Here is a 72,089-nt window from a genome sequence, read left to right as displayed (position 1 = left end):
TAAGAGGTGGCTTGATTTGAAACCTTTATGAACTTGAGGGGTCTTGACAAGGTGAATATGGACCGAATGTTTCCTCTTATCGGAGGATCTAGAATAAAGGGTGACTGTTTCTCCATAGCCCTGGGCATTTACCATGTCTAATCCACCTAATCTTGATGTGGAGTTGCTGGTATTGGACTGGGTAGGCTCAGTAAGTAGTCTCACAACACCAGGTTAAAGTCCAACAGGTTTATTTGGTGGCACGAGCTGTCAGAGCACTGCTCCTTCATCAGGTGAGTGCCTCACCTGAAGAAGGAGCGACACTCTGAAAACCCATGCTACCAAATAAACCTGTTGGACTTTAACCTGGTGTTGTGAGACTACTTACTGTGCCCACCTAACCTTCAGATCTTTAGGAAACTAAGAGGCAATTTAGCATGGCCAATCAACATAACCTGTGCATCTTTGGACTGTGGGAGGAAACCGGAGCACACGGAGGAAACCCACACAGATAGGGAGAGAACATACGAACTCCACGCAGACAATGACCCAAGGCTGGAATTGAACCCGGTTCCCAGGTGCTGTAAGGCAGCAGTGCTAACCACTGAGCCACAGTGCCACCCTATTCCTCACATTTATCCACATTATTCTGCATCTGCAGTGCTTCAGCCTGTCCAAATCATGCTGAGCATCTCTGCATCTTCCTCACAGCTCACCCTCCCACCCAACTTTGTATCAGCTGCAGATTTGGGGATAATACATTTAGTTCCCTTTTCCAAATCATTAGTATATAATGTGAACAGTCGGGGTCCTAGCACAGATCCCTTCGGTTCCCCAGTAGACACTGCCTGCCAATCGGAAAAAGATCCTTTGATGCCAACTCTTTTCTTCCTGTCTGCTAACCAGTTTTCTATCCATCTCAAGACATTACCTGTAATTCCATTATCCTGGATTGTTCTTTGTCCTTTTCCACTAATAAGCCTTAACCTTATGATAGAATGATAATTTCCATTCCTCAGCACTCAGAATACCTCAAACTATTGGGTACAGGAGAATACTGATAGTTATAGAATCAAATTATAGAAATTTCCACAGGTTTCCCTAAAAGGGTTGTCGTGGCCCAATGGTATTGTTACTGAATTTGTAATCCAGAGACCCAGTGTAATGTTCTTAGACCCACGGTTTGAATCCCACCATGGCAGATGGTGGAATTTGAATTCATTTTATTTTTAAATCTGGAAATAATAAGTCTAATAATGACCATGAGACCATTGTCAATTGTCATAAAAACCCATCTGGTTTCCTAATGACCTTTAGGGCAGGAAATCTGCCGTCCTTACCCGGTCTGGCCTACAGGTGACTCCAGAACCACAGCAATGTTGTTAACTCTGAGATGGCCTAGTAAATCCAGGGCTGGGCAATAAGTGTTCATCCAATCAGCAACGCCCCTGGGGTGGCATGGTGGCACAGTGGTTAACACAGCATCAGGGACCCGGGTTCAATTCCCAGCTTGGGTCAGTGTGTGTAGTTTGCATGTTCTCCCCATGTCTGCGTGGGTTTCCTCTGAATACTCCAGTTTCCTTTCACAGTCAGAAAGACGTGCTGGTTAGGTGCATTGGCCATGCTAAATTCTCCCTCAGTGTACCCGAACAGGCGCTGGGGTGTGGCGACTAGGGGATTTTCACAGTAACTTCATTGTGGTGTTAATGTAAGCCTACTTGTGACCAATAAATAAACTTTACTTTACATCACATGAATCAATATAAGAGACCCTTCCCCATGATAAGTATAATGTTCTAAATAATAATGTTTTCAGAGGGCCTCTTGGTGTTTTCCAAAAAACACTGGGCAAATGTACTGGATTGGGATAAACAAGTGATTCCAGAAGACCCATTTGACGTTTAATCTCTACGTGATCAGGGAAGCGTTCTTTTAGGCTTCTCCGTCTCTGTTGAATTGTTGCTGTGTAAAGGCAGTGCACTATATCACCCAGTCCGTATCCAACATCCTTTACTTGGATGACAATTGCCCTTTTCATCCTGTCAAACACATCATTCTTGCAAAGCTCCCAGGGGACACTCCTTTTTTGCTGCCGTTTCTGATACATCGACAATGAGTTGTCTCTAAACAGTCCTATTGCCGGTGTGATAACATCATCAGCATCAGGACGATTGAGTTTTATCTAAGCAGACATTCCTGGTTTGAAAAATCCACTGGAAACGAACATCAAAGCAAATGAGAATTCCTGCAGCTTGTTTGAAATGGTAAAGATTAGGGCGGCACGGTGGCACAGTGGCCACCTCACAGCGCCAGGGACCCGCGTTCAATCCCCGGCTTGGGTCACTGTCTGTGCGGAGTCTGCACATTCTCCACATGTCTACGTGGGTTTCCTCTGGGTGCTTCGCTTTCCTCCCACAGTCCAAAGGTGTGCGGGTTAGGTTGATTGGCCACGCTAAATTGCCCCTTCGTGCCAGGGGGACTAGCAGGGTAAATATGTGGAGTAACGGGGATAGGGCCTGGGTGGTATTGTGGTCGGTGCAGATTCAATGGGCCGAATGGCCTTCTTTTGCACTGTAGGAATTCTATGATTACCATCTCAGATCCAATCACTCATCTCTGCATACCAACCAAATAAAACTGTTGACAAATTGCAAGTTCTGCATAGGCAATCGGGCAAGAGTGGGGAGCTCACCCATTCAAGAACCTACCCAATGGTGATCTCACCAAGTGAAGGAAATCGGGTGCTTCCACGATGGCAGACAAATCGATGCCCAATGTACGATGCTGAAAGCTCCCACTATTATGTTCCTTTACCGATGACACGCAGCCGAGATTTGGAATGACAATTATCTTAGTCATTCACAGCCACACCATGTCCCACTCCACTCATCTCTGCATTGCCAAAGACCCCTGACTGTTCAGTCCCTTTCATTTATTGCAGCTTTTTATAGAAAATTGCCATTTATATAACAAGCTGTCTGTAATTTGAAATTTCATTGAAGTATTTCAGCTGTTTTTCCATGAAGATCAAATGCAACAAGAGGAATGCTTGCAAGGAAAATTGACTGAGGTAGCCAACTGAGTCTTTATAGTGCTAACAACCCTTTGTGTGTCCAGTCATTTTCTGTATATAAATTGCAATTAAATGGCATTATCTTGTCCAATTAAAAATAACATTTTAGTGGGTAATTTCAATATTGAAGCAGTTATGTTCTATTTAATCCAGTAAGATCTTTCTTACATGTTTTTCCTACCATTTTCCATTTATTAATCCCAAAATGCGGAAGGTTTTCATGACTCTTTTTGTTTCGTCCATTTTTAAATTATTTTTACTCTTGCCCTAGCTACCCCTCAAAAGACTTGAACCTCTAAGGTGAGTAATTAGGATGATTCGATTCGCTCCCTCTTCCCCCCCCTCCCCCGGCTAGAATTGGGTGCTTGCCATATAGAAAATCACTGATGGTGTTATGTCATATACGACCACTGTTATCATTGAATCCCTGCAGAAGGAGGTCATTCAGTCCATCGAGCCTGCACCAACAACAATCCCACCCAGGCCCTATCTCTGTAGCCCCATGTATTTACCCTGCTAATCCCCCTGACACTAAGGTACAATTTTAGCATGGCCAATCAATCTAACCCACACATCTTTGGACTGTGGGAGGAACACAGTAAGAAGTTTAACAACACCTTTGGTGTGGCTTTTGCTACCAAATAAACCTGTTGGACTTTAACCTGGTGTTGTTAAACTTCTTACTGTGTTTACCCCAGTCCAACGCCAGCATCTCCACATCATGACTGTGGGAGGAAACCAGAGCACCAGGAGAAAACCATGCAGACACGTGGGGAACGTACAAACTCCACACAGTCACCTGAGGCTGGATTTGAACCCATGTCCCTGGCACTGTGAGTCAGCAGTGCTAACCACTGTGCCACCGCACTGCCCACACTGCTCAGTAAGGTTAAGTACTCCCACATAGTGTGCTGAAATAATTGGCAAAAGATACATATTTCAGAGCAGTATTGTGGGCATTTTTGTAAGTTCCGACAAGAAAACTCTTTTCCCTAAGTATTCTGTACTATATAAACTGATATGTTGTGAAGACATCTTAGTTTTAAATTTGGCACATGTATTCAGGAAGGCATCCAGTGCTTTTTCCTTTTTGCTCAGCATCTCAAATAGTATTGTTGATGTGCTTCTTGTAATGTCCCATGATTTACCATGGAGCTTCAGCTCACAAACAACAGAGATAAGCATTCCTTTCTACAGCTAATGTTTTATCAGGTAAGGTAATTAAAGGCTATGGACCTGAGGCTCATAAATGGAGGTAAGGTCGAGAGTAACCACAATCTGAATATCAGAGCAGACACAATGACTGGAATTTTACCGGCACGTCCGCCCCGATTCCGGCCCAAAATCCCTGCCTGAGGTCATCGGACCATTTAACAGCCTGTCAAATTTTCGGTCCCGCCTGTGACGTTTCCTGCGAGGTTGCGGGAGGGGGCGGGGGGGCACGAGAAAATTTAGCCAATGTGTGGAATGGTCTAATCTTATTCTAATAGGGCAGCATGGTGGCACAGCGGTTAGCGCTGCTGCCTCACAGTGCCAAGGACCCAGGTTTAATTCCTGACTTGGGTCATTGTCTGTGCGGAGTCTGCACATTTTTCCCGTGTCTGTGTGGGTTTCCTTCGGGTGATCCAGTTTCCTCCCACAGTCTGAAAGACATCCTGGTTAGGTGCATTGGCCATGCTAAATTCTCCCTCGGTGTACCCGAACAGGCGCCGGAGTGAGGCGACAAGGGGATTTTCGCAGTAACTTCATTGCAGTGTTAATGTAAGCCTACTTGTGACACTAATAAATAAGCTTTAAACCTATTCCTATATCCCTAATGTCTATGGACAATAGGAATGCTGAATGAATTTTGCCAACCCATGCTGTTGACAGTAAACGGTGATATACCCCTCTAAGTTAATGCTTCTCCCATGTGCGCAGAACTACACTTTGAACGTTGTTGTTTTGAAAACAAAAACAATTCTCTCAAAGGAAACATATGTATGAAAGGGAATGTTCATAAGATGAGAGATTCAACCATAGAAAAAATAATTACTCTGCTTCAATTCGAGCGAACATGTAAGTTCAATAAAGAAGAATTTGTTTCTAAACACATCAACCAGAACATTACTTCCACCTCAAGTGATAACTATCTCAGGTGATTTATGACTGTCAAGACTTTTTTCTTGGGAGGCATACAGAGATTGACTCAACGGAAGGCCAGATCAGACAAGAGGCTCAGCCTGCCTGACTAACAGCCCAGACAATCTTTTCCTGTCACTGAAATGAATAACTAGAAAGCGGTGGGGCCTCCTAAGTGGACACGTTGATCTCGATATCTGTCTGTCCAATCTGCCCTCCTGTCGAGGGAGGTTCTGTGCCAGGAGTACCAACTTGCAAAGATTACTGTCATAAGCCTGTTGTAAATAACAATGAGGCTCTCGCACAATAGTATCAGTTGCTTCACCTCTCTTCAACTGCACAAACCTATAGGAGAAGAACAGAATGCTTAGTACCTCTGAGGTTGCCGCTTTCAGTTCAGAACTGGGTGCAAATTAGTCACATTTCTAACTCTTTCTTGTCGGATGAACGGTGATGAATACCCAGGTGCTGAGGTACAGTAAAAAGTTAATTTAACATATGTTTTAATAAAACATGTGATAATTTAAAGCTTATTTATTAGTGTCACAAAAGTAGGCTTATATTAACACTACAATTAAGTTACTGTGAAGTTATCCCCAGTCGCCACTGAGCTCCCACCCATAATGCCTCACTACAAGATCCCTCCAATGTTTCCAGCTGTGATGTGCTCCCTAATCAGCACCCGTTTCCCCCACCCTTTTCGTTTCCCCTTCTGTCCCATCTAAAACAACAATATCCTGGAATGTTAAGCTGCCAGTCGTGTCCCTCCTTTAGTCATGTCTCCGTAATTGCAATAACATCGTAATTTCACACAGTAATCCAGGCTCTCAGTTCATCTGTCTTACCTGTTGTATTTCTTGCATTGAAGCAAACGCACTCCTAATCTCCAGTCCCACGGAGCCCCGTGGCTTCCTTCTGCCTGCTCTTATTCTGCGCTATGTTTATCCCAGTCTCACTTTTTTCCCCAGTCCCTACACTTACTGGCCTGCTCTTCTGGTTCCCACCCTCCTGCCACACTAGTTTAAATCCTCCCCAACAGCACTAGCAAACCAGAGAGAGGAAAAATCAGCTTCAAGCAACTTCTGAAAAGCTAAACTAAAACTGGACTTCTCTGTGAAAATATCTGTCCCTCGCCACATGACCTGACTTGTCAATCATCTCCAATCAAGCGCTACTCTGCCATCCCAGGGGAACACTGAAACAAAAGAACATTGCAGTGGTAACAATAAAGGACACCGGCTACAGACAACGCGGCACCAACAAAATCCCAGGGACTGCTAAAACATCCTGCAGCGAAACATCATTAAAATGCACTTCTTAAAGGCACAGTAACATCACATCCTTCTACACTGAGAATAACCCAAATTCCTTCGGAAGTACTCCAAATATCTCTCCAGGTATGATTTAAGTGATCCACTAGGAAGCTTTTATCAAACAAAGTTTATTTAAGAACATGGTTAGAATATAACAAAAGAATTAGCATAACTTTTACCAATTACAAGATTCAAACATGACACAGTATAACTCCTAACAGCTAGCTATCTCTATTGTTCCAAGGGAAAGCAACATCCCACAGAGATACACCCTTCTTCAGAGTGTCAGCTGTGCTTTGTTTATTAGCAACCTTTCTGCTCAGTCAGAAAATTCTGGGTTCGATTCCTTTCGAGTACTAAAATCCAGCAAGGGGCAGCACTGAAAAAGTGCTGTGCTGTTAGAATTGGTGTCTTTCAGAATGAATGTTAAATCCAGGTGTTAGTGTCTTCTCAGGTGGATCCAGAAGATCCCATGGAATAATTTCAAAGAAGCACAGGGGAGTTATCCCTGGTGTCCTGACAAATATTCATTGCTATGAGGGGTGCTTTATACATACAATTTCTAATTCTTCTTTTTCTCACTGGATTTAAAAAAAACAATACATTGTAATCCTATTTAGAGAATGGAAGACTGCCAGCCAGCCATAGTATACAACTTTGTATTTCACCCAAGTGGAACAAAAAGGGAATGGGTACCCAACCTCCTCCTTTCCCAGAGAGTGTGAAGATGCAATCTCCTGTTAGTCTTCAAAAATTTCAGAGATGAGACATCAAAATGCAATTACCAGTTGTAAAAAAGACAATGACCACACCAGGCATGGAATTAATCCAATTCCTCTGGGATAAACAGCCTGCAGGACTTTAAGAACTGTTCACCATTCCAGAGGGAGCAGAGATCAGAATGCTGTATTGAAAAGCTGCAAAGAAGCTTTCTCTCTCTCTCTCACTCTTCAAGATTTGCAAAGTAACACTCCTGAAAGGGCAATCTACTACAAACCAAAACTCTTAGTCCGAAACATCATCCAGACTCGAAACGTTAGCTCTATTCTCTCTCCACAAATGGTGTCAGACCTGCTGAGATTTTTCCAGCATTTTCCTGCTTTTGTTTCAGATTCCTGCATCCACAGTATTTTGCTTTTATCTGGCCACCTGTAATACTGCATCTGCCAGAAGTCATCAGATTGTCTGCCTGAATCATAGAAACATTGAAACCTACAGTGCAGAAGGAGGCCATTTGGCCCATCAAGGCTGCACCCACCACAATCCCACCCAGGCCCTAACTCCAGAGCCCATGTATTTACCCTGGTTAGTCCCCTTGACACGAAGGAACAATTTAGCATGGCCAATTCACCTAACCCGCACATCTTTGGACTGTGGGAGGAAACCGGAGCACCCGGAGGAAACCCATGCAGACATGGCGATAATGTGCAAAATTCCACACAGACAGTGACCCAAACTGAGAATTGAACCAGGGTCCCTAACACTGTGAGGCAGCAGTGCTAACCACCGTTCCGCCCAGTGAATCAATGTATTTTTGCACAACAGTTGCTTGAGAGTTGAGCTTAGGGTCATTTAACTCCATCAACACATAATTCCTCAAAATAACCTCATAAACCCATAATCTGATACTAAGAAAGATTATCTCCCTTGGACTGGTAGCAATGGATCTGCAGTTAGGATTACATAGGATGTATGGCACAAAAATAGGTAACTTGGCACAACCAGACCATGCTAGTACTTATGATTTATTCAAGCATCTTCCCACCTTTCTTAATATAAATCTATCATCATAACCCTCTATTCCCTTCTCCCTCAGATGCTTGTTTAGCTTCCCCTTCGATACATTGATATGAATCGCTGGAACGGCTCGCTGTGTTGGCGAATTCCACATTCTAACCATTTTTCGGATAAAGAAGTTTCTTCCAAAATCCCTTTGGATTCCTTGGTAATTATCTTATTGATGGCCTCTTGTTATGGTCTTCCCCACAAGAGGAAACATGGGCTGGAATTCTTCGGCTGATTGCGAGTGGCGGATTCTCCGATCCCGCTGCAGGTTTCCCGGTGGCGTGGGGTGGCTGCAATGGGAAATACCACTGACAGCAACATTACCTGAAGATCCTGCAGCCAGTGAACAGAGCGCCGCCTGTCACTGCTGATAAACCCACTGATGGGAGGAGTGAGAATTCCGACCATTATCTCCGTCTCTACTCAATCAAACCCTTTCATCATTTTAAAGACCTCAGTAGGTCACCACTTAGCCTTATTTTCTCCAGAGAAAAGAGACCCAGCTTGCCAATCTTTTCCTGATATATTTACCTTGCACTTCTGGCATCATCCTTGTATAATCGAGGTCGTCAGCTGACCACCCTGTTCCCACTTTCCTATTAGAGTCATAGAGGTTTACAGCATGGAAACAGGCCCTTCAGCCCAACTTGTCCATGCTGTCCTTTTTTTTAAACCCCTAGGCTAGTCCCAATTGCCCGCGTTTGGCCCATATCCCTCTATCCCCATCTTACCCATGTAACTGCCTAAACGCTTTTGAAAAGACAAAATTGTACCGCCTCCATTACTACCTCTGGCAACTTGTTCCAGACACTCACCACCCTCTGTGTGAAAAATATTGCCCCTCTGGACACTTTTGTATCTCTCCCCTCTCACCTTAAACCTATGCCTTTTAGTTTTAGACTCCCCTACCTTTATTGTTTTAAACAATCAGGCAGGAATATCTTTCATCTGTGCCAGTGGTTCCCAAACTTTGTTTTTGTGAAGTCTCCTTCATAGATGCATATCCCATACGTTCCCTCATCCTCTTCCTGAGAATCAGTGCTTTTGCGTAATGAAAATTGGAGGCTTAGGTTTTCCCTAATCTTCCCTTTTACAAATTCACTGCTGGGTTGGCACGGTGGCACAGTGGTTAGCACTGCTGCCTCACAGCGCCACGGATCCGGGTTCAATTCCGGTCTCAGGTCACTGTCTGTGTGGAGTTTGCACGTTCTCCCCGTGTCTGTGTGGGTTTCCTCCGGGCGCTCCGGTTGCCTCCCACAGTCCAAGGATGTGCGGGTTAGGTTGATTGGCCATGCTAAATTGATCCTAGTGTCAGGGGGATTAGCAGGGTAAATATGTGGTGTTATGGGAATCGGGCCTGGGTGGAATTGTGGTCGGTGCAGACTCGATGGGCTGAGTGGCCTCCTTCTGCGCTGGAGGGATTCTATGATTTTATGAATGCAAAGGCTGTGTTGTGATCCATCAGCCAGGAAATCCCTCTGGTCCTATGCCAAGTAACGCTCTTTATGGACTCAGTGTATGAGAGAAACTGAACTACCCAATTACGTAACCATGTAAGATCATATCTTTACTGGATTTGCATGCATGCAGATTAATCTGGATCACTGGAGAGTAATTCAATTGATAGGGATAGGCAAGTTTTCTCTTCCCTGCTCTTCTGCTTATTTACCATCAAATGGCTGAGACTGGCTTTTGTGGTGCTTGGGACATTAGGTGGAAGTCGAGATGGATCATCCACTCAGCATTTCCGGTTAACAGAAGATGGTTGTTTCAACCTTGTCTTTTGCGTCAATGTGCTGAGCTCTCTCATCATCAAGGACAGAGATATTTATGTTAGTTGTTAGATACTTCTGTTAGTTGTTTAATTGTTCACCACAATTCACGACTGGATGTGGCAGGACTGAAGAGCTTAGGTCGAATCTAATTTTTCTTTTTAATTTTTACTCCATTCTTAAAGTTACAAAGCCAATGCTCAGAGTGGACCGGGCAAACCCAAATCCATTCCTTGTTTGCTCCAAAAACCAAATTCAAATTCCAATTGAATCCAATTCATGGTCCCCTCAAGAGAGACAAACATGATCCAAGCTGACAAGGTAAGACGTTGCACCTTGGACTTGATCTGAAGCTTGATCTTAGCCAAAAGGCCGAGAGCTGTCCACTGCATGTTGTTTTCACAGTTTGACATGCAAGTAGTCCTGTGTTGTAGCTTCACCAGGTTCACACCTCACTTTTAGGTAAGCCTGATGCTGCCCCTGATATACGCTCCTGTAGTCTGCATTGAACCAGGGTTGGTCCTCAGCTTGATGGTTATGCTGGAGTGTCCCAGTACTTCAACACCACAACGGTTATCTTGTCCATCATTATGTAGCACAAAGTTGATTACTTGTATTTTTCTCTTGAATTAGCTGAAGTTCATTAGCTGCAGTGAATCTGAAGTTGAAGGAGGTTGACCCTCACAGAGTATTGTCAGTTTGAAAAGCAGCCATTTAAAATGTTAATTGAAGAGGACTCTGGGTCTGTACTTGAAGGATGAGGGGGGGATCCCATTGAAACTTACAGAATACCGAAAGGCCTGAGTAGAGGGGACGTGGGGATAATGTTTCCATTAGTAGGAAAGATTAAGATCTGAGGGCACAGCCTCAGAGTAAAGGGATGACCCTTTAGAATTGAGGTGAAGAGGAATTTCTTCAGCCAGGGGGTGGTGAATCCGTGGAATTCATTGCCACAGAAGGCTGCGGAGGCCAAGTTAGTGAGTGTAATTAAGACTGAGGTAGATAGGTTCTCGATTGGTAAAGGGATCAAAGGTTACTGGGAAAAGGCGGGAGAATGGAGTTGAGAAACTTATCAGCCAAGATTGAATGGCGGAACAGACTCAGTGGACCGAATGGTCTAATTCTGCTCCTATATCTTATGGTCTTTTGGTCCAAAGTCTAAAAGAATATATGCGCAAAGTTGCATTGTCAAGAAGTAAATAAGCCGACTGTGCAAGGGTGTTGACCAAGCTTTATATCATCTTACTGCATTTGGTCATAAATGGGGCATGCATATTTAAAACTTGCAGCACGGTGAAGTGATGGCGATATAAAAAATTGAAGGATCAATATGAAAATTAGGATGTTAGCAATACTTAAAACAAATAACCATATTACAAAGCTGTATTGGATTTTTCAGTTAACCTTGCTTAATTAGGATGCTGCTGGAATCTGCAAGTTAATTAGTGAGTGGAAATAGAATGGGTGTTACTTTAGTCAATGACCTTATTGTTCCATAATCTGATAAGTAATAAGAACAGCTGAACTGAATGGCTATTATGGATAGCTTATTAAAATACATTACAGACAATCTTAAACATAGCAGAACAGATATAATTGATGACATTTTTGTCAGTTATCTTTGAAGTTCGGATGCGGAATGTTTCTGGGGGAAATGGAAAGAAATCAGGGAGGACAGCTTCAGATGAAAAAAGGAGAGGATAAAATAAGGCCGAATTGGTCAAAGACAGGAGCGGCACGGTGGCACAGTGGTTAACACTGCTGCCTCACAGCACCAGGGACCCAGGTTCGATCCCCGGCTTGGGTGACTGTCTGTGTGGAATTTGCACATTCTCCCCGTGTCTGCGTGGGTTTCCTCCAGGTGCTCCGGTTTCCTCCCACAGTCCAATGGTGTGCAAGTTAGGTGGATTGGCCCCTTAATGTCAAGGGGACTAGCTAGGTTAAATGGGGTTATGGGGATAGGGCCTAGGTGGGATTGTCACTGGTGCAGACTTGATGGGCCGAATGGCCTCCTTCTGCGCTGTAGGATTCTATGGTGGGTGGTACATGGGAAGGCTCAAGGAGCAAATGACAGCTGGATGACTTTGAGGTGAGATTTTACCCCATGGTTTAGACAAAGAACTGAGCACTTCTGGCACTTGGAATCCCCTAATGAACTAAATCTTTATAGGGTGCTCAAGGTCCTGTCAATAACCAATCCAAGTTCACCCACGGAAAAGGTATAAAGTCAGAGACTTTGGGAGAATTGAGCCAGTAGGTGGTGGAAAGAAATTCCAAAGGGTAGATCCAGGCTAACACTTGAGTAGTTTGAGGAGTCATGAAGATATTAACAACCAGGAAAAAAAGAAGAAGAAGGAAGAGTATGCCAGCCATCCTGCCTCTGTGAAACAGGTGTTCACTACTTGTCATAGTCATACGTTTTTTGTTGTATAACCATTATGTTATATCCGTTCCCAAACTCAGATTAAACTAAATATACACAGCACATTGGATGCAGTCAATCCGGACTCAAAGATTAAAATTACAAAAGGCCTGTGAACCTCCTCCAGGAGTACAACTGCAATAATGACTGCAGTTGATTCACATTCTGCCATTAAGCTGGTTGTTCTGAGTTGGTCAGTTTGTTCGTAAGCAGCATCTTTTAGCTTTCAGGAGCTAAACTCCAAATGACTCCACTTAAGAAATCATAGAAACACTACAGTGCAGAAGGAGGTCATTCGGCCCATCGAGGTTGCACCAACAACAATCCCACCCGGACCCTATTCCCATAAACCCACACATTTACCCTGTTAGTCCCTCTAACCTACGCATCCCGAGACACTAAGAGGCAAGTTAGCATGGCCAATCAACCTATCCCACACAAAGAACAAAGAACAATACAGCACAGGAACAGGCCCTTCGGCCCTCCAAGCCCGTGCCGCTCCCTGGTCCAAACTAGACCATTCTTTTGTATCCCTCCATTCCCACTCCGTTCATATGGCTATCTAGATAAGTCTTAAACGTTCCCAGTGTGTCCGCCTCCACCACCTTGCCTGGCAGCACATTCCAGGCCCCCACCACCCTCTGTGTAAAATATGTCCTTCTGATATCTGTGTTAAACCTCCCCCCCTTCACCTTGAACCTATGACCCCTCGTGAACGTCACCACCGACCTGGGGAAAAGCTTCCCACCATTCACCCTATCGATGCCTTTCATAATTTTATACACCTCTATTAAGTCTCCCCTCATCCTCCGTCTTTCCAGGGAGAACAACCCCAGTTTACCCAATCTCTCCTCATAACTAAGCCCCTCCATACCAGGCAACATCCTGGTAAACCTCTTCTGTACTCTCTCCAAAGCCTCCACGTCCTTCTGGTAGTGTGGCGACCAGAACTGGACGCAGTATTCCAAATGCGGCCGAACCAACATTCTATACATCTGCAACATCAGACCCCAACTTTTATACTCTATGCCCCGTCCTATAAAGGCAAGCATGCCATATGCCTTCTTCACCACCTTCTCCACCTGTGACGTCACCTTCAAGGATCTGTGGACTTGCACACCCAGGTCCCTCTGCGTATCTACACCCTTTATGATTCTGCCATTTATCGTATAGCTCCTCCCTACATTATTTCTACCAAAATGCATCACTTCGCATTTATCAGGATTGAACTCCATCTGCCATTTCTTTGCCCAAATTTCCAGCCTATCTATATCCTTCTGTAGCTTCTGACAATGCTCCTCACTGTCTGCAAGTCCTGCCAATTTTGTGTAGTCCGGAAACTTACTGATCACCCCAGTTACACCTTCTTCCAGATCGTTTATATAAATCACAAACAGCAGAGGTCCCAATACAGAGCCCTCTTTGGAGTGTCTTTGGAGTGTGGGAGGAAACCGGATCACCCGGAGGAAACCCACGCAGACATGGGGAGAATGTGCAAAATCCACACAGACAGCAAGCCAAGCATTGAACCCAGGTTGCTGGAGCTGGGAGGCAGCAGTGCTAACCACTGTGCCACCATGCTGCCCACGGAAATATAGAATGAAATTCTGAGCATTGTTGGGAGTAGGTGGGAGGAACTGGTTGGCTGCAATTTTGCCTCCCCGCCCGCCACGGGGATCGGAGTGGGCGAGGAGTGGACAATGGGAAGGTCCGGTGACCTCGGACGGGATTTTATGGTTTCGGGATGAGCGAGACAGTAAAATTCCACCTGTCGTCTCAGGCCTTCTTTATAATTCTTCAAATAAAATCACACAGAGAATCAATCCCATCCTGGCAGCAGTGTGCCCAAAAATTTGCATCACAAGTGCTTATTTTAAGCACACTTTTGGCAATGAGAGATGCAGTCTGTTGATTTGTAACTGTGCCAAATGCATGCTAACAATGCATGCATCAGAAAGAGAGCAGGTTTGAGAGGACTGAAGGACATCGCAGTGGTTTGCTATTGTATATATAAAATCAGCACTTCACCTTTCTTTCATTGCTCATACCTTAGAACAGATTTTAACTAACCTGAAGAATCTGTCACATTCTGATGCTTACAAGAGCCTCTACCCTTGGATTAATTGCGCCCATGCCTCTGAGCTTCTATCTTCATTGGCACCTCCCGACCTCGCTGACAAGACAGTGCAAGTTACATCGAAAGTAATGGGACAATTTCTATTCAAGGCAGGTGATCGCCTCTGTCACATTACCAGCCAGGCAAGGACATTGAAAATTATCCCAAGCAAGTCTTCTCTTTTTGAAGCAGAACTCATTACTACTTTATTACAGTGTTTCAACAATGCAATTTACTAGGAAAAGGTTAATCATGCTTGTACAAGCATGTCCTGAGACTTTACATCAAGTGTGCCCAGCATTAATTAAAGGTTGGCCAGAATCCTTGCTGTCCTGGGGACCTTGAATAACTGGCTGAAAGAGGTGCCCACTGTGCAGATTTCCTACAAAGCAGATTTCTGACTTAGCAATGTTTTTTAAAAATAATCTTTCTGCATGTTTCTCCAGGAAATTTGGCATTTGATTTATCCCACAAACATTTAATGACTTTAAAAAATTATTTCAATCCTACTGGTGGTTCATGGCTTTGTGCCAATTAAGTTCATTTATTAGTGTCACGAGTAGGCTTACATTAACATCGCAATGTAGTTACTGTGAAAATCCCCTAGTCGCCACACTCTGGCGCCAGTTCATGTACACTGAGGGAGCATTTAGTATGGCCAATGCACCGAACCAGCACATCTTTCGGACTGTGGGAGGAAACCAGAGTACCCGGAGGAAACCCACGTGCAAACTCCACACAGTGATCCAAGACGGGAATTGAACCTGGGTCCCTGACACTGTGAGTCAGCAGTGCTAACCACTGTGCCGCCATGCCACCCTCTCTTGGATTTGACATCGCAAGTCCATCCTCCAAATGGGGATGAGAAAAATATCAGCCATGTCTGAATGGCGGAGCAGACTCGATGGGCTGAGTGACCTAATTCTGCTCCTATGTCTTATGGTCTTATGGACCTGTTGTCTCCAAAGATTTAGAGTGTACCGCCTACTGCCCAAACTTAATCTCATGATTAAATAGCCAAGGGATTGGAACAGAGAATCTTGCTCCATATAATGGGTGCTGAAATGTGACACAAACTGCAATTTGAACTTTGCCTTTCTTAACAGAAGGCAAACTGAAATATTGCTTTATAGAGATGAGGCTGAGCTCCAAATTATCAGATGGCTTATTTATATCGAATACACAAATAAACAGAATACAGATTTTGCCATGCGTAGAAGCAATTGCTCTCTCGTTAGGATTAAGGAGAGCAGTAAAGAGGCTCACTCTCTTTGGTTAATCCGCTGAAGCTAAGCCAGTGCAGATTTTTTTTAAAAACACAAACAGCTTCTTGCTGCCGCTGTGCAAACACAGGTCACCCTCTGAGTCTCAAAGAAAAAGAGATCAACAGGAACTGGCCCCACATAAATCTCTAGATGAAAGGTTCGATGTACTGAACTATCCTTTATAGTCACTAACATAACAATGTGCGAGCAGGAGGGTGCTGAACATCTGCCTTAGCTAAAATCCAGCTGTGCAAATGAATTGGAATGAGGCCTAGATCCTCAGGTGTCATGAGGAAACATCTTCTCATAGAGGCATAAAATGGGCTTTATCGAACCTGGCAACTCTCCTTTGTAGACCAATAACGCTAAGAACCATTGTTGTGTCTTAAAGTTCCGGTCGCTGGTTGGATCACATGCAAATTAATGTGTTATGTTCTTATAAGCTGATTCAAGCATCACAGAAGTACAAAAAAGTACTCCTAGTAAAAGAAAAGCTAGGACAATCCAGACAAAACCAGTTTGTTACCTTTTATTTGTCTCCAGATACTGACCATAAATTCCGACTGTGCAAATGCGACGTCACGATATTTTTCATCATTTCCGACCATCGTACATCAATCATAAAGGGTCTTGCATTCACTTTAAAATAGTAGAAGTGGTCACGTAGTGAGGGTAGCACGGTGGCACAGTGGTTAGCACTGCTGCCTCACAGTGCCAGTGTGGTGGGTTTGATTCCCAGCTTGGGTCACTGTCTGTGTGGAATCTGCATATTCTCCCCATTTTTACGTGGGTTTCCTCCGGTTTCCTCCCTGTGTGCGAAAGACATCCTGGTTAGGTGCATTGGCCGTGCTAAATTCTCCCCCAGTGTACCCGAACAGGCGCCGGAGTGTGGTGACTAGGGGACTTTCACAGTATCTTCATTGCAGTGTTAAGGTAAGCCTACTTGTGATACACTAATATATAAACTTTAAATCAAAGCTATGTGTTAAGCATAGTGATGGTTTGATGAGGAATGAGCTGTAATAATTCTGGACACAGGTAAAACAGGTGGAAAATGGGAACCTATTGTCAATGGAAAAAGCATTAGCCTAACAACACAGTGGTGCATAAGCAAAAGACGAGATAGAAAAAGATGGATTGTAGCTGGTTCCACTGAACTTGGAGGCAAAGGCTCATCAACATCAATGTTTTGCCCAGTGAGAGGGCATTTATTTATTTACTCTGCAGGAAATTATTGCCCTGCTGGATTTTCTGCCTCCCGTCTCTATATATCCCATTAGCAAACTCTTATTCAGCAGTAGAAATTTATAAAGATTATAAGAGCTGAACAGAAATCTGTCACAAATATTTAACACGTAAAAGTAGCAAATATGGCTTTGGACAGGCTCTGTTTCTTTTTCTTAGCATTTTCTGTTGATCCTCGATCTCCAAGTTGTAATGATGAGAGTTCTATTACCTCACCAAAGCTGTTAATACTGATTGAGCTATATCAATAAGTGCAAACTCGCTGGTCAATTTTGAGAAACATTACACCCAGCGTCAATCCCGTGTCTTCACTCGATGCTCAATCGCAGCAGAAATCAATGGCTTGTTAATGGGGGCCAGGAAACTTGCCGCCTTTCCCACTCTGTAACCGAGAGCTGCTACGAGGAGTTATGTCCCGATGTAATCAGCCACTCACTCAGTCAGACTGATACTGCTGCAAGCTTCGATGCATATTTCAGCTAACTGTTCGCTGTGTTTGCTGAGACATGGAGCAGATCCCTGGACAAACTCCCTCAACAGTTATGAAAGCATAATTGAAGATGGGCGTACACTTCTTACTTTAACGCAGTTTGGATAAATTATACATCAGGAACAAATGCTAATATGTGACATTGAAATATTTAAAACCATGAAAATGGGCTGAAAAAGTAACAGTATATGAACAATGCTTGCTGCTGTTAATATGTGAGTTGAGCAGATTCCTGAAATTAAGAGCTAAACCATGCATTGCTAGTCAATCTACTCCAGTTTCCTTCGCAAAAATGGCATCACACCCTCAGACTCCTGGTTGCTGCTGCATTTTCCAGTTGCCCATCCAATTCACCACAGAAAGCCAAGCCTAATAATTAATTGTGGAAGTCTGCGCCATTGCAGTGTGTGTCATCTACAAGATGCACTGCAGGAACTCACCAAGGTTCCTTAGGCAGCACCTTCCGAACCCACCACCACTACCTTCTAGAAGGACAAGGGCAGCAGGTACCTGGGAAGACCACCACCTGGAGGTTCCCATCCAAGCCACTCACTATGTTGACTTGGGCCATTCCTTCATTGTCACTGGGTCAAAATCCTGGAATGCCCTCACTAACTGCACTGTGGGTATACGTACACCACATGGAATGCGGTGTAGGTACAAAGACAGCTCACCACCAACTTCTGAGGGGCAAATAGGGATGGGTAATAAATGCTGGCCTAGCCAGTGATGCCCACATCCCATAAAATGAACCTTTTAATAAGTGCCCTTTTAAGAATATGACCATTGTTAATGACTGCCAATTAATCTCTCGGACCCCAAAACTGAACAATTTAAACTTTGGCGTTTTGCCTTTTAGAGAGTAAATTGTTGGAGATTTTAAAATCACCAAATTATTTTTTTCTTTTATATTTTTTTCTCACTTTTCCTTAATCCAGTCTTTTTTTCCTCTCTTCCTAATCCATCCTCCTTCTCCACAGTTCCTCTGTCTACTTCTTAATCCTTAAATCATAGAATCCTGACAGTGCACCAACTCTCTGACAGAGAGGTAAAGGCTATCCCTGTAACACCATACATTTACCATGGCTAACCCACCTAACCAGCACAACTTGGACACGAAAGGGCAACTGAGCATGACCAATCCACCTAAGCTGCACATCTTTGGACTGTGGAAAGAAACCAGGACACTTGGAGGATACAGGGGAGAACATGCAAATTCCACACAGGCAGTTGCCCAAGGCCAGAATTGAACCCAGGTCCCTGAGGTTGTGAGGCAGCAGTGCTAACCACTGTGCCACCATGCTGCCCTTAAATTTCATTGATTAAGCCAGGAGATACAATTTGGTTACTACCATTCATTGACTCCCCAGTTTCTCTCATTGCTTTTAATCATCTGCTGATCAGCTCACACTTACAGCAAACCCTTTAAGTCGGAAAAGTCCAACTAACGGTGTGTGCTGTGAGGCGACCCACACCAAATTCCAGCCAAATATATTAGATAACCATGTATTTGGAGGACGAAAAGTTTGAGTGTTTTTGTGTCTTTATACCATGTGCTTCTGTTAGTCACAGTAATCTGTCTGTATTCAATCCGCACACGTGTAATAAATCTTACCAGTACACTTTCAGTCTAAATTACAGCACTGTCATTTCACTTCTGGAGATTACATTGAAGTCCAGCCAATGTGGGTTTAAAGTCTGTTAAAGCATAAATACCAAAATACAGTATTAACTTGTCTTATTAAGGATGATTATTTTCTGCTGTGTATTGACAGTCAATGTACTCGGCTGATTGTGAAGTTTCTCAGTGGATTAAATTTGTGTCATCTCGTTCCCAGCTCCAAGCAGGTTTTAGTAAACAAAATGACTCATAACGCGGCCCTAATCAACTCCTGGAGAGACTGCTTGGGTAAAGGCAGTAGGTAGAAGAATTAACATTGGTACTTACTATACCCATCTCAGGCTGCAATTAACATCTGATATTGTCTTGCCCTTGTCTGTCGTTCCCCAGTGCAAACTTTGTTCCCTAGCTACGAGCTCCATTCCTTTCCCTGTAGGAGAATGTGTATATAATAGTATGGGGAAGAGGGGAAAGATGTTGGGCGGACTTTTCCCGTCCCGCCCGCCACGGGAATTGTAACGGGCGGGACAGGACCGTGCAAAGATCCTTTGAATTCGGGCAGGAATTTCCGGCCTTGGGGCGAGCGAGGCTGGAAAATCCCACCTGTAGGTTAAAGGGCTAACTCTAATGATAGCTTCTTATGCACATGCTCAGGACCGTGAGGGGGATAGGACCTAGGTGGATTGGGGTCAGTGCAGACTCGATGGGCCAAATGGCCTCCTTCTGCACTGTAGGGATTCTATCATTCTATGTCACACTGAGGGCGCTCACTGAGAGGAGATGAGAGTGAGGCATCATAGGGGATAGCTCCAGCTTGGTCTTGGCCTTGTTTAACTTTTTGTAAATAGTTAGCATATGAGTACATGTTTCTGAACAAAAGATCACTGCCTCCAAAAAGATCCCTTCTGGAATAAGAAACTAAGAAAAATCCCCGGATAAGCCCACAGTAACAAGTTAAACATATGTTACAATAGCAAACTTCATTTCTGAAGAGACTTTGTCCATCACTGGACAGGACAAAATGGTGGCAGACAGTGAATAGACCTACCAAGGAACAGTAGAAAATGGCAGGTGAATGCTCAAGTGAAGCCCAACAGTAACAGAGGGCAGCAAGTGACAGACTTTGAGGCCAACCCTGCAACCACAATGGAGACAAGGGCAGACCACATTTGGAATATTGTGAGCAATTTGGGGCACTGTATCTAAGAAAGGATGTGTTGGCCCTGGAGAGGGTCCAGAGGAGGTTCACAAGAGTGATCTCGGGAATGGAAACACTGACGTATGAGGAGCGTTTGAGGACTCTGGGTCTGTTGTCAATGGAGTTTAGAAGGATGACGGGGCATCTCATTGAAACTTCCAGAATACTGAAAGCCCTGGATGGAGTGAATGTGGGGGAGATGTTTACATTAGTAGGAGAGACTAGGATCCGGGGGCACAGCCTCAGAGTAAAGGAACAGTCCTTTAGAATCGAGATGAGGAGAAATTTTTTCAGCCAGAGGGTGGCGAATCTAGAATCATAGAAACTCTACAGTGCAGAAAGAGGCCATTCGGCCCATCGAGTCTGCACCGACCACAATCCCACCCAGGCCCTATCCCCATATGCTCACATATTTACCCGCTAATCCCTCTAACCTACGCATCCCGGGACACTAAGGGGTAACTTAGCATGGCCAATTAACCCAAGCCGCACATCTTTGGACTGTGGTAGGAAACCGGAGCACCCGGAGGAAACCCACGCAGACACAGGAAGAACGTGCAAACTCCACACAGACAGTGACCCAAGCCGGGAATCGAACCCAGGTCCCTGGAGCTGTGAAGTCGCAGTGCTAACCACTGTGCTACCTTGCCCCCCCCCCCCCCCTGCCCCCCCCGCCCCCCCCCCCCCCCCCCCCCCCCCCCACTGTGCTACCATGCCGAATCTGTCAGAGAGAGGTAACTGGAAGCTGTCTGTTGTGTCCTTATTCGTCAGTTTCTTGTTGCAAATTGCATCTGATGTTAGTGTGCCTTTAAGATTTTTTTAAAAATCATGTTCTCTGCAGCTATCAAAGCTTCAGTTTTTTTCATTGTTGCCAGGTTGCCTGGATAAGTTCTTTTATTGCTGCTTCAATGGCCCAAATGGGGTTCTGTCCATCTTCACCCTGTGCCTCAAGTACTCTCTGGAATTTGTTTTATGACCCTGCATTGTTAGGGGAACACTGGTTGACAGGTCAGATAACAGGAGCACTTTCGTTTTCAGTTTTGAGCTGCTGTTTTAGCTTAGAAGGGGGTGACTATCAGACTGGAAGTAGTGTTTCTTTCGCTCCCTAGTTTTGGAAATTCTGCTGTGAGCTGGAAGCAAGGCTTCTTGCCTTCCTGGAGTAGAAAATCTGCTGCTCATGATTGGCTTGACTAGAGTCTCTCTCCCTGCTGTTTTGAATCTGTGGAATTCAGGAAGGCTGTGGAGGCCAGGTCATTGAGTGTATTTAAGAAAGCAATAGATAGGTTCTTGATTGGTAAGGGGGTCAAAGGTTACCGGGAAAAAGGTGGCAGAATGGGGTTGAGAAACATATCAGCCAGGATTGAATGACGGAGGAGACTCGATGGGCCGAATGGCCTGATTCCGCCTCCTATCTCTTTTGATCTTATAAAAGACTATTTTGATCCAGGGTGAGAAATAGTTACTACTTTGCCTTTACCAGGATTATTTCAAAATATTGAGGGCCCAGACAGGCTGAACAATGGGAAAATTGGGAAGATGTAAGTAACATAATACCTCAGGTCTTGCACGCAAAGAGAACAAATATCAGGTCACTACTTTGTTACACACTGTTGGGAGCATAGAAGACAATGTGCTGGCCAGACAGGGGATGAACAAAAGACAGCCTCCTTCAAGAATGTCATCAGAAACCTTGGCTTATATTTCAGTTGTGAAAAAAGGTCGCGAATGTAGCCCAGCAAACCAGCCTCCCATCCATTGACTCTGTCTACACTTCCTGCTGCCTCGGCAAAGCAGCCAGCATAATTAAGGAACCCACACACCCCGGACATTCTCTCTTCCACCTTCTTCCATCAGGAAAAAGATACAAAAATCTGAGGTCGCGTACCAACCGACTCAAGAACAGCTTCTTCCCTGCTGCCGTCAGACTTTTGAATGGACTTACCTTGCATTAAGTTGATCTTTCTCTACACCCTAGTTATGACTGTAACACTACATTTTGCACTCTTTCGCTCCCTTCTCTATGAACGGTATGTTTCGTCTGTATAGCGTGCAGGAAACAATATTTTTCACTGTATGTTAATACATGAGACAATAATGAATCAAATCAAATCAAATCAAATCAGTCTTTATAAAACTTGTCACAGAGAAGGCTAAATTTAATTGGCACAGTTAAAAGCAGGGTAAAGTGATTCACTCATTCAACGATGAATGATACCACCAAGCTGAAAATTGTGAGTATGGAACATTTCAAGACAACCTGATCAGAAATAGAATAGTCATTGGTGTTTCAGATGAGGAACTTTCTGACTTCTTACAATTATTTAATAATTTACTTTGTACAGTAAAGCTGCGTAACTGTCCAGAAAGGCCAAAGAGTGGAGGCAAAATAAAGATTTTGTTAAGACAAATGAGGGAAATTTCCCAAAAGTACCCCAAAGAAGTCGTCCAGTTTCAGGGTTGTGAAGCTGTAACCAAAGCAAGGCAGCAAGGAACCAACCTGAAAAAGTACCAACTGCCATTTACCAATGTCCCGACTTTGGCAGGAAGAAGGTCCATATACAGGTTTTCCCCGCTCGAAATGCGCAGTGCCTTGGCTGTGGGAAGTTAGACCGTTTTAAAATGATCTGCTATTCCAGGAAATCTGTACTTAATAGACAGAAGGAGAAATTTGTTAAAGGAATCTCCTCATTCAGGAAATCCAAGGCCTCGGCAACTAGGAAAGAGCCTTCCGAAGATAAATAAAGAAAAATAAAAACCGATATTAGAGTGCTGACATTGATGTAAATGGGCATCCAACTAAATTCAAGATAGACACAGGAGCTAGCGTTTCAGTATTATCTGAAAATATCATCGCTGAATGAAGTGACACTACAATCAACCTCTATTCAACTAGAGCATGTTTTCTGGCAGCAGAGGTGGCTCAACATTGGCCGCCAATGGGATCTTCCAGTCTCACAGATACCTTCAGTGTTTTGCGTGGCTTCCTCACCCCGCCGCCAGCGGTCATCTTCGGTGGGACCAGTTGATCCCGCCGGCTGGAAAGGCCGGAAAATCACACCTATTGCATGAAATAAAGAATCAAGAATGCTATTTGTGAAGCAAGAAAAGTCTGCTTAACTTTGAACACACTCATCAATGTTAGTGAAGTCAATGCAAAAAAAAAAGATAATCAATTGAGGGAGGAATTGTCCATGGTTATTAAAGGCTGAAGGCCGTGTATCGCATTACACTTAAGACAGATACTGAAGCCATTTGTCTACTCACACCAAGGAAGGTCCCACTTCTGAAGAGAGTCAGGAGTGAGAAAAAGATGATGCTGCAACAAGGGATCATTTCACCCATCAGTAAACCAATCGATGGTTCTTTGTTACGGTACCAGTCCTAAAGCATAGCAGCTCCATTCGAATCTGCAGTGATCTAACACAGGCAGTGGAAAGGGAAGTCTGTCCATGGCATTGGTAGATAAGAACATGGCCGAACTTGCAAATAGCACAAAGCTTGATGGCAGTGGCTCATTCTGGCAGTTACTATTGGATCAGATGTCAAAATGCCTAACCATCTCAGCAGCATGGTGGCCCAGTGGTTAGCACTGCTGCCTCACAGCTCCAGGGACCCAGGTTCAAATCTGGCCTTGGATGACTGTCGGTGTGGAGTTTGCACGTCCTCTCTGTGAATGCGTGAGTTTACTCCAAGTGCTTCAGTTTCCTCCCACAGTCCCAAGATCTGTAGGTTAGGTGGATTGGCCATACTAAATTGCCCCTTAGTGTCCCAAAGTGTGTAGGTTGGATGGATTAGCCTTGGGAAATGTGTGGGGTTATGGGGATAGGGTGGGGAAGAGAGCCTGGGCAAAAACTCTGTCAGAGAGTCAGTGTAGACTTGATGGGCCGAATAGCCTCTTCTGCACTGCAGGGATTCTATGATACTTTGGACAGTATTTCTTCAACTGTCTGTCATTTGGCATCACATCATACTCTAAAATATTCCAAAGGACAATGTCTAATATACTACCGGGCATGGAAGGCACCATCCTACGCTACACGGATGACCACTTGATCCATGTTTCGATGGAACAGAATCACGACACGCAGAACAGAGAAATCTTCTTCACTCTGCAAGAGGCTGGCTTGATGCTCAGTGACAAATGTAGGTTTTCATCGAATCATAGAATCCCCACAGTGCAGTAGGAGGCTATTCGGCCCATCGAGCCTGCACCTGCAACAATCCCATCTAGGTCCTATCCCCATAACCCCAGTTATTTACCCAACTAATCCCCCAACACTAATGGTCAATTTTTCATGGTAAGAGTTAAAACTCTTACTGTGTTCACCCCAGTCCAATGCCGGCATCTCCACATCAATTTTTCATGGCCAGTCCATCCAACCAGCACATCTTTGGACTGTAGGAGGAAACCGGAGCACCCGGAGGAAATCCACACAGACACGGGGAGAAAGTGCAAACTCCACACAGTCACCCAAGACTGGAATTGAACCCGTGTCCCTGGTGTTGTGAGGCAGCAGTGCTAACCACTGTGCCACCGTGCTTCCCTTTTTCAAAAGTTTATTTATGAGTTATTTTCCATATTACTTATTTTCTCGGTCTGCAATAAAATGCGTGGGATATATTCTACAAGTGCTGCAAATCCACAAAAAAACAAAGACAATAAAGGAATTCTAGCTGCCTAAAAATATAACAGAGCTACAAAGGTTTATGGGCATGGTCAATCAATCGCTCAGGCATCTTTTATGACAGGACCAGGTGTGATGTTGGACAAAGCATCAGTGGTGTTAACCAGACTTATAAGGCTCAGGACGTTCCAATTCATGTAAGGGGAGAGAGATATGGATCAGAGTCCAGAAGCTTGTGGTAACTGAGTAACTACAGCAGTCGAGATTTTACCTGGTCAGGACACAAACAGGCACTGCTCTAGTTTCAATGAACAGAAAACCATTAACATTATAGGCAGAGTACCCTGAACCTCAAGGGAACGTCACACCTACAGAACAACACATGAGGGAAACCAGGAACATCAAACCAAAAACCCTGAACTCAGAACAGCAGGATTCCCATCTACCTCAGAGGGCACTCTGCACTGATCCATAAATACTGGACAAACCACCAAAGAGTCTTTCCATTAATGAGGAGAGACTCTGGGGGAGGTGTGTAATAGTATGTGGATAAAGACTTTGGGGGGTGAGATATAGAGTAAAGGGTTAATATAATGATAGCTACTTGATGTAAGGAACTCACTCACAGTGATAACACTCATTGAGAACAGATGAGGATGAAACATCTCTGAGAGTAGCTCCGGCTATGTCTTGATCGAATTTAACTTCTGTAAATAGTTAGCATGTCACTAAATGTTTTAAAGTAAAGTAAAGTTTATTTATTAGTCACAAGTAGGCTTACATTAACACTGCAATGAAGTTACTGTGAAAATCCCCTAGTCGCCAAACTCCAGCACCTGTTTGGGAACACTGAGGGAGAATTTTGCATGACCCAATGCACCTAACGAGCACATTTTTCAGATTGTGGGAGGAAACCAGAGCACCGGGAGGAAACCCACGCAGACACAGGGAGAATGTACAAACTCCGCACAGACAGTGACCCAAGCCAGGAATTGAACCTGGGTCTCTGGCGCTGTGAGGAAGCAGTGCTAACCACTGTGCCACTGTGCCGCCCCTGTTACTGAATAAAGTATTGGAAAGGATTATAAGAGATAGGATTTATAATCACCTAGAAAGGAATAATTTGATTAGGGATAGTCAGCACAGTTTTGTGAAGGGTAGGTCGTGCCTCACAAACCTTATTGAGTTCTTTGAGAAGGTGACCAAAGAGGTGGACGAGGGTAAAGCGGTTGATGTGGTGTATATGGATTTCAGCAAAGCGTTTGATAAGGTTCCCCATGGTAAGCTTTTGCAGAAAATACGGACGCATGGGATTGAGGGTGATTTAGTGGTTTGGATCAAGAATTGGCTAGCTGTAAGAAAACAGAGGGTCGTGGTTGATGGGAAATATTCATCCTGGAGTTCAGTTACTAGTGGTGTACCGCAAGGATCTGTTTTGGGGCCACTGCTGTTTGTCATTTTTATTCATGACCTGGATGAGGGTGTGGAAGGATGGATTAGTAAATTTGTGGATGCCACTAAAGTCGGTGGAGTTGTAGACAGTGCGGAGGGAAGTGGCAGGTTACAGAGGGATATAGATAAGCTGCAGAGCTGGGCTGAGAGGTGGCAAATGGAGTTTAATGCGGAAAAGTGTGAGGTGATTCACTTTGGAAGGAGTAACAGGAATACAGAGTACTGGGCTAATGGTAAGATACTTGGTAGTGTGGATGAACAGAGGGATCTGGGTGTCCATGTGCATAGATCCCTGAAGGTTGGCACCCACGTTGATAGGGTTGTTAAGAAGGCGTATGGTGTGTTAGCTTTCATTGGTAGAGGGATTGAGTTTCAGAGCCAGGAGGTCATGCTGCAACTGTACAAAACTCTGGTGCGGCCGCATTTGGAGTATTGCGTACAGTTCTGGTCGCCGTATTATAGGAAAGATGTGGAAGTGTTGGAAAGGGTGCAGAGGAGATTTACCTGGATGTTGCCAGGTATGGTGGGAAAATTGTATGAGGAAAGGCTGAGGGGCCTGAGGTTGTTTTCGTTAGAGAGAAGAAGGTTAAGAGGTGAATTAATAGAGGCATACAAGACGATCAGAGGATTAGATAAGGTGGATAGTGAGAGCCTTTTTCCTCGTTTGGTGATGGTTAGCACGAGGGGACATAGCTTTAAATTGAGGGGGTGAGAGATATAGGACAGATGTTAGAGGTAGGTTCTTTACTCAGAGAGTAGTAAGGGCGTGGAATGCCTTGCCTGCAGCAGTAGTGGATTCGTCAACATTAAGAGCATTCAAATGGTTATTGGATAAACATATGGATGATATTGGAATAGTGTAGATTAGAGGGGCTTTAGATTGGTTCCACTGGTCGGCGCAATATCGAGGGCCGAAGGGCCTGTACTGCGCTGTAATGTTCTATGGTCTATGTTCTAAAAGACTATTGCTTCCTACAAACTCTCTTCTAGAGTAAGAAGCCAAGAAATCCCAAGGTGAACCCAACAATAGCGGACTCCCTGCCAGTTGTCTGAGGTTGAGCCAGATCCTTGATGCCATGTTTGCCCATGAGATGAGTTTGCAACCATATACCTTTTTCATCATTAAGACTATTTCTTCCTCCATATCGCCACCCTGCTGCTGAAACCCTCATTCACATCTTTGCTATCTCTAAACTTGACTAATCCAATGCAGTCCTGGTTGTTCTCCCACTTTCTATCCTCCCTAACCCTCAGATCAGCTAAAATTCTGCCATCTGTGTCCCAATTCACATCCGGTCCCATTCATTCATCACTCTTATGCTCACTGGCATATTTTGAAGTGGGAACCAACATTACAATTCACATCCTTGTTTTCAAACCCCTCCATGGCCTGATCCCCTCCTTTCCCTTGCAATCTCCTTCAGCTGCACAACCCTCGGAGATATTTACACTCCTCCAATTTTGGCCTCTTGGGTATCTCTCAGATTTGAAACGCTGCACTACTGGCAGCCATGCCTCCTGTTTCCTCAGCCCAAGCTCTGGAATTGCCTCTCTGTGTCTCTTTGCCTCTCTTTACCTTGATTTCCTCCTCTGAAACCTGCCTCCCTGATTAAAATTTTGGTCATCTGCCCTAATAAGATTATAAGACCATAAGCTATAGGATTGGATTTAGGCCATTTGGCCCATGGAGTCTGCTCCACCATTCAATCATGGCTGATAAGTTTCTCAACCTCATTCTCCCACCTTTTCCCCGTAACCTTTGATTCCCTTATCAATCAAGAACCTATCTATCTCTGTCTTAAATACACTCAGTGACCTGGCCTCCACAGCCTTCAGTGGTACTGAATTTCATAGATTCACCATCCTCTGGATTTAATATTGCTTTATGTGATTCGCTGACAAATTTTGCTTTATTATAGACCAAGAAGCCCTTTGGGCCATTTGATGACATTAAATAAATCCAAGTTATTGTTGGTAATAAAGGAGATTTACAATTCATCTAAACTATTTTATATTTGATGCCAAGACACAATGAGAAGTTGTTTTTTTTCCTCAGTGCAACACAACCTCATGTTAATGAGCCCACCATTCATACCATTTCCTTCCACACAAAGAGGCAAACACAAAAGGAAAAATTGATTCACCTCGTTAATGTGTCAGCCTAACAGCACAATGATTAGATACAAGCTTCATAAAATAGGATTTAAGACTTAGAGCTTTGGGAGAATGCTCGTTTCTTAAACAACCTAATTTGGCTTATGTATATTGAGTATAATTAACCTCTCCTCCATGAACACATTATTCCTTTGGCACTCTGAATGGATTCTGTGCTGAGTGACGTTGTCCCATCAGCTTTACTACAGTAGGAGTGTATGAACTTGGTGGGGGTGAGGGGGATGGGGGTAGGAGGCAAGTGAAGCTGTGAATGGGAAGGCTGGTGAACTGAAGTAGCAAAAAAGCATGCTTCCAACACATGACTTTGATGGCATTTACTTTTAAAGTAAATCTTGCAAATAGCACCACTTTGAACTTGTAAGACTCATCTTTCACTCTGTTGCACAGAGTGAAAATTAACGAAGGCACAATGTTTGCTCCATTAAGTTACCATCAATCAAGGATGTTCTATATTGGATTTGGACAGTCAGCTATGTATGCTTTCATTTGACTGTAATTGCAATAATTTCGGAGTAGTTCCTGAATCACCTGAATGTGAAGCATCACCTTCTGACTGCTTGAGGTGCACATTATTCGGAATCTCAATGGGCTTGAGAAGCTCACTGAAGCTATCAGGTTGAAAAAAATCATCATTCTGGATAAAGCCATGACTGACTGAATGTTTAAAAAACAAAAACGTTTCTTTGTTCGGAACTGGTGGCAGATTTCTTTCCCCCCTGTGCATTAAAAGTTTACAAAGAAATTCATTCTTGGCATAAGTGCACAGCTGGTGTTTATTGTCCATTATGAGGTGTGCCCTTCAAATGGAGCCTTCTTTTCCCACTGCAGTCAGTGTAGTGAAGGTCCTCCTAAGAGTACGGTTAGGGTAATAATTCAATTACTTTTGCTCAGTAATAATGAAGCAACAGTGATTTTTGTCCAGTGATATATGTCCAATCAAAATACTGCCAGAATCAATTCTGGCTTTGGGTGACTGTTTTGGTGGAGTTTGCACATTCTCCTCATGTCGGCATGGGTTTCCTTTGGGAGCTCTGGTTTCCTCCCATAGTCCAAAGATATGTAGGTTAGGTGGATTGACCATGGTAAGGGTCAATCCCCTTAGTGTCCAAAGAGTCAAAGTTAGTTGGATTTGCCATGGTAAGTTGAAGGATGAGGTGCCAATCAAGAGGGCTGTTTTGTCCTGTATGTTGTTGGGTTTCTTGAGTGTCTTTGGAGCTGCACTTCATCCAGACAAGTGGAGAGTATTCCATCACACTCCTAACTTGTGCCTTGTAGATAGTGGACAGGCTTTGGGGAGCTGTACGGTGAGTTATTCACCACAGAATTCTTAGCATCTCACCTGCCCTTATAGCCAAGGGGCTCAATCTTACCACCCGTTCATGCCATGCTCCCGCTGCAGCGAAGATGGAGAATTTGGTGGCAAGCGAAATCTCCGTTCACTGCAGCTGGATGGGAAAATCCCAGTCGGAAAATTCCGGCCCTAGCATTGGAATGGCTGATCCAGTTCAGTTTCTGGTCAATGGTAATCCCCGAGTTATTGTTACATATAAATATACAAATCAGGAGGTCCACATTCAAATGGTCATTTCCAACAATATTTACGATACTGGTTTGATACAATGCAATACTTGTAACCTGACAAGTATCTAAGACTGTAACTCATAGCCTTGGTTCGCCATGAGTATGAATGCAAGTCGAAGTTGTCATTCAAATGTAACATTCCTTTGAATTGAACCAGTGGACTCCTTAAATTTCTCATTAAGCTTTCTTATATTTCTGTTAGTATTGGTCATATTATTAGGAAATGTGCACAAAGTTAGTTTTCTCAGAACATTAAACGTTAAAAACATTCACCTAAAACCTCCAACCTCATCCGTGGGATTCTCCGGTGCCCACTGCAATGAATGAGCGTCAAATTCTCCACTCTTGCTGCGAACAGGGCGGGTATGGACAAGATCTGAGAATCCTGCCCATTATATGACTGTATATCGATTTACTTTTGTTCATCTTCTCTCTTGGCAGAACCCTGAAATATACCCATAATTCATAATATTGCCATGTCTCCAGCGCCACCATTTACACACAAACATACAAATTAGGAGCAGGAGTAGGCCACTCGGCCCCTCAAGCCTGCTGCACAATTCAATAAGACCATGGCTGATCTAATTTTAATCACAACTTCACATTCCTGCCTACCCATGATAACCTTTCACCCCCTCGCTTGTCTAGAACCTATCCAGCTCTGCCTTAAAAATATTAAAAGGTTCTGCCGCCATGAACTTTTGAGGAAGAGAGTTCCAAAGACACACGACTCTCTGAGAAAAAAAAATTCTCCTCATCTCGGGCTTAAATGGGCAACCCCTTACTTTTAAACAGTGACCCCCATAATTCTAGATTCTCCCACAAGAGGAAGAATCCTCTTAGTGAGGGGTTCAACCACTGAGTGTCAAAAGCAGATCGTTAGATTTTCTCTTGTTGAAGATGATCATTGCCTGGTACTTTTGTAGGGTGAATGTTACTTGTTTCTTGTCAGCCCAAGCCTGACTATTGCCCAGGTCTTTTTGCGTACAGACACGGACTGCTTCATTATATGAGGAGCCATGGATAGTCCTGAATATTGTGCAATCATCAGCAAACATGCCCATTTCTGGTCTCATAATGGAGGCATGGTTGTTGATGTGCAGCTGAAAATGGTTCGGTCTCGGGCACTACCCTGAGGAACGCCTGCAGTGATGCCATGGGGTAAGTTGATTGACCTTTGACAACCACAACTATCTTCCTTTGTGCTATGTAGGGGGGAGGTGATGACCTGGTGGTATTATCGCTAGACTGTTAATCCAGAAACTCAACTAATGTTCTGGGACCCGGGTTCGAATCCCACCACAGCAGATGGTGGAATTTGAAATCAATAAAAAATATCTGGGATCAAGAATCTACTGATGACCGTGAAACCATTGTCGATTGTCGGAAAAACCCATCTGGTTCACTAATGCCCTTTAGGGAAGGAAATCTGCTGTCTTTACCTGGTCTGGCCTACATGTGACTCCAGAGCCACAGCAATGTGGTTGACTCTCAGCTATCCTCCAAGGGCAACTAGGGACGGGCAATAAATGCTGGCCCAGCCAGTGACACCCATGTCCAATGAATGAAGTATGGCTTCAACCAATGGAGAGTTTTCCCCCAATTCCTATTGACTCTGGTTTTGATGCCACACTTGGTTGCCTTGATGCCAAGGGCAGTGAATTGCACCTCGCCTCTTGAGTTCAGTTCTTTTTTTTAGGTTTGGATCAAGGATATAATGAAGTCAGGAGTTGAGTGGCCCTGATGAAACCCGAACTGTCAGTGAGCAGGTTATTGCTGAGCAAGTGCCAGTTGATAGTGCTGTTGACCACACTTTCCATCACCTTGCTCATGATCAAGAGTAGACTGATGGGCAGTAATTGGCTGGGTTGGACTTTTCCTGCTTTTTGTGGACAAAGCACACCTGAGCCATTTTCCATGTAGATGCCAATGCTGTAGCTTGGATCTAGGCACAGCTAGTTCAGGAGCACAAGTCTTGAGAATATACAATTGCCGTAATGTTATCAGAGCCCTTATCCTTTGTAGTATCCAGTTCCTTCAGCCATTTTTGTACAGTAAATCGATTTGGTGAAGATTAGTATCTGGAATGCTGGCAACCTCAGGAGGAGGCTAAATTGGACCATTCACTCGACACTTCTGGCTGAAGATGTCTGCAAATGCTTTAGGACTTTGCACTGGTGCACTGGGCTCCCCCACCATTGAGGGTGGAATATTTGTGGCACTTGCTTCTCCTGTTAGTTGTTTAATTGTCCACCACCATTCATGACTGGATGTGGTAGGACTACAGCACTCGGGCCTGGTTGTGGGATTGCTTAGCTGCATCACTAGCATACTGCTTCTGCTATTTGGCATGCAAGTAGTCCTGTGTTGTAGCCTGGGTTTGCTCCTGTTTTGCCCTCTTATACTATTCATTGAACCAGGTTTGGTCCCCTGCTTGATGGGGGAAATGCCGGGCCGTGATGTTACAGAGTGAGGGTGAATACAATTCAGTTGCTACTGATAGCCCATAGCACCTCATGGTTGCCCCATTTTTGAGTTCCTGGATCTGTTCAAAATCCATTTCATTTAGCACGGTGATGGTGCCACACAATATTATGGAAGGTATCCTCAATATGAACGTGGAATTTTGTCTCCACAGTGCAGTGGTCACTCCTACCTTGGACAGATGCATTGGCAGCCAGCAGATTGGTACAGATGAGGTCAAGTAATTTTTTTTTCTCTTGTTGCGTCCCTCACCATTTGCCGCAGACCCAGTGTAGCAGCTATGTTCTTCAGAATTCGCTATCTCGGTCAGTAGTGGTGCAACTGATCTACTCTCAGTGATGAATAGAGCTCCCATCCAGAGTATATTTTGTGCCCTTGGCACCCACACAGGATATTCAAAATGGAGGAGTACTGAGAGAGGATGGTAGGTGGGAATCAGCAGGAAGTTTCTTTGCCCCTGTTTGACCCGATGTCATGAGACTTTATCGGATCTGGAGTCAATGCTGAGGATTCCCAGGGCAACATTCTTCCGATTGTATACCACTATACCCCCACTTCTCAGTGGATAGGACATACCCAGCGATGATGATGGTGGAGTCTGGCACATTTGTCTGTAAATTTGTTTGACTATGATTATGTCAAGCTATTGTTTTGGCACAAGCCCACTGGTGTTAGTAAGAATGAATTTGCAGGCTTGACAGGGTTGGGTTTGCAGTTGTCATTTCCATTACCTAAGTCAATGCCATCCAGTTTTATTCCTTTTAGACATTGGAGTGGTTTAATATAAGTGAGTGGCTTGCAAGGCCATTTCAGAGGCCAGTTAGGAGTTAACCACATTGCTGTGGCTCTGGAGTCACAGGTAGGCCAGACCAGTTAAGGACAGCAGATTTCCTTCCCTAAAGAACATTAGCAAACCAGATGAGTTTTTATGAAAATCAACAATAGTTTCATGGCCACCATTACTGAGACCAACTTTTAATTCCAGATTTATCAATTGAATTTAAATTCCACTAGCTGCCGTGGTGTGATTGAACTCGTGACCCCATTTCCTAGGCTTGTGACATTACCACTGCACCAACACCTCCCTTCTTAGTGGATAATGTGTCGGTTACGGAGAGTTAATGTTTCCAAGGATTATTCACAGCTTGTGTTAAGAACAAATGGCAAGTGAATAATAATAAAACCATTTTAGCTAGTCCAACTAGGGAAGGGGCCATACTGGACCTGGTAATGGGGAATGAGCCCTGCCAGGTGGTCGATATTTCAGTAGGGGAGCAGTTCGGGAACAGTGATCACAATTCAGTGAGCTTTAAGGTACTGATGGATAAAGATAAGTGTAGTCCTCAAGTTAAGGTGCTAAATTGGGGGAAGGCTAATTACAACAATATTAGACAGGAACTGAAGAATGTAGATTGGGGGCAGATGTTTGAGGGCAAATCAACATCTGGCATGTGGGAGGCTTTCAAGTGTAAGTTGATAGGGATTCAGGACCGGCACATTCCTGTAAGGATGAAGGATAAGTACGGCAAGTTTTGGGAACCTTGGATAATGAGAGATATTGCGAGCCTAGTCAAAGAGAAAAAAGGAAGCATTTGTCAAAGCTAGGAGGCTGGGAACACACGAAGCAAGTGTGGAATACAAGGAAAGTAGAAAGAAACTTAAGCAAGAGTAAGGAGGGCTAAAAGGGGTCATGAAAAAGCACTGGCCAGCAGGATTAAGGAAAATCCCAAGACTTTTTATACATATGTAAAGAGCAAAAGGGTAGCCAGGGAGAGGGTTGGCCCCTCAAGGACACGGGAGGGAATCTATGCGTGGAGCCAGAGGAAATGGGCGAGGTATTAAATGAGTACTTTGCATCAGTGTTCACCAAAGAGAAGGACTTCGTGGATGATGAGTCTGGGAAAGGATGTGTAGATAGTTTGAGTCATGTTGAGATCAAAAAGGAGGAGGTATTGGGGTTCTTGAGAAACATTAAGGTAGACAAGTCCCCAGGGCCTGATGGGATATACCCCAGAATACTGAGAGAGGCAAGGGAGGAAATTGCTGGGGACTTGAGAGAAATCTTTGTATTCTCACTGGCTACAGGGGAGGTCCCAGAGGATTGGAGAATAGCCAATGTTGTTCCTTTGTTTAAGAAGGGTAGCAAGAATAATCCAGGTAATTACAGGCTTGTGAGCCTTACATCAGTGGTAGGGAAATTATTGGAGAGGGTTCTTCGAGACAGGATTTATTCCCACTTAGAAATAAGTGGATGTATTAGTTAGAGGCATGATGTGGAGATGCTGGTGTTGGACTGGGGTAAACACAGTAAGAAGTCTCACAACACCAGGTTAAAGTCCAACTCACCTGATGAAGGAGCAGCGCTCCGAAAGCTAGTGGCTTTTGCTCCCAAATAAACCTGTTGGACTTTAACCTGGTGTTGTGAGACTTCTTACTTAGTGAGAGGCAACATGGTTTTGTGAGAGGGAGGTCGTGTCTCACGAACTTGTTCGAGTTTTTCGAGGAAGTGACGAAGATGATTGATGAGGATAGGGCAGTGGATGTTGTCTACATGGACTTCAGTAAGGCCTTTGACAAGGTCCCTCATGGCAGACTGGTGCAGAAGGTGAAGTTGCATGGGATCAGAGGTGAGCTGGCAAGGTGGATACAAAACTGGCTCGGTCAAAGAAGACAGAGGGTAGCAGTGGAAGGGTGCGTTTCTGAACGGAGGGCTGTGACAAGTGGCATTCCTCAGGGATCAGTGCTGGGACCTACGCTGTTTGTAATATATATAAATGATTTGGAGGAAAATGTAACTGGTTTGAATAGTAAGTTTGCGGACAACACAAAGATTGGTGGATTTGCAGATAGCGATGAGGACCATCAGAGGATACAGCAAGATATAGATCAGTTCGAGACTTGGGCGGAGAGATGGCAGCTGGAGTTTAATCCAGACAAATGTGAGGTAATGCATTTTGGAAGGTCTAATACAGTTAGGAAATATACAGTAAATGGCAGAACCCTGAGGAGTATTGATAGGCAAAGGAATCTGGGTATACAGGTACACAGGTCACTGAAAGTGGCAATGCAGGTGGAGAAGGTAGTCAAGAAGGCATACAGTATGCTTGCCTTCATCAGCCAGGGCACTGAGTTTAAAAATTGGCAAGTCATGTTGCAGCTTTATAGAACCTTAGTTCGGCCGCACTTGGAATATAGTGTTCAATTCTGGTCGCTACACTACAAGAAGGATGAGGAGGCTTTGGAGAGGGTACAGAAAAGATTTACAGGATGTTGCCTGGTATGGAGGGCATTAGCTATGAGGAGAGGTTGGAGAAACTTGGTTTGTTCTCACTGGAACGACGGAGGTTGAGGGGCAACCTGATAGAAGTCTACAAGATTATGAGAGGCATGGACAGAGTGGATAGTCAGAAGCTTTTTCCCAGAGTGGAAGAGTCAATTACTCGGGGGCATAGGTTTAAGGTGCGAGGGGCAAGGTTTAAAGGAGATGTCCGAGGCAGATTTTTGACACAGAGAGTGGTGGGTGCCTGGAACTCGTTGCCAGGGGAGGTAGTGGAAGCAGATACGGTAGTGACTTTTAAGGGCATCTTGACAAATACATGAATAGGATGGGAATAGAGGGATATAGTCCATGGAAGGGTAGGGGGTTTTAGTTCAGTCGGGCAGCATGGTCGATGCAGGCTCAGAGGGCCGAAGGGCCTGTTCCTGTGCTGTAATTTTCTTTGTTCTTTGTTCAAAAAACCAGGCTGAATATAGAAGGTTCAGGGGGAACTTAAAAAGGAAATGAGAAAATCAGAGAAGGTATGAGGTGGGACTGGCAGCTTACATAATAAGGAATGCAACACCAGAATTTGTTGCCCATCTGTAAGTGCCCTTTGAGGGCAGTTAAGAATCAACCACATTGCTGCGGCTCTGAAGTCACATGTAGGCCAGACTAGGTCAGAACAGCAGATTTCCTTCCCTCGAGGACATTAATGAGCCAGATGGGAATTTTGTCGATGACAATTGACGATATTTTCAAGGTCTTCATTACTGGGACTAGTTTTCAATTCCAGATTTTTATTGATTTAATTTAACTTCCACCAGCTGCCATGGTGGGATTGAATCCAGGTCCCCAGAGCTTTAGCCTGGGTGGCTGGATTACTAGTCTAGTTATATTGCCACTAAATTATAACTTCCCCAACAATAGGTGTATAAATAGTAAAAGGAAGCATGGGACTGATTAGGGATCAAAAGGGGATTTATCATGGGGAAGAGGGCATGGTTGAACAATTAAATGAACACGTTGCATCTGTCTTTACCAGTGAAGAGGATGCTGGGCAGGTCACAGTGAAAGAAGAGGTAGCCCACTTGAAGGGTTTAACATTTATAAGGTATGTATAAGGTAGGTATTATAAGGATGTATTAGTTAGGTTGTCTCTGCTTAAGGCACCAGGACCAGATGAGATACATCCAAGGATACTGAGGAAAGTGAGAGTAAAATTGCGAAGGCACTGGCTATAATTTTCCAATCTTCCTTGGACTCAAGTTGGTGTTGAAGTTGGGTCCAAAAAAAGGTATAAAGATAAGCTCAGCAATGACAGACCAGTCAGTTTAACCTCAGTGATGAGGAAGATAGAAACGATAATTCGGAACAAAATTAATAGTCACATGGACAAATGCAGGTTAATTAAGGAAAGCTCATAGGTTCATGTTAAGGGCAAATCAGGTTTAACTAACATTCTTGAATTTTTTGATGAGGTAACAGAGACGGTTGATGAGAGTAATGCTGTTGATATGGTGCACAGAGACTTCCAAAATACATTTGATAAAGTGCCACATAACAGACTTATGCGTAAAGTTAGAGCTCGTGGAACATAAGTGAAAACAGCAATGTGAATACAATGATTAACGCACAATGCTGTAGATGCTGGAATCTGAAACAAAACCAGAAAAATGCTGGAAAATCTCAGCAGATCTGACAGCATCTGGGGAGACAGAGTAGAGCCAACGTTTTGAGTCTAGGAGACCCTTCGTTACTCTGACCAAGGGTCATCTAGACTCGAAATGCTGGCTCTACTCTCTCTCCACTGATGCTGTCTGAGCTGCTGAGATTTTACAGCATTTTTCTGTTCTTGAACGTGGATACAATATTGGCTGAGTAGCCAGAAACAAAGAGTTGTGGTTATTGGTTGCTTTTTGAACTGGAGGAAAGTTTATATTGGAGTTCTCCAGGGGTTACTGTTAGTACCCTTGCTCTTCTTGAGATATATTAATAACCGAGACCTTCATGTACAGGGCATAATTTAAAAATCTGAGCTTGATATAAAACTTGGATGTATTGTGAACTGTGAGAAGGATAGTACAGAACTTCAGAAAGACACAGACAAGTGGGTGGAATTAACAGGCAAGTAGTAGGAAGGGTGCAGAGAGACAATATGGGCGGGATTTGATGGCCTTGCTCAAATGAAACCGGAGAATCCCGCCCGAGGTCAACAGACATTTCCATTGTTCACCACTCGCCCACTCCAATTCCATGGCTGGTGGGGCGGTAGAATCCCAGGGTATAAAATAAAGGTGCAATTCTAAAGGGGGTGCAGAAGCAGAGGGACCCCAGTGTACATGTGCATAGATCATTGAATATAGCAAAACAGGCTGAGAATGTGGTTAATAAAGCACACAATATCCCGTGGTTTATTAATCAGGACACAGAGTATAAAAGCAAGGAAGTTATGTTAACATTTATAAAACAGTGGTTCAGCCACAACCAAAATATTGCAGCCACTTCTGGGCGGCACACTTTAGGAAGGATGTGAGGGCATTGAAGAAGGTGCAGAAAAGATTCATGAGAATAGTTTCAGGATTGAGGAACTTCAGTTACGTAAAAGGGTTGGAGAAGAAGGGATTGTTTTCCTTGGAGAAGGCTGAGACAAGATTTGATTGAGGTACTTAAAACCATAAGAGCATCTGGACAGAGTAGATTGGGAAAGACTCTTCCCATTTTCAGAAGGACTGAGAATGAAAAGGCACAAATTTAAGGTAATTGGCAACAGAAGCAATGGTGACATGAGGAAATTTTTTTTTACACGACGAATGGTTGGGATTTGGAATGTCGTGTTGAGCGTGTGGTGGAAGTCGAAGCAGTCAAGAAAGAATTGGATTCGTATCTAAAAAGGATGAACGTGCAGGGCTATGGGGAGAAGGTGACAGAGTGGCACGATCTGAATTGTTCCTTCAGAATGCCAGAACAGAGAGTAAAAGCCAAATGGTCTCCTTCTGTGCTATCACCATTCATTGATTCTAAGGGTAGGGTTTTCCAGTCCTTTCCGCCAACAGGGTCAGAGGATCCCACCGGAGGTGACCCCCCCCTCAACCCGCAGCAGGTTAGCCGGTGGTGGGCAAGCCGCACAAATTCTGTAAACATCAGCGGAACTGGAAGATCCTGGAAGGATCCACCAGAAAATAAGCTGTGTGGGGCGAGGCAGGATGTGTTGGCGGAGGCAATCCACCCTAAGTCTCACCGATGGTGGGGCAGCTTCGTCGCAACATTTAAATGATGTCCCTGCCCACTGCTCAGTGAGTTTTCAAGGCATGTGGGCCTCGCTGGCAAGGCCAGCAGTTACTGCCCGTCCCTAATTGCTGTTGAACTGGGTGATTTTCTGGATCATTTCAAAGGGCAATTATATGTCAACCACATTGCTTTGGCTCTTGAGTCACATGTAGGCCAGACTGGGTAAATATAGCAAATTGCCGAAAGGAAATTAGTGAACTAGATAATCGATGATAGTTTCATGGTCGTCATTTACTGCAAGCAGTTTATATTCCAGATTCATTCTTTGAATTGAAGTTCCAACAGCCACTGTGGTGGGATTTGAAGCCAGATTTGGATCTGAGCCTCTGGATTACGAGTGACATTATCACGATGCCACTATCTCCCAACTGCTGTAGCATTCTGAAATTGACATCATGAATGGTGAAAACATTTTCATTGACACGGGAGTTGTCACTGTCCACAATGTGGATAATTGTATATAGTCCAGAGGAAAGCTAAAGAGATCAAGTTTTACATCCCACACTGATTTTATTTTTTATTAGAGTCAGTGAGAGGTGTAGAACCATTCCTGTCACATTCTCTCACAATTTAGTGTTAATAACCCCAACAGACTTTGGACAGTGCCTTGCCAGTGGTACTAATGCACAACACAATAGGGTGAGAACACATGTTTAATTGAGATTGTAGTCGTGAATTAATTCCTGCTTAATAGATTGAGTTTTCAAAGGTCAAACATCCTCAGAGCTCACTCAGGTGTAGGCTATTTGTTGAGAAGTACAATCTGACCCTGATATCAATCCAACATTGCAATCCGTTGCTACTGAACAATGGGCGATTGCATTCCACGGATGATATTTCTGCTGTTCAAACAAGAAGGTTGGATTCACAATGTTCAATAAAACATTAAATAATCTATTGCTGCATTCACAGCGTTAAAATCTTCCATTAACCGCATAATGCATCGCCTCTTTATTAAGGAATCCTCATTAAAAAGTGTTCACCCAATATTTTTGGTTCCACGCATGCAATATTAGAAAACATCACTGTGGTGATTAATGACTCCACTTTTCTGATTCGCTTACCTCCCCAAACCACACAAAAGCAGAGAAAAGAAGACATTCTATTAAAGGGGAGCCTCCATTAGCTATGCTCCAATTATCTCCCATTCTGATTATCTACCAGACCTTCCTTGCAAGGCAGAAGTCGACAAAGAAATGCTGCCTAATTGCACAACTCCCTGACACCAAAGTTTTCCCCGTCAAACATAGAATCAATCTCACAGCCCATAAAAGCTTAAATTCAATTTATATAACGTGACTGGGGTATTGCTGTACCATGTCCATAAAATGAGATGGAGGGGAAGCAATTTTCCATTCTTCACTGGCGGTGGCGGGGGGGGGGGGGGGGGGGGGGGGGGTTTGGCGAGTGGGGTGGCAAGGGAGGGAGGGGGTTTGGGATTCGTAGTTGGTGCTGGCTCCTCTATTTTATAGGTGGACATAAATGTCAATGTATTTGCTACTGACAGAATTTATTCCATACATCTGTAGTTTTCAACAGGAGAGAAAAACATCGTATACTTGGTGTTCTCGAGCCCTGCTGAGCACAAACCATGATTGTTAATAACGTGAGGTTTCTCCTTTATTCTATTTTGCCAGGCTTAGTAAATCACTGGTTCTATTCCTGTACTGTATCATGAACATGCTACTCTAACAAGTTTTGTGCTATCCTAAAGGGATTTTTCCTTAAACCTGGTGTAAGATCAGGTAAAAAAAAACTGCAGAAAATTCTTTTCAACTTGTTTATTGATTCAACCACTTGAAGAAAGCAATTTGGAACTTAATATTGGACAAGAATGAAAGAAGGCAGCTTCTTTTCCTGGAGTGTATTGCTGCTATGTTAAATATGGTTTCCCAATACATGTTCTTTTAGGTGATCTTTTCTGGCATGTTGGATTCTTAAATGAATCGGGGATTTTAAATTGATTGTGCTCATGTCTTGAATATAGGGCTGCTGTTTGCATGCTTCTGTTTTTGGCATGGCAAGGGACGGAGAGTGTGGGGTGCACGTAACACAGCAACGGGTTCCCCACACTAAATCCTCCCACCTTGTTAAACAACACCGCCACCTCAGAACGCACCTCCGGTGGTGTGGGTTTGGGGGCATGACATTAAATGTTGCCTTGTATTTCCAAATGACATTGAAAATCTCTCATGTTGAGGTTGGCATCTCTGCCATAGGAGTACAAGAGCGAGCTTTATTCCATACGTCACATAGTAAGGCGAAGAGAGAGAAAGCATTGCCAGGGAGAGTCTAAAAATTAGAGCTGTCCTTTCACTGGGACACACAGAAACAATGGTGGAGGTTTGGATCCCTCTTCTGATGTTGGGTCAATTGTTAATTCCAGATCTGACATTTTGGGGGGCAATTTTCCCGTCCTGCCCTCCACGGGAATCGTAGCGGGCAGGGGGAGGGAGGATGGGTGGACCATGCAAAGGTCTGTTGACCTGGAGCGGGATTTTCCAGTTTTGGGAGCGAGCATGGCCGGAACATCCTGCCCTTTGTTTACCAAAGGCATCAAGGAATTTGAGGAAAAGGGAAATATTTGGAGTTCTGTAGATCCATAGATGGATCTATGGGCTGCGACAGTTCAGTATGATTTCGCTGGATGGCAGAACAAGCTCGAAAGGCGACATGACCCAATTTGTTCTTGTTGGTCCAACTTTAATTCTGACCGGGGATCTGAACTCTTTTTGAAGATTGAAAATTTAGATTTTGTGCACATATAATTGCATCATGTATCCCGGCCAAAGCTAGTTTAATTCAAAAGTTATGTTCCTTATCAGCCTACATAACCAATGCATTTAAAAAAAAAAAAATCATTTATCCTTTTAACTGATCACATCGAGATTAGTGTTTTGGCAACTCGCGAGATTTAGCAACCATTATAGGAATTGCGCCCACAGCAAATGCGGCCGTTAACTTGTAGCCAGTATCTTTAAGTTTTGTATTCCCAGTAGCTTACTGATCTTATCTCTTCCATGTGTATTTGGCATTTTAGTTTTTGTCTGTATGGACTTATTGGTATACGTTCCACCTTTTGAAAGAATTATTGCAATATAATGGGCATCATAATGTCCGGTGACTTCTGATTGGAGGTAATTATTAACAGTGAGCACACTATCCTAAATATTGCGTGGGATTCCCCGCCCTCCCCCCCCCCCACCCACTTCCAACCCGCCCCATCATGGTGAATTTTACAGCATGAAAGTGTCTTGTTATAGTCAGCCAGTGGGGTCTTCCAGTCCCGCCGATGTCTATGCTGTTTTGCGTGGCTTGCCTGTCCTGCTTCAGGGGATCGCAGAGTGGGAAGGGGGGCGATCGCCTTCGGTGGGACCAGAAGATCCTGCCAGCAGGAAAGGCCATAAAATCCCACCCATTGTCTGCTGAGAGCACAGATTTTAGAGCAGAGTGGAATTATTTATTTATGGCAACTACGTTTCCCTGTGGAAACAGGACAGAAGTGTCCCAAAAAGTCTGAACTCCAGTAAGCTCCCCTCATCTGAGGTGCAGCTGCCTTGTGTGTGGATGGTAAAGGTCTCATTGAGCTACTGAATGTAGAACAAAGGGTTTTCCCATTGTCCTGGTCAACATCCTTCCTTCAAACAATGCCATCATTCCTTCACATAATGCCACAAATAATGCCACCAATAGGTTGACCGGTTATTCTCATGTCTGTTTGTGAAATCTAGCTGTGAGCAAGGTGGCTGCTTATTAATGACGTGGAGATGCTGGCGTTGGACTGGGGTGGGCACAGTGAGAAGTCTCACAACACCAGGTTAAAGTCCAATCGGTTTATTTGGAATCACAAACTTTCAGAGCGTTGCTCTTTCATCAGGTGAATGGAGAGATAGGTTTCACAAACATGGCACATATAGACAAAGACATAATTGCAAGATAATGTTACAATCGTACAATTGTCTATGTATGCCGTGTTTGTGAAACCTACCTCTCCACTCACTGATGAAGGAGCAGTGCTCCGAAAGCTCGTGATTCCGAATAAACCTGTTGGACTTTAACCTAGTGTTGTGAGACTTCTTACGCTGCTTATTAATGCATAGAATAATCCCTGTTTCTCCCTGTAATGTCTTAACACACCTCCCTTTCTGTGAGGTGTGTTAAGACATTACATAAATGCAAGTCTTCATTTTGAGATATTGAAACATCAGATGGAATCATTGCTGCCCGATGCATTATCCTTCCGTACTGGAAGGCATTTGATAAACCCTTCACTCCTTTCCTACCTTTGTAGGATTTTAGCTTTGGAAATTTCTTCAGTCAGAGAAAGCAAACTAAGGGATTCGTACAGATGACAGAATCTTTATTTTCTTCAGTGCCTTAAATGAAGGAGAGACTGAGCAGATTGGGTTTGTACTCATTGGAATTTAGAAGGCTGAGGGGGGACCTTATAGAGACCTATAAGATAATGAAGGGGCTGGATAGGGTAGAGGTGGAGAGATTCTTTCCACTTAGAAAGGAAGCTAGAACTAGAGGGCACAGCCTCAAAATAAAGGGGGGTCAGTTTAGGACAGAGTTGAGGAGGAACTTCTTCTCTCAGAGGGTGGTGAATCTCTGGAATTCTCTGCCCACTGAAGTGGTGGAGGCTACCTCGTTGAATATGTTTAAATCACAGATAGATGGATTCCTGATTGGTAAGGGAATTAGGGGTTATAGGGATCAGGTGGGTAAGTGGAACTGATCCACTTCAGATCAGTTATGATCTTATTGAATGGCAGGGCAGGCTCGAGGGGCTAGATGGCCTACTCCTGCTCCTATTTCTTATGTTCTTAGGTTCTTAATGATATACAAATATCTATCACTTCTTTATTTTGTATATTGGGTCTCCAGCCAAGAATGGTTGGCATTTCACTAAGCCAGCTTGTGAGATACACATATAAGGGTACAGTTTCTGAGGGGGCAATTAGTATTCCAAAGGTAAATTGCGGATAAAGTTACACTGTTAACGAGAAGCATTTTATCTTGTCTCAAGTTCCTGCTCAAACTCATTTGCACATTGTTGAACGAAAGATCTGCCATGAAATGTAAATTGTTCTAAAGAAAAAGTTTTAAAAGTATTATTTTATATACTCAGGAGTGGCCATGCACTTTCATTCATATATCCAAATATGGATACATCACAAAAATAAGCATTGGAGTGCCAAGTCCATAATCTCTGAATAATCTGCTTTTAATGAGTTGAAAATTACTTTTTAAAACTGTCCATTGTCATTTACTGGTTACCAGGTGCACAGTGGCTCAGTGGTTAGTTTCTTAGTAAATCAAAAATTTAGAATCTTTGGAAACATGCCTTTTGGTGTTCATGAGCCCAACAAAAACAGTTTAATTTCTGAGCCCGTTTGAGAGCTTGATGGACACAATGAGTGGAAATCTCCTTGTAAGTGAATTCAATCTTGGGCATCATCAGTTTTGTAGGTGGACCAACTTCCAGCTTGATATTTCTGAAACCAGTGCAAAACAAGAGCACTGGGCTTAATTTGCACTTATTGTCCCACAATCTTTTGTCATGTAGGGCGGCACGGTGACAGTGTTGGCACTGCTGCCTCACAGCGCCAGGGTCCCAGGTTCAATTGTGGCCTCGGGTCACTGTCTGTGTGGAGTCTGCACGTTCTCCCCGTGTCTGCATGGGTTTCTTCCGGGTGCTCCAAGGATGTGTGGGTTAGGTTGATTGACCATGCTAAATTGACCCTAGTGTCAGGGGGATTAGAGGGTAAATGCGTGGGTTTATGGGAATAGGGCTTTAGTGGGATTGTGGTCGGTACAGACTCGATGGGCCGAATGGCCTGCTTCTGTACTGTAGGGATTTTATGGATTCATTGTTTATCCAATTTAGGGTAAGTTATACTGAGGAAATGCAGAATCTGGAAGAAGCTTGAAAAGATCTTCAGTTCTTAAACACACGTCTCACTATATGTTCACGATATGACAAAAACTGCCCCTCATTCTGTTTTTGCACATAGGATATCCTCCATGACCTTCGGAAAAATTGCCAGGTGTGGAAGAGCATTAATGGCTACACTCCTCAAAATACTTAATGAAGAGGGAGTGGGGAGGGTGCTGAAATGTTAGTGGTTAACGATGAGGTAGTGGCTCATCTTTTGATTTTTTTTGACCTGATGATCTGGTGGAATCAGTGAAATTGCAAATAAGATACTCAAAATGAAACTGTTGCGATGTCGCTATACTTAAACAAATAGTCTGTGAACCGGATAAGCCAGTAAAATACATTCAAGAAAAAGCATCTCAGCCACAAAAGTGTTCAAACACTTGGTATTCATTACCAAGTGATAGCTATCTTTAGCTTCAGTCAGTTTCAGTGTTGTGAATGTATAACTTGACCAACACCTCTGGCACGGTGGCACAGTGGTTAGCACTGCTGCCTCACAGTGCCAGGGACATGGGTTCAATTCCTGGTTTGGGTCACTGTGTGGAGCTGGCATGTTCACCCCGTGTCTGCATGGGTTTCCTCCAGGTGCTCCGGTTTCCACCCACAGTCCAAACGACATGCTGGTTAGGTGCATTGGCCATGCTAAATTCTCCATCAGTGTACCCGAACAGGTGCCAGAGTGTGGTGACTGGGGGATTTTCACAGAAGCTTAATTGCAGTGTTAACATAATCCTAGTTGTGACACTAATCAATAAAACTTTAAACCTCCCAAATACCCTGCAGATAATTTTGACTTTAACCAATAGTGTTAAAGCAGGCAACATCAGAATGGCTGAAAGGTTATACACCATTTCCAATTAAAGTTAGTAGAAATGGAAAGCAGGTGATGTATGCAATAGGTGACTGATTCAATATCTCCTATCTTACTCTATCACAACGGTTAAAAATTACTCCACCAATCCATGACTGATTTTACACTTTTTGTCACTCAAATCCCTCACATGTCTTAGAAACTCACTGCATCAAGTTTCCCCGATTTTCTTTTTCTGGTCCTGCATGCCTGATTTCCTATATTCCTTTTATTTGTACATTTTTCAAGTAAATAGTCATGTTTGCTTGTTTCATTTACGCAAACGCATGGACGGAGAAATACAGCCAGCAATACATCTCTGTTGAGAGTCACGAATTGAACTGTCGGCTTGACTGACATCCAAACTGCTTTGCCCGAGCTCGGCAAATTTCACAGGTTGTGGACTGAGCTGAGAGATGGAGTGCGGTGTGACAATGGCACTCCGTGTCATGGGGCTGAGGAAGGCAAAATTGACACGAGCAATCCAATCATCCCCATTGTTTGCCGATCATAAGCAGGGATGGTGGGATTGTCAAATATGCGCGGAGGTGCCTGCAATCTGGGCTCGCTGAATGTCTGATTAAAAACGTGAGATTGCAGTGTTTAGAAAGAGAAAGGTGCTGGGAACAAATACATACAAAGCGGAGACATCATGACTCTTATTGCTTCATTGATTTTCTAAGAAACAATTTGTCATTTAAAAATACACTTTTGATGAGGTATTCTTTTTTATTCCAATGTGACTGAAATGATTATCCAATTTCATCTCTCAACTACATATTGGAAGTGAGGCAATAAATGTCTTGATTGACATTTTTTCTAAAAGATTTTCTCTCCTGACACTCATTCAGTTACTTACAATAACAGAGTAGCTACTAAAACTCGGCAGAACCTTGGAGCTACAGTGCACACGGAAGACGAATAATATGGGCAGCACGGTGGCACAGTGGTTAGCACTGCTGCCTCACAGCGCCAGGGACCTGGGTTCGATTCCTGGCTTGGTCACTGTCAGTGTGGAGTTTGCACATTCTCCCACTGTCTGTGTGGGTTTCCTCCAAGTGCTCTAGTTTCCTCCCACAATCCAAAGATGTGAGGGTTAGGTGGATTGGCCATGCTAAATTGCCCCTTAGTGTCAGGGTGACTAGCTAGGGTAAATGCATGGGGATAGGGCCTGGATGGGATTGTGGTCAGTGCAGACTCAATGGGCCAAATGGCCTCCTTTTGCACTGTAGGATTCTATTTCATTTGTCCTAAGCTCCTCATCCTGAGGCCCATCTGAGGTTTAACTTATTGGCGCAAAAATTGCCTGCTAATCCATTGCGCCTAAAATAGGCAAACATCCCTTTATCCCCCAAAGCTGAGCCAGAATGAAAGTTTGCTCTCTCTCACCCCATCAAAATAACTCATCCTGCCTTCCAAGTTAAAATATAAAAGTTTCTGGCAGCTAATTACAGACTGAAAAACTACCAATTTTTCACTGTTGAATAAATCTAGAAAGAAAACCCCTGACAAATGGGATTAAAAATAAAGGGGAATGCAACTTTAACAATCTTCAATATGCATGTGGACAATACAATTAGAGTTCTGTTCTATGCTCAATGAAGTGACAATTAAATTGAATCCTTGGGATATCTGACAAAGATAACGGGTGCATTAGTCATATGTTTAGCTGATTGAACTTTTTTCCCCTCATTCTTTTGATAATTAATCTAATTAGTCAACTAGAACATCAATATCTACCATTAAGAAGGACAAGAGCAGTAATGTCATGGAAATGTCAGCACTTTCAAGTCATATACAATTCTAGCTTGGATATGTATATATCAGAATCTCGTTAGACGTGGAATAGAATATAAAGTTATGTAAATGCTCAAAATCTGAAATAAAAGCAATAAATTTTGGAAATACCCAACTGGCCTGGCCACAGCAACAAGGTTAAGGCTACATTTTATTTGTTTTTGTCATTTATCTGTTAACATTAACTCTGTTCCTCTCTGCATAGATGCTGCCTGACCATTTTCTATTCATTTGTGAGATATGGGTTAGGGTTAGGGTTAGGGTCAGCATTTATTGCCCATCCCCAGTTGCCCTTAAACGGAGTGGCCTGCTAGGCCATTTCAGCGGGCAGTTGAGAGTCAACCACTTTGCTGTGGTTCTGGAGTCACATGTAAGCCAGACTAGGTAAGGATGACAGATTTCCTTCCCTAAAGGACATTAGTGAATCCAATGGATTTTTCCAACAATTGACAATGGTTTCATGGTCATCACTAGATTCTTAATTCCAGATTTTTTTTATTGAATTCAAATTCTACCAGCTGCCATGGCAGGATCCAACCCTGGGTCCCCAGAACATTGGGTCAGTTTCTGAATTAATAATCTAGCGATAATACCACAAGGCCATCGGCAGCCCCTACTCAATGTTTCTAGTATCTTCTGTTTTTATTCCAGGAATTCAATATTCTGAAGTGAGGTAGGGCTCTATAATGTCCTAACTATGTTAGGGGTTGCAGGTTTTAAAAGAAAGATAAGCACAATGTTTGCACACGTAGATTCAGACAACAACATAACAGGTTTTATTGAAGAACTGCTCTCTGTATTGCATCAAATGCAAAATTGAAAGTAAAACAGCAGACGAAACGCACAAGCAAATGACGTCACCATCAAATCATGTGATCAGTTCTTAAAGCAGCCCTGCAATCCTGTTACATGCCCCTATCTACATTGACGGTAATGAAACAGAAATAGTCGAGAGCTTCAAATTTCTAGTGATCAGGTCACCAACAATCTGCCCTGGTCCCTCCTCGCCGATACTATAGTTAAGAAAGCCCACCAATGCCTCTACTTTCTCAGAAGGAAATTTGACATGTCCACTACGACCCCCACCAATTTTTACAGATGCACTATAGAAAGCATCCTTTCCGGATGAATCACAGCTTGGTATGGCTCCTGCTCTGACCAAGACCGCAAGAAACTACAAAGAAATCATAGAAACCCGACAGTGCAGAAGGAGGCCATTCGGCCCATCGAGTCTGCACCGACCATAATCCCACCCAGGCCCTACCCCCACATATTTTACCCACTAATCCCTCTAACCTACGCATCCCAGGACACTAAGGGGCAATTTTTCTAACCTGGCCAATCAACCTAACCCGCACATCTTTGGACTGTGGGAGGAAACCGGAGCACCCGGAGGAAACCCACGCAGACACGGAGAATGTGCAAACTCCACACAGACAGTGACCCGAGCATCGAACCCGGGACCCTGGAGCTGTGAAGCAGCAGTGCTAACCACTGTGCTACCGTGCCGCCCAAAGGGTTGTGAACATAGCCCAGTCCATCACGTAAATCAGCCCCCCACCCATTGACTCTATCTACACTTCCTGCTGACTCAGAAAAACAGCCAGCATAATCAAGGAACCCACGCACCCCAAGCGTACTGTCTTCCACCTTCTTCCGTCGGGAAAAAGATACAAAAGTCTGAAAGAACAGACCAACAGACTCAAGAACAGTTTCTTCCCTGCTACCATCAGACTTTTGAATGAACCTATTATGAGCTGATCTTTCTCTTCACCCTATCTGTAACTGCAACACTGTATTTTACACCCTATCCTCTCCTTCTCTCCTATGTATTCTGTGAAGGGTATGTTTTGCCTGTATAGCGTGCAAGAAACAATATTTTTCACTGTATACCAATACATGTGACAGTAATAAATCAAATCAAAATCAAATCAAATATAAGATTTGATGTAATACTAAGATGGTGGGAGGTAAGAATTGTCACAAGGGCTGCCCCACTACCCATCTCAGGTAAGTCTTTGTTTTGTCACAGACATAGAGACAATACAATTCCCTTAGAGTTACTGTTGTCTGATGACACTTTCAAATTATGCAACTTAAATTGTAGAAATCTCCCTATTTAGTCAAAGCACGGCCTCCAATATCTCAATTTTTATACGACAACTTTCAATTCATTATCTGCTTTATTACTAGATAAACTAGTTTTATTCATTGGAACATTTAAGTGTGTAATAAATGACAAACTCTATTCAAATAATAATAGCTTGTTGATCCCCAGTCTTTATCAGCTGAAAGAATAATGCCCATTTCGTTTGAGTTTTAAATTAATCAACTATTTTGTCAAATACGTAAATAATTGAATTTAATTCCCTGAACCTATTATGTAATGAATGTAAACCAATACATGGCTCTTAGTACTTCACCAGCAATTTTATTAAATCACTGAAGGTTAAAGAAGAAAAGTGTTCCAATCCTGAGTTCATAAAATAAATGTTGGTTTTTCCATGCCCAGTTGTAACACCAAAGAAAGTGACAACATTTGTCCAATGTAGGTTTAATATTCATTCCCATTATTAGAGGCTGACTATGGCATGATATACTTCGAAGAATAACAATGTTTCATTGAGTTTTGCTACCACCTTCAATATTTAGTTCTTATGCATAGTCTAAATGAAGCAAGAAGAAATAATGTTTCAGTGAAAATAAATCTAAAGGCCGAATTTTACCAGTGCTTAAGTTTATTTATTAGTGTCACAAGTAAGGCTTACATTGACACGGCAATGAATTTACTGTGAAAATCCCCGAGTCGCCACACTCCGGCACCTGTTTGTGTTTGGGATTCCAAATAAACGTGTTGGACTTTAACCTTTTGTTGTGATACTTCTTAACGTGCCCACCCGAGTTCAACACCAGCATCTCCACATCATGGCTACTATCGACACCACAAACCGCTCAAAGGGTGTAGAGAAAGATCAGCTTAATATATGATCGGTCCATTCAAAAGCCTGATGGCAGCAGGGAAGAAGCTATTCTTGAGTCGTCAGTATGTGTTTTCTTGTATCTTTCTCCTGATGGAAGAAGGTGGCAGAGAGTATGTCCAGGGTGCGTGGGGTCCTTAATTTTGCTGGCTGCATTTCTGAGGCAGTGGGAAGCGGAGACGGAGTCAATGGATGGGAGGCTGGTTTGAGTGATGGACTGGGCTACTGTGATGACTTTAATCAGGCAATTGAGGTTGGCCTACTTGAGTATGAGTTCCCTGATTGAGACCTAATTGATGGCCCAATCAGGGAACCCGATGTCCTGTATTTAAACAGTCCCTCTGCACTTTTAATGCAGCTAGCACACTGTCAGCACTCTGTATGGTATGGTGGGATCTTGTAAATAAAGGGACTTTGGTGAAGGGACTTTCACCCCCATGGACTTATTACAGCTACATTCACAACCCTTTGTCGTTTCTTGCGGCCTTGATCAGAGCGGGAGCCATATCAAGCTGTGATACATGTAGGGCAGGGGTGTGGGATTTTTCTAGAGTGTCCACTTCTCATTGCTCTGAGATTCCAGGCTTTTTCTTCCACTGTTCTCTTATCTTCCAGTTGCAGAGGAAGCAGCAAAATATTAATGCAAAGAAAATCAAAATGAAAAGCTAGCGATGGACAGATAAAGCTGCAAGCTGCGGAGCTTTATTTAACAAGAAAAAGTTCACCAGGAGAGAAATAATCTTGTTCTGAGCAAAGTTTGCAATTACTTAGTCCTGATTAACGTGATTAGAAAACACGACAGTCAGTGGAATGTTATGGCACTGAATATTTACCAGGTTAATAATACTCCTGAAAGGAAATCAGATTTGCAGAGGTCACATTTGCCCAAGCAGCAACAAGCGGCTCCAATTCTATTTCTGGTGATTCAGAGATTCAGAGATTCAGGGGCACATTTCCACTCCATCTGATGAAGGAGCAGTGCTCTGAAAGCTAATGGTATTTGCTACCAAATAAACCTGTTGGACTTTAACCTGGTGTTGTTAAAACTCTTACGGGATTCAGAGACTCACAGCAATTGGCATGGATGTAACATTTGAGATGGAGGGTAAATTTTTTTATCACTAAAAGTGCTAGATTGTAGAATGTTTGTAATTCCTGATTAAAGCAGAGATCATGGCCTGGGTTTTCATACGAGATGGCAACCATAGGGGGTGGGTGGAAGGTCTAAGCCTGGCATAGGGGCTGTGGGGTGTGAGGAAAATGAGAGTTCTTAATATTCTTTGTAATATTATTGTTATACAGGCATATAATGGGAAACAAGCGTGTGTGTGTGTGCGCGCATGCGTGTGTGTGCATGTGTGTGTGCACGTGTGCGTGCATGTGCGTGCATGTGTGTGTGTGTTTGTGTGCATGCGAGCTTGTGTGTGTATGCATGTGAGCATGTGTGCATGCAAGCGTATGCGTGTGTGCGTGAGTCCATGTCCGTGTGTGTGCAAGCGTGTGTGTACGTGTGTGTGTGTGTGTGTCCATGTGTGTGTGTGCATGCGAGCGTGTAAATTTGGGCATGACTGGTTTATTTAAATTGGAGAAAGTTAGACTGTAGAGGTCAAAATATCACTAAAGGAGGTGTAATGGCAGGTGGTTGAAATGGTAATGAACGGGAGTAAACACAGTAAGAAGTCTAACAACGCCAGGTTAAAGTCCAACAGGTTTATTACCTGTTGGACTTTAACCTGGTGTTGTTAGACTTCTTACTGTGTTTACCCCAGTCCAACGCCAGCATCTCCACATAATGAACAGGAGGTCAGGGAAGCAGTTTGATCAGAAATTTACATTAGGCAGGTAAGAGGAGTGATTTTAAAGTTGACTCTTGGGGCACAACTTAACGTTTCCCCCAGGGTGGGTTCTGAGGCTGGGGGGGGGGCGGGGAGGGGGTGGGCAGGTAGGGGGGGGGGGGGGGGGGTGGGGGGTATAAAATTGAATGGAGAGCATTTCCCCCAGGAACCTGCCCAAACAAACCCAGACACAATTTCATGTTTGGGTCGGCAGGGCAAGGAACCCACCCTTTCACCTATTAAGGCTCTTAAATGGCCACTTAATTGCCTTTTCCCACCCAGCACCAAGTTTTAGGCTGGTGGGAGTGGGTGTCGGTCGAGTGGGAAACAGAAAGAAAATCTTTTCTCCATCTTGAGTGGGGATAGAGGATGCCTCAATATGAAGGTACCTCCAGAATTGAAGCACCCTCCCCTCTGGGATGGTGGAGCTCCTGGCCTCCTTCCCCACCAGCGCCACCCCCCCCCCACCATCCCCCACCCCCCAGCCTAACCCCGATGCCACGATCACTCCCTACCTGATCCTCCAAGCGCATCCTCTACCCTCCTGCCTCCGGGACTCCCAGGACTTACCTTTCCAATGGTCCTGATACTTTATTCTCAGCAAAGCTCTGCAGTACCACTTTTTTCACAATCATAGAATCCCTACAATGCAGAAGGAGGCCATTCAGTCGATCAAGTCCAACTGACTGTCCGGCAGAGAATCCTACCAAAGTCCACCTCCCACAACCCCATGTATTTACCCCCCTAATCTATGCAACTTTGGACACCAAGGGGCAATGTAGCATGGCCAATCCACTCATCCTGCATACCTTTGAGCAGCAGAGCTGTGTCTGGCTGGATTGGAGAGCTGTCAGCTAATCTGATTGGCCAACAACTCTCACTGGTGGGATTTTCTTTCTTCCAAGGGCAGACAGAAGTCAATCTGTCCAAGGGCGGACAGCATTGTCAATCAACGCTCATGTGCGTGTTAAATGGCAGTGAGCTATCGACAGTTGGCAGTAGCGAATTACGTGAGCAATTGTCACTCACCATCCTTAACATCCCACCTTTGGATTTCAAAGGAAACGTATACAAATGGGAAACAGTCAATGTGTGAGGTAAAATATTAAGTTTATTTTATAAACATGGAAGCTATAATGTAATAAAAAGATGGTTGATCAACTCTAGGAAGAGGACTTCTCAAAGGTTGTTGAAACAATAGTGAAAGATCAATGGGAAAGACATTTAAAGTGAAACTAAAAGCTATTGAAGATGGCTGGTAGATTGTGAACAAGAGGGTGTGTGTTGGAGCCAGACCTGTCAAAAGCAGTTTGCCACCACCCTCGGAGAGGAGAGTCTGTGTAAGGTTTCCCCTCAGAGCAGCAGGGCATTGTGTGGTAATATTACTGGAGGCTTGTATAGATTAGGAAATCTATCAAGCCTGTTGCCATCAAAAGGGGGCTTTACTTCCGAGTTTATTTAAACCAACATCTTTTAGAAAATGTTTATAAGGTACTGTTAACTGTGTAAAGGTGTTCTTCTGTCATAAAATGTTAACTTATTTTTTCTTTATTGATCATAGAATTGCTACAGTGCAGAAGGAGGCCATTCTGCCCATTAAGTCTGCACCGACTCTCCAAAAGAGCATCTTAACCAGGCCCACTCCATCCCCCAACCCAACGTATTTGTCCTGCTAACCTACACTAAGGACAATTTACCATGGCCAATCTACCTAACCTTTGGACTGTGGGAGGATACCAAAGCACCTGGAGGAAATCCGCACGGACACAGGGAGAATGTGCAAACTCCACACAGACAATCACCCAAGGGTGGAATTGAACCTGGGTGCCTGGTCCTGTGAGGCAGCAGTGCTAACCAGTGTGCCACCGTGCTGCCCATTTGAATAAATCTGTAAATTTAATATTAAAACTCATCACATGTTGTCTGGAATTTACTTATCGTGACATCAGATAACTCCTCATAATATACAAATTGCAAAATTGTTGTGGCAGCTTGTTCAAAGTTTCTAATTGGGATTGGGGCAACCTGGCACTTAACATTGGACCGCAGGGTGAGGGTGAAAGGACAAAACTTGGCATGGGAGGCATGAAAAGCCTTAGGAGTTCAATGGGTGACAGATCATGGCATGGGAGTGTAGGGTAAATGGCTAACCTCAAAGCACCTGATACTGATGTACCTACTGATGTAACTATGATGCAATGTCATATGACCAAGACACTGGGATCTGGTGAGAAGCAGAAATACAACCTCAGGTAGAGTATAGAAATACACATATATCTGCAAACAGGTTTTTATTATGCATAACAGTCAATGATAGGATTCTTAGGGTAAGAGCCGTGGATAACCAGGGAAATTGAGGATCTGATTAAAATGAAAAGGGAGGCGTACGTTAAGTCCAGGCAACTGAAAACAGATGGAGCTCTGGAGGAATACAGAGAGAGTAGGAAAGATCTCAAACGGGGAGTTAGAAGGGCAAAAAGAGGTCACGAGATGTTCTTGGCAGGCAGGATTAAGGAGAATCTTAAGGCATTCTATTCATACGTTAGGAACAAAAGAGTTGTCAGGGAGAAAATCGGACCTCTTAGGGACAAAGGAGGGGAATTATGCTTAGAACCCAAGGGAATAGGGGAGATCCTAAATGAATACTTTGCATCGGTATTCACGAAGGAGAGGGGCGTGTTAACCGGGAGTGTCTCGGAGGGAGGTGTTGACCCATTAGAGAAAATCTCCATTACAAGAGAGGAAGTGTTAGGTTTTTTAGGGAACATTAAAACTGACAAAGCCCCAGGGCCTGATGGCATCTATCCTCGACTGCTCAGGGAGACGAGAGGTGAAATTGCTGGGCCTCTGACGGAAATCTTTGTCGCTTCTTTGGACACGGGTGAGGTCCCTGAGGATAGCGAATGTGGTCCCGTTGTTTAAGAAGGGTACCAGGGATAACCCAGGAAATTATAGGCCGGTGAGCTTGACGTCCGTGGTAGGGAAGTTGTTGGAGAGGATTCTTAGAGACAGGATGTATGTGCATTTAGAACGAAACAATCTCATTAGTGACAGACAGCATGGTTTTGTAAGAGGGAGGTCGTGCCTTACAAATTTGGTGGAGTTTTTTGAGGAAGTGACAAAAACGGTTGATGAAGGAAGGGCCGTGGATGTCGTCTATATGGATTTCAGTAAGGCATTTGACAAAGTCCCACATGGCAGGTTGGTTAAGAAGGTTAAGGCTCATGGGATACAAGGAGAAGTGGCTAGATGGGTGGAGAACTGGCTTGGCCATAGGAGACAGAGGGTAGTGGTCGAAGGGTCTTTTTCCGGCTGGAGGTCTGTGACCAGTGGTGTTCCGCAGGGCTCTGTACTGGGACCTCTGCTATTTGTGATATATATAAATGATTTGGAAGAAGGTGTAACTGGTGTTATCAGCAAGTTTGCGGATGACACGAAGATGGCTGGAATTGCGGATAGCGAAGAGCATTGTCGGGCAATACAGCAGGATATAGATAGGCTGGAAAATTGGACGGAGAGGTGGCAGATGGAGTTTAATCCGGATAAATGCGAAGTGATGCATTTTGGAAGAAATAATGTAGGGAGGAGTTATACAATAAATGGCAGAGTCATCAGGAGTATAAAAACACAGAGGGACCTCGGTGTGCAAGTCCACAAATCCTTGAAGGTGGCAACACAGGTGGAGAAGGTGGTGAAGAAGGCATATGGTATGCTTGCCTTTATAGGACGGGGTATAGAGTATAAAAGCTGGAGTCTGATGATGCAGCTGTATAGAACGCTGGTTAGGCCACATTTGGAGTACTGTGTCCAGTTCTGGTCGCCGCACTACCAGAAGGACGTGGAGGCATTGGAGAGAGTGCAGAGAAGGTTTACCAGGATGTTGCCTGGTATGGAGGGTCTTAGCTATGAGGAGAGATTGGGTAGACTGGGGTTGTTCTTCTTGGAAAGACGGAGAATGAGGGGAGATCTAATAGAGGTATACAAGATTATGAAGGGTATAGATAGGGTGAACAGTGGGAAGCTTTTTCCCAGGTCGGAGGTGACGATCACGAGGGGTCACGGGCTCAAGCTGAGAGGGGCGAAGTATAACTCAGACATCAGAGGGACGTTTTTTACACAGAGAGTGGTGGGGGCCTGGAATGCGCTACCAAGTAGGGTGGTGGAGGCAGGCACGCTGACATTGTTTAAGACTTACCTGGATAGTCACATGAGCAGCCTGGGAATGGAGGGATACAAACGATTGGTCTAGTTGGACCAAGGAGCGGCACAGGCTTGGAGGGCCGAAGGGCCTGTTTCCTGTGCTGTACTGTTCTTTGTTCTTTGTTCTTTGTTCAATGGTTGGCACCACACAGCACCAGGGACCTGGGTTCGATTCCCAGCGCAGGTCACTGGCTGTGTGGAGTTTACATGTTCTCCTCATGTCTGTGTATGTTTCCTCCGGGTGCTTCAGTTTCCTCCAACAGTCTGAAAGACGTGCTGGTTAGGTGCATTAGCCATGCTAAATTCTCCTTCCATGTACCCGACCAGGCACCAGAGTGTGGCAACTCAGGAATTTTCACAGTAACCTCATTGCAGTGTTAATGTAAGCTTACTTGCGACTAATAAATAAACTTTAGCTTTAAAGAAACCCCAACTTGATCCTAAACTCAAAAAGAACCAGGGGTCTGAGGAGAGCATTTGAACTTATCTTTTAAAGACCCCTTCATGCAGACTTGGGTTCATGATTCTTCTGAGGGGAAGTGAATCCCAACTCTTCAAAAAGCTGGTTCAACTCAATGCAAATTGTGAAGGAATAGGACATGCCTATCCCCCCCAATGGAGGAGGGCCTGGTCGGAATGTCGGATGCAGCCTTTTGACAGCAATCCGTATCCTTTAAAGGCACACTCCAAAATCAGACAGCCTGGGAATGAGGTCGGGAATCTCAGAAGGAGGTCTGGAATCTTGGAATGAGGTCTGGAATCTCGGAATTGGGCATGCCCGCTGTTTCTGTAGGGTTCCTGAATCATCCTGATGTCATGAAGACACAGGCTCATGAGAACATTTCAGAAAAGGTTTTATATGTAGTTGAAGGGACGGGGGTAAAGTGATATGAAACAGGATAGGATCAACATCTCCGCTCATTAAAAGATAAATATCAACATGGACTGGTTGCCCTGGCAACCTGTTTGCATGTAATCTTGTTATAAGCTCAGAAACAAAGTGCAATTGAAAGATGGGGTGAGGTTGGTAAGGAAATGGTGTTGCCACAGGGGCCACTTTGGAAGGCATGTTACAGGCAGTGACCAATGAACAGGATGGCAGCCCGCCTTCAGGGCTGCCCACCCAATCATGGGGACAACAGCTCAGCAGAGCCATGGCCAATAGTGGCAACTGCTGGAACTGCAGCTGCAGGGAGAGGACCCTTCAGTGGCTAGGCACCTAGAAGAGCATTGAGGTAAGTTGGGGGAAGATGCCCCAATGATTGAGAGGGAATGAAACTGTTCAGCACCAGCAGCGCTATTGCCGTGAGGGCAGCCACTGACACCGGGAATCCCTTCCATGGACCATGGAGGGCCCACAAAGGGCCACCCATGCCTCTGGAACCCACTCTGAGTCAAAATTCCCACAAAGTTGTGGAGTGACTCTTAATTAATCATGTAAGTGACTCAATTGGCCTCACAGTAGGTGCCCAAACCGTCAGCTTTCCTGTTGTTGACAATATGGCATGGTAGTGGGAGGACTTTGGGTTCTTCATTTCATAGAATCATAGAATCCCTACAGTGCAGAAGGAAACTATTTGGCACACTGAGTCCACACCGACCACAATTTCACCCAGGCCCTATCCCTGTAACCCCATGTATTTAGCCTGCTAGCCCCCCTGGCACTAAGAGACAATTTACCATGGCCAAAAAACCTAATCTTTGGACTGCTGGAGTAAACCTGGAGGAAACCCACACAGACACAGGGAGAACATGCAGACTCCATACAGACACTGGCCCTAAGCCAGAATTGAACCCAGGCGCTGTGAGGCAGCAGTGCTAACTACTGTGCCACCGTGTTGCCCCACGCGCTTTCCTCCCTGACTTTGCCAGCCCTAACACCTCCCAGTCCTTCACCAAAGGGCCTTGAAAATTATTGTCGGAGAAATTGTTTCATCCATCTACAATCTCACTGCATTTTATATTAAAAGACTTACAAGCTTCCAAACTTATTGCAACAATATTGCGTCAGCTATCAATGAATTACAGATAGTTTTCCCACCCTGACTTTTAGTTGACAAGCAGATCACTCAAGCTTTATTCTCATGCTTAATGATCCAATTGAAACCCTTCAATTGGTTTGTGCTTTGGAGATTCTTCAACTGTTGTTCAATAATCTTTACACCTTTGTAATTCTTTATTAGAATCAGTAGATGTTTCATGAACAAGAATAGTATCCTTAACCGTTGAAAATCTTCCATCATTTTTTTTTAACCTGTTCAAATTGTTGGGACCTCTTCAAAAGATTATTTAATTTTTCTTCGATATCTATTGGAACAAAGATAGACTTGTGATTCAGTATACGCAGAGATTTGCAGCAACAGATGTGGGCTGCTTTTCTTCTGAAGTTCTTTGAAGGTATTGCAGATCAAAGCTAGATGGTAGTACATCAAAAGAATCTCAGTACCATTGGTAATCATTTCGGAAAGGAAACATGAGGAGAATTATTCGCTGGGGATGGGAATGGTTTTCTTTCATTTCAACAACTTGAAACACCAACAAGCTGGTAAAATTGGAGACTTTGAACTGGATTGAGAAATATCCCAATCCATTAATTATCTTCTCTGATTAGAGTGACAGGTTGAAGTAGAACTGGACCGGCCTCCATTTGACGAACTTTGCAAACTTACCAATAGGCACAGGCCACAGGTCTGCTGCTGCTGCTGCTTCCTGGCAACTAGCCGATCAACTGCTGGCTTTGTTGCACCTCAGGACCAACAAAAGAAACACAACCAGTGGGAAGCAAAATAGTCCATAAAAACTCAGTGAAGAGGATTTCAGCTCTTGGATTCATAGAATCCCTGCAGTGCACAAGGAGGCCATTTGGCCCATCAAGTCTGCACCGACCACAATCCCACCCAGGCCCTATTCCCTCAATCCTACATATTTACCCTACAAATCCCCCTGACAATAGGGTCAATTTAGCATGGCCAATCAACCTATCCCGGGCATCTTTAGACTGTGGTTCCCTCCAGGGACACGGGTTCAACTCTGGCCTTGGGTGACTGACCCGTGTGGAGTTTGCACATCCTCCCCATGTCTGCGTGGGTTTTCTCCGGGTGCCCCGGTTTCCTCCCACAGTCCAAAGATGTGCAGATTAGGTGGATTGGCCATGCTAAATTGTCCCTTGGTGTCCCAAGATGTGTAGGTTAGGTGGATTAGCCATGGGAAATGTGTGGGGTAATGGGGATAGGGCAGGGGAAAGGGCCTAAGTAAGATACTCTGTCAGAGGATCAGTGCAGACTAGGTGGGCCATGGGTTCTTTGGGGTGGCATGTTCACAGCACCAAGGACCCAGGTTCAATTTTGGCCTTGGGTCACTGTCTGTGTGGAGTTTGCACGTTATCACCATGTCTGGGTGGGTTTCCTCCAGGTGCCCTGGTTTCCTCCCACAGTCCAAAGATGTACATGTTAAGTTGATTGGCTATGGTAAATTGTCCATTAGTGTCAGGGGATTAGCAGGATAAATACATGGGGTAATGAGGATAGAGATTGTTGTCAGTGCAGGCTCGATGGGCCGAATGTCTTCCTTCTGCACTGTAGGGATTCAGTTGAGATGTTAGACTGAGCCTGTGTCTACCAGCATGGATGTAAAAGATCCTTTGGCATCAAAGATGGACAGAGAAGGTGCCCTGACCAGTACAGGTTTCTCAATCAGCATCACATGGTCCTTGTCACAGAGCAGTTTGTGCGAGGTTTCACTGGGGGAGATTTTCCAGCCCCCCCACCCCATCCCCACCCCCACAACCCCCCAAACCCCATGGCAATGTTTTCCTGCGGCGGAGGTAGTTCACCATTGGCCGCCAATGGGATCTTCTAGTTTTGCCAAGGTCTACGACATTTTGCAAGGCTTGCCCTTCCTGACGCCAGGGAACCCATCATGGGGGCCTTGCCTTTGGCGGGGCTGGAAGATGGGCCAGAAAATCCCTCCCATTGTCTAATTTGGCTGCTGCATTTCTGACCTCAGAACAATGACTACATTTTAAAAGCACTGGATTGGCTGTGAAGTGTGACATCAGACAGTCATTAAAAGTGCTAAATAAATGCAAGTCTTTCCTTTTTGTTGACTCTCGTCACTGAGTAATCGTTCAATGGCGGTTCTCAGCTATCGCAGACAAGAGGCTGAATTTACAGTTTGTTGGGGGTGGGCTGGTACGCAGGGAAGGACTTTGGAATTGGGCGCTATGCCATGGGCGCCATTCCTGGCACTTTGCCACCCATCCACAAACCTCACCTTCCCATGTACCTTTTGGATTTTACCCATGAGTGGTGCGGGTTTTGCACAAGCGTCCAGCCCTCCTGTTGAGTGACCATCACTGGACAGGCTGCTTGCTGGCTGTTCAAAGGGGTTGCCCCCTTTACAAAACGCTTTGTCCATTGGAGGCCTTTCCGCAACACCCCCCCCCCCCCTCCACCCACCCCCACCAACAAGTCACCTCCATATTTCAACTCCTCCAGCCTGCCTGATCCATTGTGTTCCCCGAACCTCTAGCCAAGCTCATCAACATGATAAAATGCTAGACTCACCTTTGTTCCAGGTTCCTTCCTGGACTGCTGCAGCCCCAGCAGTGGCTACCAATCCTGGGTGAGCTGCTGAGACCAGAGACCGGATGACCATTTGATTGACCAGAGGCAGTGCTTCTACCCAACAAGGGAACTGAAATCCCATTGTTATGGTTTGGGTTAACAACTCCAAAGTGTTTTATGAAGCCCACCTGAATCAGAAGTTTTGCATCTTGAATTTGCCTAGGATAATCATGAGATGCTTCACTTCAAGTGCGATTCAAATGACCCAGTAGGAATCTTAAAGTTTATTTATTAGTCACAAGTAAGGCTTACATTAGCATTGCAATGAAGTTACTGTGAAATTTCCCAAAGTCCGGCGCCAGTTCGGGTCAATGCACCCTAACCAGCATCCCTTTCAGAATGTGGGAGGAAACCGGAGCACCCGGAGGAAACCCACGCAGACACGGGGAAAACGTGCAAACTCCATACAGACAGTGATCCAAGCTGGGAATCGAAACCGGGCCCCGGCGCTGTGAAGCAGCAGTGCTAACCACTGTGCTACCATTTAATCAAACAAAGTTTATTTAAGAATATAGTTAACATGTATAGTAAGAAATTTAGCAAGAACTTTTATCAATTACAAACAGGAAATAAAACAACACTATAATGTATAACCCTAAATGGATATCTCTAATGTGTTGCAATTAAAACCAAAACCCATAGACAACAAAAAACCTTTTCACAGGTTTAACACAGCGCAGATTAATGCTCACTTGATACTGGGATTGAGGCCGTTAGTTGAATTCTGCAGCCCAATGCTCTTGAGACTCAGAACAGTCTGAAGACAAGACAGTTTTCCAAAGCACCAGAGAGACTCTTAGTCCAGCCCCCAACAACAGATTTTCTATTCCAGGAAGGCTTTCAGCTTAAGAGCAGAATTTCCCAAAACAGGGGAAAGAGAGAGAAGAGACACTGCTTTCAGTCTGATGTCCACTTTCTTCTAAACTAAAACCTGCAGCTCAGAACTGAAAATGAAAAAAAGCCTTCTTGTCACCTGACCTGTCAACCCTTTCTTTTCGCTCTCCTAACAATGCAGGATCGTAAAACTAATCCTGGAGCAAACACAAAAGCCCCGCTTAAACATCTTAAATAGCACTGAGAGGACTCATCGTAGTCAGCCCGGCAACAATGACATCACTGAAGCTGTGAGCTAAGGAGACACTGGCTGTGAGAGCTGCAGAAATCATGATTTAAAAAGAAATCTCTTAAAGGTACACTGACGTCACTCCCACTCATAGTCCAAGGGACGTTGGTCTTACACTAGGTTGCGGTGGGGGTGGGAGGTGCGGGGTGGTAGGGACACTGACGCAGCATAGAATTCAGCCCATGGAGTGCCCTGGAATGCTGTCAGAATGTGACGAAGGGGCAGCGCTCCGAAAGCTAGTGGCATTTGCTACCAAATAAACCTGTTGGACTTTAACCTGGTGTTGTTAAACTTCTTACTATGCTGTCAGAATGCAGAGGATATTGTTCAGTGTTTGATTATGTTGACTGATCTCTGTGTCTGAGTAGTTAGGCCTGGGTGTGGTGAATATGAAAAAGAAAGTAAACTGTAGGGCAAGAGAGCTGGAGCAGAAGAGAAGACGTTTTAAAGTTTATTTATTCGTGTCACAAGCAGGCTTACATTAACACTGCGATGAAGATACTGTGAAAATCCCCCAGTCGTCACACTCCGGCGCCTGTGCGGGTACACTGAGGGAGAATTTAACATGGCCAATACACCTCACTTGCACATCTTTCGGACTGTGAGAGGAAACCCGATCGCCTGAAGGAAACCCATGCAGACACGGGGAGAATGTACAGATTCCGCGCAGTTCCACCGTGGTCCCTGACGCTGTTAGGCAGCAGTGCTAACTACTGTGCCACCATGCCGAATAATAACTCTTGTTCAGATGTATAACCTGGAATGTATCATTTCTGCAATCTCTGAGGCATAAGACAGAACAAGCATCACAGCCAAGCCCCAGTGTACAGACACATTTCTTGGCAGGGAATGTTGTACACCATGCACGGGGTACGAATCCTGACCAAAAAGTCAATTTATTTATCATGACTTATTCAATCTGGTTTACTCTGTCTGTACACCCTCTGGGTAACATGATGCAAAGGGTTTTCATATAATTGGTCCCATACAGTGTTATTTTAGACCTTCTGCTGATCCCCAATTATCAGAGGAAACGTACCTAATAAGTGTAAGAAAAACAATCAGCAGTGAAATTAATTGGGATTTAAATAAGTGAACATAATTGTTTCATTTTTTAAAAATGACTTATCTTTATTTTAATCCTCATCTTATTAATATTACATGGCATGAGTTGTTTCAGCCACTCTGCCCATTTGACAAAGTATCATAGTGCTTGTACATTGCTGAATAACTAAAAGATCATTTGTTTAAAATTCACCTTCGTCAAAGTGGATATCGAAGTCTGATTTATTTTGGGGACGTGCAATTATTTCTAACACAGCTAAAATTAAATACTAGATTTTAATTCAAAGAAAGATACTAATGTGGCAATAAAGAGAGCAGTAGCTCTATTAGTATGACAATGTTGATTGATAATGATAGAGTTAAAGGGACTATTAGCGTCAGCATTAGTACTTGCATGTATAGTTTTTTAACAATTTATTTATTAGTGTCACAAGTAGGCTTATATTAACACTGCAATGAAGTCACTGTGAAAATCCCCCAGTCACCACACTCTGGCGCCTTTTCGGGTACACTGAGAAAGAATTTAGCATGGCCAATGCACCTAACCAGCACATCTTTAGGACTGTGGAAGGAAACCGGAGCACCTGGAGCAAACACACGCAGACACAAGGAGAATGTGCAGACTCCACAGAGTGTCCCAAGCTGGAAATTGAACCTGGGTCCCTGGCACTGTGAGGCAGCAGTGTTAATCACTGTGCCCTGCCCTGTCTGTGTTAATTCAGTGAAATTAGGTTCACAAAATCAAATGTTTATGGGACTCATATACTTAGCTTTTCACTGTTTCAGTATGAGTAACAAAGCTGGACGTGGATAAATTCGCATGGAGTTCCCCGAAAAGAAAGTGTTCACTTTAGAATCATGGAATCATAGAATCATACTGTGCAGAAGGAGGCCAATCGGTCCATCGAGTCTGCACCGACCACAATCCCACCCAGGCCCTATCCCCATAACCCCATGCATTTACCCTAGTTAGTCTCCCTGACACTGCGGGGCAATTTAGCATGGCCAATCCTTTGGACTTTGAAAGTTCAAACTATTCAGAACCGAGTGCTTTAATGTAAATACTTACACTGACACAGAACTTTGGAGAGTGGAATTAGTCTACAGTCGTAGTGTCAAACAGGCTCTTTGTGAATCAGTATTTGATTTTTTTTTAACTGCACAGGATTTTATTTTCCATCGACTTGGAAAATATTGCAAAGAATTTAATTTCAAAGGAAACCAAAGCATCAGTCAGACTAGAAAATGGGTCTCCAAAAATAGTTTGGAACTAATGTTCTGTGAGCATTGATGGAAAGAGCGGTGTAAAATCAACTGCCCATTTGTTATGAGCCTGTTTTTTTCTGAGGGTGCTTGAATTCCCATCTCGTTGTACTTGTGATCTATATAGAAGATTAACTTTGACATCAGGTAATGAATAAAGTGGCTTAACTAAAGCCGTATGAACAAAGGTGTGCAAGCAGGGGTTAGTGCAATTATCTCAGAGAGGGAGAGAGGGCCTGGTCTCTAATCCAACTTTATTTAGCTTCATCCTTTCATCTCCTTCATAACAAGGTAGCAAAATGTCAACAAGTTGGACCAGTGGCAGTTCCTAACGATGCTGTCTCTCCATGCCCAATTATCCTGACACTGCACCTGCTGGGGTGGCACCAACAGCATTTCTGAAGTGAGGTGAGCTGGGGTCAGCGTCGCATTGTCACAAAGCATTGCCGTGGACTGGTGATGGGGCAGCGACATAACGCTTTGTGTACCTTCTCCGAGAGCCTCTCACCAGCCTCTGCATGTGGTCAGCGTCCCACTGATTGGCAAGAGCTGTCAGTTAGCGGGTGAATGGCAGCACAGTAGGCTGCCCAGGTTTCAGGGAAAACAAAGCCTTTTGAGAAAGCAAGTTAAAAGTGACCTTTGTGCTTTCGGGGGCGGAAGCCCCTAGCGATGTACCATTGAGCTGCATAGATCAGAATGGCCCAGCTTTGATTCTCGATCCACACTAGATTAGATAGTCTCAGGGCCAGGGAAACAGTGAGCCACTAGAGTCAGCCTTGGCAACCCCAGTGTTAGACAGAAAAAAATTGTCCATTCAATGATATGTGCTGGAAAGTACACGTAAAGGAGAAGAATTGGACTTGAGTGTAAAGTCTTCAAATCAGTGTCTGCCAGATGGAGCTGCCCTGTTTGTTTGCCGGAATTGCTACAAAGCTCTGATAATCAGAATGCACTTTGGCATGCCACAATTCTTGGTTAAAGCCTCCCTATTCGCTTAATGAACAAACGTTGCTTCAAAATGAAATACAATCTCTCCTTTTTCTTTTGATTGCATCGCACTCAAAATTAGATTATTGGAACTCTATTCCTGATGCGCTTCTCAAACACGAGGCCAGATGCTCGGGAAATAAAAGGCTTTTATTTACTGTAATGAAGCAGCCAATAATTATATACACTATCCCAGACTGAAGGGGTCCCGGCCAGAGCAGGGACTTTTATACCTCTCCCAGGAGGCGGAGCCCGACTGGGATGTACCACGACACTACAGTACAAAGGTGTAAAAACCCCACCCTAACCCCAACAGCAACAAGTAGCACAACCCAACAGTAACATATGTACATCCTTGTAGTACTGGCCAGACCCTGGCTCAGTACTATCCAGTGGGAACCAACGATGGTTCACCACAATTCCTTACCAGTTTTACTTACACCTTCATTAAATGGTTAGCACCTTCTGCCTCACAGCACCAGGGACCAAGGTTCAATGCCAGCCTTGGGTCCTTGGTGAGGAGTTTGCACATTCTCCCCGTGTTTGCATGGGTTTCCTCCGGGTGCTCCAATTTCCCCCCACAGCCCAAAGATGTGCAGGTTAGGTTGATTGGCTATGGTTAATGCACAGGGTTACAGGAATGGACCTTGATATGATGCTCTTTCAGACAATCTGTAAAGACTTGGTGTGCCAAATGGCCTCCTTCTGAACTGTAGGGATTCTATTCTATTCTATTCTATATTGTTGCCTTATTTCTCTCTTTTATTTAAACTGAGCTTTCCCAGAATTTTTCTCCTTACTACTAAAGCTCGATAGATTCTTACTTTATCTACATTCTCTTCCATTTTGTTCTAACTTGCCTACCGCCAATTTTAATAACCTTTTCACCATCAGCTCGAGCCTGTTCAACCCATTGCAATGTCTCAAGCCCCCTCTCCCTTCCTGGTTCTGTCATCAAGCCTTGCAACTCTCAAACCAGATTTTCAATACAGATGCACAGTGCTGATTGCATTATGACAAAGAATGATTCCATTTCCAATGGCCCTGGGTCACTTCTTTCTATTGAATTTAAAACTCAATTCATTTTAACTACGTTAGAAATGGCAACCACCAAATCAACTTTCACTTGCTACAAATGACCCACTTTGCCATGATGGACTATTCATTTAAAGGTGTGACACTAACTCTGGAGCTTAGAGAAAACAATGCTCAGACAAGTGTTGACGATCTACCAATAGACTTAAAGAAAAGTAAATCTTTTGTCTATCTTATCGAGTTGCGTTTGAAATATACCTTCAGTTTAACATCTGACTGACAGTAACATCCACTTTTACAGTGAGATCAATTACGGGTTTTTCATTCCTCACAGTAAGACATCATCAGACATCTCATTCTTCAAGGCTGTAGTCCTGTGCATGAAGCCAGCATTTGTGACAGAAAAGAACCTGCACATTTCATCTCTGCTTAGAATAAAATGGGTCTTGCAGTGAATAACTAGGCTTAAAATGGATGGAAGGTACCTGGTGGAGAAGGAAAGGCAAGTAAGAATTTTTATATCAAGTAGGAATATATGCAGAAAGGAACACAACATTACTTAACCCAATTTTTCAAATGTCCCAGTTGGCATTGAAGGCCAGTTAGGGAAAGGAAATAACCAGTAAAAGGTTTTTTTTAATTGTCATTAAAATTGGTCAAAAGGACATGAATCATAATTTAAAATATTGTGTTGGACACAGATAAAGGTAAGGTAACCAAAAGAAAAAATGCTGGAAAATCTCAGCAGGTCTGGCAGCATCTATAAGGAGAGAAAAGAGATGCTCTTTCAAGTCCAGATGACCCTTTGTCAAAGGCATAGAAAGTGGGAAATATTTATACTACAGGGAATGAAAGATGAATCATAGCCACAGGAACGAGGGGAAAAGCTGATAATGGCAGCCGATAGAGAGAATAAAGGATGTGAATGGCCAAACGGCAGAGAAGCTGAAATCAAAGGGTAAGCTGTGACAGATGAAGGTGTGGGGGGAGGAGAGAGGAATGGGTGGGAGAGAGGTAAAATTTTTAAAAAGGGGGAAAAGGGAAGCAAAGGGGGAGAAAAGGTAAGGAAAGGGGGGTAAAGTAGGGGGAAAGAGTGGTGGTGGGAAGAAAAATAAAGAAAGAAAATAAAGAAATAAAAGGTAGAGAACAATAAAAAATTAAATGAAATGAAAACAAGGGGGTCGAGGTGGGGTAGAGCTAATCATCTGAAGTTGTTGAATTCGGTGTTGAGACCAGAAGGCGAGAATGTGCCTTAACCCAATTTTTCTAATGTCGCAGCGACATTGAAGGCCAATTAGGGAAAGGAAATAAACAGTAAAAGGTTTTTCAATTATCATTAGTCTAAATGGCCATGGACAATAATTTAAAATAGTGTGTTGGACACAGATAAAGGTAAAGTCACTATAGTCCCAGATGACCATAGGCTGCTCTCCCCTTTGAGGGGGAGAGTTGACTCGTGGTTATTTAACCTGAGGATCACCACACCTCAGGCCAGGAGCAAGGTTGAGAAGGTGGGACCTTCTTCAATAACCTCAGCCAGTAAGAACATAAGAACATAAGAAATAGGAGCAGGAGTAGGCCATCTAGCCCCTCGAGCCTGCCCCGCCATTCAATAAGATCATGGCTGATCTGACGTGGATCAGTACCACTTACCCGCCTGATCCCCATAACCCTTAATTCCCTTACCGATCAGGAATCCATCCATCCGCGCATTAAACATATTCAGCGAGGTAGCCTCCACCACCTCAGTGGGCAGAGAATTCCAGAGATTCACCACCCTCTGGGAGAAGAAGTTCCTCCTCAACTCTGTCTTAAACCGACCCCCCTTTATTTTGAGGCTGTGTCCTCTAGTTTTAACTTCCTTACTAAGTGGAAAGAATCTCTCCGCCTCCACCCTACCCAGCCCCCGCATTATCTTATAAGTCTCCATAAGATCCCCCCTCATCCTTCTAAACTCCAACGAGTACAAACCCAATCTCCTCAGCCTCTCCTCATAATCCAAACCCCTCATCTCCGGTATCAACCTGGTGAACCTTCTCTGCACTCCCTCCAATGCCAATATATCCTTCCTCATATAAGGGGACCAATACTGCACACAGTATTCCAGCTGCGGCCTCACCAATGCCCTGTACAGGTGCATCAAGACATCCCTGCTTTTATATTCTATCCCCTTCGCAATATAGGCCAACATCCCATTTGCCTTCTTGATCACCTGTTGTACCTGCAGACTGGGCTTTTGCGTCTCATGCACAAGGACCCCCAGGTCCCTTTGCACGGTAGCATGTTTTAATTTGTTTCCATTGAGATAGTAATCCCATTTGTTATTATTTCCTCCAAAGTGTATAACCTCGCATTTCTCAACGTTATACTCCATTTGCCATATCCTCGCCCACTCACTCAGCCTGTCCAAATCTCTCTGCAGATCTTCTCCGTCCTCCACACGATTCACTTTTCCACTTATCTTTGTGTCGTCTGCAAACTTCGTTACCCTACACTCCGTCCCCTCCTCCAGATCATCTATATAAATGGTAAATAGTTGCGGCCCGAGTACCGATCCCTGCGGCACGCCACTAGTTACCTTCCTCCAACCGGAAAAACACCCATTTATTCCGACTCTTTGCTTCCTGTCGGATAGCAGTCCCCAATCCACTTTAACACACTACCCCCAACTCCGTGTGCCCTAATCTTCTTCAGTAGCCTTTTATGGGGCACCTTATCAAACGCCTTTTGGAAATCCAAAAACACCGCATCCACCGGTTCTCCTCCATCAACCGCCCTAGTCACATCTTCATAAAAATCCAACATGTTCGTCAAGCACGACTTTCCCCTCATGAATCCATGCTGCGTCTGATTGATCGAACCATTTCTATCCAGATGCCCTGCTATCTCCTCTTTAATAATGGATTCCAGCATTTTCCCTACTACAGACGTTAAGCTGACCGGCCTATAGTTACCCGCCTTTTGTCTCCTTCCTTTTTTAAACAGCGGCGTAACATTAGCCGTTTTCCAATCAACCGGCACTACCCCAGAATGCAACGAGTTTTGATAAATAATCACTAACGCATCCACTATTACCTCTGACATTTCTTTCAATACCCTGGGATGCATTCCATCCGGACCCGGGGACTTATCCACCTTCAGTCCCATTAGTCTACCCAGCACTGCCTCTCTGGTAACATTAATTGTATTAAGTATTTCTCCTGCTGCCAACCCTCTATCGTTAATATTTGGCAAACTATTTGTGTCCTCCACCGTGAAGACCGACACAAAAAACTTATTTAAAGACTCAGCCATATCCTCATTTCCCACTATTAACTCCCCCCTCTCGTCCTCCAAGGGTCCAACATTCACTCTAGCCACTCTATTCCTTTTTATATATTTATAAAAACTTTTACTATCATTTTTTATATTAATTGCTAGCCTAGCTTCATAGTCTATCCTTCCTTTCTTTATCGCTTTCTTAGTCTCTCTTTGTTGTTTCTTAAATTTTTCCCAATCACTTGTTTCTCCACTATTTTTGGCCACTCTGTACGCAGCTGTTTTTATTTTAATACTCTCCTTTATTTCCTTCGTTATCCACGGCTGGTTCTCCCTTTTCTTACAATCCTTGTTTTTTGCTGGAATATATTTTTGCTGAGAACTGAAAAGGATCTCCTTAAAAATCCTCCACTGTTCCTCAGCTATCCTACCTGCCAGCCTGCTCTCCCAGTCTACCTTAGCCAATTCATCCCTCATCCTATCATATTTCCCTCTGTTCAAACAGAGGACACTGGTTTGGGACCAAACTTTCTCCTCTTCCATCTGAATCAGAAATTCGACCATATTGTGGTCACTAGACCCAAGAGGGTCCTTCACAATAAGATCCTTAATTCTACCTACCTCGTTACACAATACCAGATCCAAAATAGCTCGTTCCCTCGTCGGTTCCGTAACATGCTGTTCAAGGAAACTATCCCGACAGCATTCTAAGAACTCTTCCTCCATTCCACCCTTACCGACTTGAGTCTGCCAGTCAATGTGCATGTTGAAGTCCCCCATGATTATTGCCGTTCCGTTTTTACACGCATCCCTTATCTGCTTGTTTATAGCCCTCCCTACCTCAACATTATTATTTGGGGGCCTATATACCACACCTACTAGTGTCTTTCTCCCTCTACTATTCCTCATCTCTACCCATTAACTGAACCTGTGCTGTTGGTGACACTCTGCGTCACGAACCTGCCCTCCAGCCAACAGGGCAACAATTTTGTTCGGCTCAAATGCAAGATGAAGAGTGCATTCAGATTTGTACATACTGCTTAAATGACTGGCCATTGGTCATTCCAAACAATCCTGTCTTGAGGCGATACATTGAACAACATCACTACATTAACATCATAGTTGACTTCCTTATATATGATGATAGATTTGTGGTGCCACAAGCTCTCTTTTGGCATGAATAATGTCAAACTAGGACTCAACAGTTTGGTGTTGAAGGTGAAATATTTAGTGGCCAAATATTTCACCCTCTATTGAAAACATAGGGCGGGTATTTCCGGCTGCGCTCGCCCCAAAACTGGAAAATCCCACCCAAGGTCAACGGACCTTTGTGTGGTCCGTGTCCCACCCACTACAATTCCCATGGGCGTGGGATGGGAAGTTTTCACACATGCGGTGGGATTTTATGGTCTCACGCGAGCGAGACCGGAAATTCCCGCCCGAGGTCTACGGATATTTCCGCTGTCTGCCCCTCGCCCGCTCCGATTCCATGGCAGGCGGGGCATCACCTATGCCATTCACAGACAGAAGCAGAAAGGGTCACTTCCGTCCTCTTCCTTCCCATCCACCTTGGCATGGATTTCTTTGAAGAGAAAGGAAAAAAAATTCTCATAGCCGTCGCTTATTATTCCTGCTGGATTGAAGTGTAAAAGCTATATGGTCTCACCTCTGAAACTGTTATTAACTCCTTGAAAAGGATGTCCTCCACAATGAATTTCAGACATTGTCATCACTGATGATGGCCCACAAGTCTCCAATGAGCGTTCCCAATCCCTTGCGGTGTCATATGGATTTGTGCATGTCACAGATTCACCAATGTCCCCTTAGTCTAACAAAGAAGCTGAGAGAGTCATGTGTACCATAAA

The sequence above is a fragment of the Mustelus asterias genome, chromosome 27 (genome assembly GCF_964213995.1).
Source record: "Mustelus asterias chromosome 27, sMusAst1.hap1.1, whole genome shotgun sequence".
In the NCBI taxonomy this organism is placed as follows: Eukaryota; Metazoa; Chordata; class Chondrichthyes; order Carcharhiniformes; family Triakidae; genus Mustelus; species Mustelus asterias.
This window is presented reverse-complemented; position numbering follows the sequence as displayed.